The sequence below is a fragment of the Nicotiana sylvestris genome, chromosome 7 (assembly GCF_000393655.2).
Source record: "Nicotiana sylvestris chromosome 7, ASM39365v2, whole genome shotgun sequence".
NCBI lineage: Eukaryota > Viridiplantae > Streptophyta > Magnoliopsida > Solanales > Solanaceae > Nicotiana > Nicotiana sylvestris.
In genome coordinates, this window is record NC_091063.1 from 62,881,510 (window position 1) to 62,953,598 (window position 72,089).

Genomic DNA, 72,089 nt, shown 5'->3' on the forward strand with positions numbered 1-72,089 from the left:
AAGGAAACATAAAAGTCCAAGGTTCAATTTCAAGCATCCAAAATTAAAGGAGAAGAGGATTTGAATATATATATTTTGGCTTTTTTATGGTAACTACTGTGAAGCTTAAGTAGCCAACCCACCAAAGGCCCCAATTGACAAAGGTGAAAAGATGGCACGTACACTCAACTACTACAAGTAAGTAAGTAGGCGTAGCATGCAGATTGACGAGATGATTTGATATAAAGCCTGCGTGCTGATATATATATATATATATATATATATATATATATATATATATATATATATATATATATATATATATATATATATAGTATATATAAACTACTGCTTTTTGGTATATCAAAATCCGAGCATGACGCGTCATTTAGATCTTAAGAGCATCCATCTGTTTCTCTTCTTATTCGTTGATAGTGATAGATGGATGGGATTGATGATGAGATTCATGCATGTAACGAATCATTTCCTCTCTTGAATTTCTACTCTCCTCAACCTAATCCCCATTTTTTAAAGTATTTACATTTTCTCGCCTAAATTCTCATATCCCTAATCACAAAGTAAAAGGCTGTAATTAACAACAACCAATAGAATTATTTTGAAACGAAGAAACAAGAAGTATTAAACCGGAAAAAACTTGAATTATTACAAGGAACAACATCTTAAAGCGTGGGGCCTGGGTGGGTTTGGGGTAATCCTAGTTCACAGTGCAACTTGCCAGATCACTGTGAGTTTGATAATAACAGAAACTCATCGTAAAGACAAGCTGATGAAACAGTTTATATCAACTCTGTTTAGTTTCTTATTAAGTAATCTGCTATATTATACGAAGCAGGAACTAGAGTATAAAATATACAGCTTATAAACTTCAATGTGTTATAACATATAGACATGAAGTAAAGACAAGTATAGAGAAACTGATATGTTATTCGACTTCAAACTTATGTACATAATGAACTGAAATCTCCTCTATTTACAGAAGAAAGGAAGTTGTTGTGTAAGTTGTTACTGCAAGCTGCTGTGTAAGTTGTTACTGTGTCAGATATAGATAATCTTCTACCTAGGGTAATGTTTATCCATAACGGAATACCGAAAGGATAAGCTCATGGTACCAGGTATGGATAATCTTCTGCCGAGGGTAATGTTTATCTATAATGGAGTATGGAAAGGATAAGTTCATTGTACCAGGTATGGATAATCTTCTACCGAGGGTAATGTTTATCTATAACGGAATACAGAAAGGATAAGCTCATTGTACCAAGTTTGGATAATCTTCTACTGGGGATAATGGTTATCCATAACGGAGTATCCAAAGGATAAGCTTCTTCAGGATGCTTATTTTCAATAGAGTACTAAATAGATAAACATGTTCACGCCGGAGTCCCATATGAATAAACTTCTTCAGGAAGTTTATTTACAACGGAATACTAAATAAACATCCATAATAAAATATATTTATAACACTCCCCCTTGGATGTTTAAAAGATAATGTGTCTCATTAAAACCTTACTAGAAAAATCTTCATGGGAAAAAAATCCTAGTGAAGGAAAAAGAGTATACATTTTTACTAATGCGCATTGCTAGGTAGCTCATTAAAAACCTTATAAGGAAAATCATGTGGAAAAAAACCTTAGTAAGGAAAAAAGAGTGCATCAGGTATTTTACTCCCCCTGATGAAAATCTTGTTGCAAATATTTGAGTTTCCGCATTCCAATCTTGTATATCATCTTCTCAATAGTTGAAGTTGGCAAAGATTTAGTGAATAAATCTGTTGGATTATCACTTGAACGGAATTGTTGCACATCAATGTCACCATTTTTCTGAAGATCATGTGTGTAGAATAATTTTGGTGAAATGTGCTTCGTTCTATCTTCTTTTATAAATCCTCCCTTCAATTCGGCAATGCATGCAGCATTGTCTTTGTATAAACTTGTGGGTTTTTTCTCATATTTCAAACCATATTTTTCTCGAATAAAATGACTTATTGATCTTAACCATACACATTTCCTACTTGCTTCATGAATAGCTATTATCTCGGGATGATTTGAAGAAATAGAAACAATAGATTGCTTTATAGAGCGCCATGATATGACACTACCTCCATATGTAAACACGTACTCGGTTTGAGATCGAGCTTTATGGGGATCAGATAAATAACCTGCATCTGTATAAACAATAAGATCTGCACAATCTTTGTTAGTATAAAACAAACTCATATCAAGAGTTCCCTTTAAATATCGCAAGATATGCTTAATCCCGTTCCAATATTTCTTTGTAGGAGAAGAACTATATCTTTTTAGTAAATTAACAAAAAATGCTATGCCAGGCCTTGTAACATTAGATACATTAGTGCACTAATTGCACTGAGATAGGGTACTTCGGGACCAAAGAGTTCCTCATCCTCTTCTTGAGGTCGGAACAAATCCTTATTCACTTCAAGTGATCGAACAACCATTGGTGTACTCAATGGATGCGCTTTGTCCATAAAAAAGCGTTTTATGACCCTTTCTGTATAGGCAGATTGATGGATAAAGATCTCGTCTGTTAAATGTTCAATTTGCAGACCAAGATAAAGTTTTGTCTTTCCTAGATCTTTCATCTCAAATTCTTTCTTAAGATGTTCAATTGCCTTTTGGAGCTCTTCTGGAGTTCAAACAAGATTTATGTCCAGATTGCTTTAAACCGTACAAAGATCTTTGTAATCTGATTGAATACATTTCCTGTCACGACCCTAAAACCGGACTCGATTGTGATGGCACCTCTCGTGAAGATAAGGTCAGCCGACACATTTCCAATTACGCTTTAAGCGATTAAACAATAAGCGTTTAGTCTTATACATAATATAAATCCAAAAGTAAGCAGTGACAATGCAAACAATTTGTGGAATACAACCCAACATATCCCGACACCGGGGTGTCACTAGTCATGAGCATCTATCAATCCCAACACAAGTCTGAAAAGCCTACTAAACTATTACAGAATAACTGATAAAGAGATAGAAATGAAATAAAGCAGGAGAAACACGGGACTGCGAATGCCAAACAGCTACCTCCTGGACTCCGAAGTCTATCGGGAGCTCTCAACTCACACTAGCAGGATCAGCAACGCCTGAATCTGCACACGTGGTGCAGAAGTAAAGTGAGTACTCCAACTTAGTGAGTAATAATCATAAATAAATGACTGAGAGATATGAAAACACGTAAGGCACATTACAGGCTATAATGAAGCAGTAAAAGAGGTAAAAACAGTGATTCAGTAAAGATATGTAAAATCATATAAGTTCAGTTTAACTTCATGAAATGCCTATTCAACAATTAAACAGGTAAATGATAGACAAATAAGAAAGATAAACACATAAAGATTCTCCCCTCGGGCAAAATATCAACAAATCCGCCCCTCGGGCAATATCTTAGAACAATACCAGCCCCTCGGGCTATATCTCACATCACAATGGGTACCCGCGCTCACTGGGGGTGTGCAGGCTCCTGGAGGGTCCCCTTACGGCCCAAGAGCAATATCAAGCCATCTCGTGGCATCATCACTAGGCTCTCAGCCTCACATCAACAAGTCATCTCGTGGCGTATAAATCTCAGGGCCTTCGACCTCGTAATCATAATCAGTATTTCCTCACAACATAGGCCCTCGGCCTTACGCAGTCAAAATCTCACAAGCCACTCGGGCAATAGTAAAACATGATTCTTAACCCAAAATATCATTTAAAAGATCAATTAAGTGTTAAGACAGAGTAAACATGGCTGAATTATGAAAATAGTGGAACATAACATGACTGAATTGAAGTATAAAGTCAAAATAGTGAGAAAATATCAATAAAATCCCCTAAGGGTTCAAATAGTTGGCACGAAACCCAAATATGGCATTCAGCCCAAAACATGATGATAGCAAATAGTTTTCAGCCAAATACGTGGTAAAACAATCATTCGGAATGGACTAAGTCACAATCCCCAACAGGGCACGACCCCACGCTCGTCATCTAGCGTGTGTGTCACCTCAATATAGCACAACGATGCACAACCCGGGGTTTCATACCCTCAGGATATCATTTACAATCATTACTCGCCTCAATCTGGTCAAGTCTCTAGCCCGCGACACCTTCGCTCCTCGAATCGGCCTCCACTCATGTTGAATCTATCCAAAATCAGAATTACGACGTCAAAATATGCTAAGGGAACGAAGCCCAAGCGAAAATAATCAATTTACAACTTAAATCCCGAAATTACCAAAACACGACTCTCGGGTCCACGTCTCGGAATTTGATAAAATTCACATCAATAGATTCATCATCTCCCCACGAGTTCATACATATCAAATGTACCAAAATCCGACCACAAATGGTCCCTCAAATCCTCAAGTCTAGGTCTCCAATACGAAGCCCTAGTTTCCCCAATTTTAACCTTTAAATTTCATTAATTATAGCTCTAATCCTTGAAATAATACCATAGGAACGAGTTTTAGGTCCAAAATCCTTACCTCAATGAAGTTCCCTTGAAACCCTTCTTTAAAATCGTCCAAAAAGCTCCAGAGCCGACTTAGAAATGGCAGAATAGCTCAAAAATCGCGAAGGAAACAATTTATATGTTCTGGACCAGGCATTTTCGCATTTGCGGTACCACTTTTGCGGTCCAAGAGTCGCTTCTGCGGTTTTCACTTATCCTCCAGCTTTCCACATCTGCGATGCACCAGCCGTACCTACGCAATCGCAGGTGCGGTTCACCAACCGCTTCTGCGGTTTCTGCCTCCCTCACTTTCTTCCGCTTCTTGGCCTTCCCCCTCGCATTTGCGGCATCTCACCTGCGGTCCCCAATCCTCAGGTGCGGAAATACCAGAAGCAGAAAATCTACAGCTTCTACAAAAATTCCAAACTCTCTGTCAACCATCCGAAAAACCCCGAGGCCCCCCGGACCTCAACCAAAAGTACAAACATATCTCATAACCATATTCAAACTTATACCAATATTCAAAACACCTCAAACAACATCGAATTAACCAAAACACATCAGATCCAAGCCTAAGTTTCCAAATTCTTTCGAATTACGCTTTTGATCAAAAACCCAACCAAACCACGTCCGAATGACCTGAAGTTTTGCACACATCCCAAATGACATGACGGAACTACTGCAAATTCCATTCCGACCCCTATATCAAAATCTAACCTATCAATCGAAAAATGCCAAAAATTTACTTTCGCCAATTCAAGCCTAAATCTACTCCAGACCTCCAAAATACATTCCGATCATGCTCCTAAGTCCCAAATCACCTCCTGAACCTATCCGAACCATTGGAACTCACATCCGAGCCCTCTAACACATAATTCAACATCTGGTTGACTTTTCCAACTTAAGCTTCCTCAAAAGAGCTAAGTGTCTCAAAAGAGCTAAGTGTCTCAAACCTTACCAAATCCTTTCCGAACTCGAGCCAACCAAACCTATCACATATAGAACCAATAGACAAAACAATAAGAAGCATATATGGGGGAAACGGAGTGGTAACTCATGAGACAACTGGTCGGGTTGTCACATTTCCTGAGATTTAAAATTTGCTTCAGGCATTTTAAATCCTTCAGGGATTTTCATATAAATTTCATTATCAAGTGATCCATACAGATAAGTTTTAACTACATCCATTAGATGTATTTCAAGCTTTTCATGCAGTGCTAAACTGATGAGATATCGAAATGTTATGGCATCCATAACATGTGAATATCCTTCATCAAAATTGACTCCAGGTCGTTATGAGAATCCTTGTTCAACAAGGCGAGCTTTGTTTCTTTCAACTTCATTTTTATAATTTCTTTTTCGTACAAAAACCCATTTATGACCAACTGGCTTTATACCAGTAGGTGTTTGGACTACTGGTCCAAAGACCTCTCTTTTAGCAAGTGACTTTAATTCCGATTGAATTACCTCTAGCCATTTTGGCCAATCAGATCTTTGTCAACATTCTTTGACAGATCGGGGTTCAAGATCCTCACTATCTTGCATAATAATAAGTGCAATATTATATGCAAAAATATTATCCACCACTATTTCAGATCGATTTAAATTAATCCCATCACCAATAGAACTTATTAAAAGTTCCTTACTCACTTGAGTTTCAGGTTTATTGATTTCTTTAGGAATCTCAGAACTAATCAGATCTTGGGTCTTTTTAGGAGATCCCTTTATAGTATCGATTTGATCATTTGTCGATTTATTTTTTCAAGGATTTCGATCCTTAGAACCCAAAGGCCTACCACTCTTCAAGCGTGTTTTAGGTTCACTAGCTCTCATGCTAGTAGATGGTCCTACTGGAACATCAATTTGGATAGGCACATTTCTGCAGGGATATGTGACTTAGTTATCCTTTTTAAATCAGTAAATGTGTCTGGCATTTGATTTGCTATATTCTGTAAATGGATGATCTTCTGGATCTCCTCATTACATATAGGGGTACGTGGATCAAAGTGAGATAATGATAAAACTTTACACACAATTTCTCTTTTGATTTCCTTTTTCTCTCCCCCTAATTGTGGGAAAATTATTTCATCAAATCGACAATCTGCAAATCGGGCAGTAAATAAATCTCCTATCAATGGTTCAAGATAGCGAATAATAGAGGGTGATTCAAACCCAACATATATTCCTATCCTTCTCTGTGGCCCCATCTTACTGCATTATGGTGGTGTTACTGGCACATATATAGCACATCCAAAAATTTGTAGATGGGCAATATTCAGTTCATGATCAAAAACTAATTGTGACGGAGAATATTTATTATAATGTGTTGGTCTTATACGAATAAGTGATGTTGCATACAAGATAGCATGGCCCCAAACAGTAGTGGGCAATTTTATTTTCATAAGTAGTGGTCTTGCTATCAATTATAGGCGTTTAATAAATGACTCTGCAAGGCCATTTTGAGTATGAACATAAGCTACAGGATGTTTAACTTTTATCCCAACTGATAGACAATAATCATTAAAAGCTTGAGATGAGAATTCTCCAGCATTATCAAGGCGAATAGTCTTTATAAGATAATTTGGGAATTGTACCCTTAATCGAACTATTTGGGTTAATAGCTTTGCAAACGCCAGGTTGTAAGATGATAGTAGGCACACATGAGACCATCTTGAAGATACATCTTATAGGACCATAAAATATCTAAACAACACACTTGGTGGGTGAATAGTCCACATATATCCCTATGTATACACTCTAAAAAGGCAGGGGATTCAATGCCAGCCTTCATTGGCGATGGTCTACTGATCATTTTGCCTTGATAACAAGCATCACTAGAAAATTTGTCATTTGTAAGAATCTTCAGGTTCTTTAATGGATGCCCACTCGAATTTTCAGTAATTTGTCTCATCATTATTGATCCAGGATGGCCAAAACGGTCATGCCAAAGCACAAAAGTATTTGAATCCATAAATTTCTGGTTTACGATAGAGTGTGCTTCAATTGTACTAATTTTTGAATAGTATAAGCCAGAAGATAAAGTCGCTAACTTTTCTCCAATACATTTCAAGCCTGAAATATTCTTTATAATACAAAGATACTCCACGTTCATTTCATCTATTGTCTCAGCATGATACCCATTTCCGCAGATATCTATAAACCTCAACAAGTTTCTTTCAGACTTGGAAGAGAACAATGCATTGTCTATAATAAGTTTTGTTCCCTTAGACAAAAATATAATGGCTCTTCCAGAGCCTTCAATCAAACTTATATTACCATAAATTGTTGAAATATTTACTTTTTCCTTATGCAAATAAGAAAAGTATTTCTGATCCTTGAATATGGCATGAGTTGTTCCACTATCAATAACACAAATATCTTCATGATTTGTCTTTGATCCAAATATAATTTGAGAATTATCCATATTCTTCAAAATAACATAAATAAAATATATTATAGTAAACATCATTATCAAAGCATAAATTTTATTTATGTACAACAATTACATAATCATACTATCTATTACAAACAACAAAAATTTAAATATTTATATTTCTATAGATTCACCACCGATTACATGACTTGTATCTCCTTCTGGGAGTGCAAAGTAATCAGCTACATTCAAATGCATGAAGTCTAAATTATCTCAGAAATAAAATTTGTTTCATCATTTTTCTCTGTCTTCTTCAGGGAGGCTTGATAAAGCTCAACCAGGTGCTTGGGCGTACGACGGATACATGACCAGTGTCCTTTTCCTCCATATCTATAACATGCATTTTTTGCATTTGGTGCTTGCACTGCTTCATGCTTTTGTTCCTTTCTTTTCACTGCTGGTGGCGAGGAGGATTCTTTGGTACATTATTATTACCATGATTAGAGTTTCTTCCCGACCACGGCCATGACCACGACTGGGGCCACGACCTCTTCCACGTTTAGCTTGGTGGAAGTTCGTTTCATTCACTTCAGGGAATGGACAAGAACCAGTAGGTTGGCTTTCATGGTTTCTATTAATATCCCATTATGTTGCTCGGCTATAAGAAGATGTGAGATAAGTTCAGAATACTTTTTAGATCCCATCTCTCGATACTGCTGTTACAGGAGCATATTCGATGCGTGAAAAGTGGTGAAAGTTTTTTCCAACATATCATGATCAGTAATATTATCACCACATAATTTCAATTGGGAAATAATTCTGAACATAGCAGAATTATACTCACTTATAGATTTAAAATCTTGTAGCCTTAGATGAGTTCAATCATAACGTGCATGTGGAATAACGACCATCTTCAGGTGGTCATATCTATCTTTCAAATTATTCCACAGTATGACTGGATCTTTAATAGTGAGATATTCCATTTTCAGGCCCTCATCAAGGTGATAGCGTAGGAATATCATTGCTTTGGCAAGGTCTTGGTTTGATGCCTGATTTTTATCCTTGGTGGTGTCTACTAGACCCATCGCATCAAGATGAATTTCAGCATCAAGCACCCAAGACATGTAACTTTTGTCCGATATATCCAGGGCTACAAATTCAAGTTTAGAAAGATTTGACATTATATAGAAAAAAAAGTTTGTACCTCAGATACTTTCAAAGTATTTGCTCGAGATAGTAGAGTCTCGTGCTGATAACGTGTTATAAAATAAATATTGTAAAGTAAAGACAAGTATAGAGATAAACTTATATGTTATTCGACTTCAAACTTATGTACATAATGAACTGAAATCTCCTCTATTTATAGAATAAAGGAAGTTGATGTGTAAGATGCTATTGCAAGCTGTTGTGCAAGCTGCTATGTAAGCTGCTACTGCAATCTGCTGTGTAAGCTACTACTGCAAGCTGTTGTGTAAGCTATTACTGTACCAGATATAGATAATCTTCTACTAAGGGTAATATTTATTCATAACGGAGTACCGAAAGGATAAATTCATTGTACCAAGTATGGATAATCTTCTACCAAGGGTAATGTTTATCTATAACGGAGTACCGAAAGGATAAGCTCATTGTACCAGGTATGGATAATTTTCTACCGAGGGTAATGTTTATCTATAATGGAGTACCAAAAGGATAAGATCATTGTACCAAGTATGGATAATCTTCTACTGGGGGTAATGTTTATTCATAACGGAGTATCCAAAGGATAAGCTTCTTCAGGAGACTTATTTCCAATATAGTACTAAATAGATAAACATGTTTACGACAAAGTCTCATATGAATAAGCTTCTTCAGGAAGCTTATTTACAACGAAGTACTAAATAAATATCCATAATATAATATATTTATAACACGATGAGTATACCCAAAAATATTCTACTTTTACGAAAACTGTATTTGGGTTTTGGATATCATCATTAGGATCTCAATGTAGCTTTATTCTTTTGGCTTATATGCTTTTTGTTCGTTAGCTTCAATTTAAGCTCATACCACTTCCTTTGCAAATGGCGGAGCTGTGTGACTATTTCATGACTGATTAAATTTGTTGAGATGGTTAATTATGTAAGCAGTGGCTATATACTTGTAAAGTGGATAGTTAGTTAATTTGTAAAGAGGTCATTTTAGCTATTCTTTTTTAGTTAGGTAATTTTGTATATATTGTTAATACATATATCAAATAAAGTTGGTTGGCTCATTCAAGATATTTTCCTTCTCTAACTTCGTTATGCACTCTCTCTATCTCTCGACCTCCATTGTTGCTCATCTCGAGCTTGAGTAAGGTGAGGGAGTGTGTAATTAACATGGTATCAGAGCCCGGCCATTCCATCACGATCATCTATTCTAATTCGTTATCTCTCTTCTATTCATCGTCTCTTCGATTTTGCCCTAATTTGTTTGATTCCTAAGGTCAGTTTCATTTGTCTAATTCAAGTGCCTAAACAAGGGCTTCTTCTTCTAATAGCGTAATACTAGCATAACTAGTTTCAATTACTCATGGTTGTGGATGATTTGAGCAATGTAGCTAGTATATCAGTGAATGTCGGAATTCAAGGAAATTTCGTGATCGATCCAAGCGATCATTTGTATTTGCAACCATCGGATAATCCCGGTGCTATGCTTGTGTCAACTCCTTTCAATGGAGTTGATTATCAATCATGAAGGCACAGTGTATTGCGAGAACTGACGGTCAAATATAAACTAGGGTTTATAAATGGTGAGTGCAAGCGCCCAGACCACCACTCGCCCACATTCCATCAATGGGAGTGATGTGATGATATGGTGACCTCCTGGATCCTCAATTCTCTCTCGAAGGACATTGCGAACAGTGTTGAATACGCGAATGATGATGTGGAGTTATGGATTGAGTTAGAAGATCGATATGAGCAAACAAATGGAGCTAGATTATATCAAATCCAAAAGGAAATAAATGATACATCTCAGGGAACCCTTGATATCACCGGCTACTACACTAAATTGAAAAAAACTTTGGAAAGAATTGAACACTTAGAGTAAAAGGTCCCAGTGCGGCTGTAATTGTACTTGTGGTGCCAAGGAAAACTTCTACAAAGCTGAACAGGATAGGCGGCTAATACAATTCCTCATGGGTTTGAATGAGACATATATTGTAATTCGAGGAAGCATTCTCATGATGAATCCATTACCAACATTGGCTCAAGCCTTTTCCTTGCTGATACAAGACGAGAAACCGAGGAAAATCAAACCAAACACTCAATTGTTCATCGAGTCCACATTATTGAATGCCACCAGCTCTAGGTCCAATACCTACAGGACCAATTACTCACCAATAATGGCAACCCCAGTGGTTATGGAAGGGAAAGGCCTATGTGTGACTACTGCATGCAAGAAGCCAGGGCACACTAAAGACAAGTTCTATAAACTACACGGCTACCCTGATAATTCTGGATATTAGACTCAGGGGCTTCAAATCACGTGACCTTTAATATTACTTACTAATATTGTGACATTACCTTATCCACTCCTAGTTGTCCTCCAAATGGCTATAAAGTAAAAGTAAAGACAATTTGTAGTGCAACACTTGTGCCTGACATCACTTTACATAAAGTAATGTTTATTCCCTCCTTCAAATACAATCTAATTTTCATTCACTATCTAGCTAGTTCCAACCCCAAGAGCATAGTAGCTTTCACTGATCATCTTTGCATTTTGCAGGTCCCTTCAATGAAGAGGCCTCTAGAGGTTGGTATGGCCTGTGACGGTTTGTACTTTCTTTGTCCAAAGTGTCTAAGGAGCAGGTACTTGGGTTTTATAGTCATCAATTCACTTTCTTGCCTTGATAATAGGACTCATTGCACACACAATTCACCCTGTCCTGGTCATTCATCTGTACATAGCTCAATTTCCACAAATAAGTGTGTACCTTTCCCCTTTGTAAATAGTTCAAGTTCAAGTAATAAAAATCAAAGTTCTAATCTGAATTCTTGTGCATCCATTGGTTATGAGATGAATATTTTGTAGCATAATAGGCTAGGGCATGTACTCTTTGTCAAAATAAGAGGGATCTCCTCTATCCCTATCCCTTTCCCATCCAAACAACCTTTCATCTGTTCCATCTGTCCAATGGCTAGACAAGGAAGACTACCATTTTCCCAGAAAACCAATTTCACAACTGAAATTTTTCAATAACTCCACATAGACATATGGGGACCTTATCATGTGATAACACATGATAATTACAAATATTTTTTTACAATGGTAGATGACTACAGTAGGTGCACCTGGACCAATCTTCTAACTTGTAAAAGCAATACCCTACAAGTTATAAAAACCTTTGTTTCCATGGTTGAAACCCAATTAAATGCCAAAATCAAAAGTATCATATCTGATAATGGTTCAGAATTTGCCATTACAGAAGCAAGCTTATTTTTTCAATCCAAAGGCATCATCCATCAATGGAGCTGCCCCTACACACCACAACAAAAATGGCATATTAGAAAGAAAATATAAATATCTCCTAGAAACTACAAAGGCGCTCTTGTTTCAATCTAAATTGCTTGTAAAGTACTGGGTGAATGCATTCTGTGTGCAACTTATATCATAAATAGACTATGTTCTTCCCATAGTCACCCTAAATCCCTATTTGAATTACTTTACCAAAGAAAACCAACATACTTTCACATGAAGAGCTTTGGATGCCTGTGTTATCCTTCTGTGGTGCATAGGGACAAATTTGAACCTAGAACATCACCACACTTATTCATTTGTTAACACTATGAAGTTGGGGTACAAGGTCCTATGTTTTGCCACTAAAAAGATACATGTCTCCAGGGATGTTTTCTTCATTGAAAGTGTGTCTCCCTTCACTCTATCATCTGAAAACACATCTTTTCCTTGTATTTTTAATCCTACCCCTTTCATTGATCACACTCCTAAGAATGATAAACATCTCTTGTGATAGTGATGATGGCACAAGTTTTACACACAATCAACCTTTAGAGCATGATACTCCTTTAATACCTGTGAGATCCTCCAGGATAACTGAATTTTCCACCTCCTCGCCACAATCTAATACACCATAGTCTTCAAGCCCAAGAACATCACCAGTTGGGGATCAACCAGGCCCCATATCCATTACCTTAAGGAAATCACAAAGACCTCACAGAACACCATTATACTTACAAGACTATCTACACTCACTTCCAAAATTGAAATCATCATCACCTATTGCTCACAGTAGCTCAACTATACTATTCTCTCTCAATGCTTCATTTTCTAAAAGTCATTATGTCTCCCCCCGATGCTCTAAATCCCGAGAGCCAAAGTATTTTAAGAGACATTTGCAATAACAATGAGCATTCATCGTATGAGGAGGCAGCTATGAATCCTGCCTGGAAAATAGATATGAACGAAGAGTTTGTATTATTACATGTCAACCATACCTGGGACTTAGTGCCCTTACTTATTGGGAAGAAAACTATAGGGTATGAATGGGTGTATAAGATAAAACATAAAGCAGATGGGAGTGTAGAAAAACTCAAAGCTAGGCAGGTTGTGAAAGGATATACCCAACAAGAAGGCATTGATTACACAGAGACACTCTCCCCTATAGTCAAGATGACAATTGTGAGGTCTCTGATAGCTGTTGATGTGAAGAATGGGTGCATATATCCCAATTGGATGTAAATAATGCATTCCTAAATGTGGACCTAAATGAGGAAGTCTACATGGAGATTCCTTAGGGCCTGGCTGTAGATAGTTCAGAGTTGGTTTGCATGCTCAACAAATCCCTTTGTGGGCTGAAACAAGCCAGTAGGTCGCGGTATGCTAAGCTCACTGAAACCTTATGTTCAAGGGGTTATGCACACTCTATGTATGACTACTCTTTGTTTAACTAGAAAACTGAAAACTCAACTGTTTATATAGCAGTGTATGTAGATGACATTGTGGTGACAGGAACTGACATAATGGAGATTGAAGACATTAAGGTTTTTCTGAAAAACAGCTTCAAGATAAAAGATCTGGGTAGACTACACTACTTCCTAGGTTTAAAGGTTCTTTACAAAGATGATGGTGTGATAATATCTTAGAGGAAGTTCACCCTTGACTTGCTCAAAGAATATCAGTGCATGGATTACAGTAGCTTTACTTCACCACAAGATCCAACAGTCAAGCTCAAGGCAAAAGAAGGAGAGTCTCTGACTGATCCTACTTACTATTGGAAACTAGTGGGGAAGCTCAATTTCCTCACCAATACTAGATTGGACATAACTTATAGTGTATAAAATCTGAGCCAATTCATGGATGACCCCAGACAACCTCACTTGAAAGAAGCCTTTCATCTACTTAGATATTTGAAAGGAGATCCAACCCTAGAGATATTCATGCCTAGAGATACAGATTATACTATCAGGGCCTACTGTGATTCTGACTGGGCAGCATGCCCAGATTCCTAGAAATCTGTAAGTGGCTACCTTGTACAATTGGGGAGTAGTCCTGTTAGCTGGAAATCCAAGAAGCATGACACCATTTCATTGTCTTCTGCAGAAGCTAAATATAGAGCTCTAAGAAAGGTAGTGGGGGAATTGGTGTGGCTTAGTAGAATGTTTGAAGAACTTACAGTTCCTTTCCCCAAGCCCATTGCAATGCTCTATGAAAGCTAGTCTGCCATGCACATAACAAGGAACCCAGTATTCCTTGAAAGAACCAAACATATAGAGGTGGATTGTCACTTTGTGAGAAGTAAGCTACAAGAGGGGCTGATTTCACTGCATCATGTAGAAACTACATACCAGCTTGGAGATGTTCTAACCAAGGCACTAACACAAGGGAGTGTTTAATTAACAAAATTGTTAAAGTTTCTTTTTACTTAATTATATATTTAAACTCCGTGCTTTTACATGGGGATTTGATTAATATTTTTTCTTTAATGGAACAAGAACATGAACCATTTTCTTTTTTGTAATGGATGATGAAGAGATCAAAATACTACTATTAATTTTTTTGTCTTTTGATTAGTCGCGAAGGTTTACTTAGGGGTTTTAAAATATAAAAAATAAAGATATGAAACGGCTCAGAGGATTTAACATATAGTCTATATACATAAAAATATTTACTGCGTTACACAGTTTAATCTTTTAGCAAAAGGATATCAATTGACACCTCTTAAGTACATGTGGCTCCGTCCTTGAATTTGATACCTTATTAGATGTATGTTATCACTTTAAAACTTTTTAAAAAATATTTACTGTTATTTACCTAATGAGACGTTCCATAAAATTTGTAGCTGCTTGGGTATGCTAGCATTTTATTCACGGATTGTCTCGGTTCGATCAACTGTTTCAGACTTTAACTTTGTCATTATATTGTCAAGTGGTGCTTGGATCATTCAATCCACTACATGAATAGTTAAGATTATTATTTTGATGACCTGAAATATTGACAATAGATGGCCGTTTTCTTTTCATATTATAAGCACCAATGAACAGAAAAATCAGGAAGAGTAAGTGGAGAGTAGGAAAAAGAATGGATGGATTTTTAGCCTTTGTCTCTGTGAAATTCGATTACTATTTTTTAATCTTGTACTGTGCTGACAGAAAAGATATGAAACAGCTTTATCGATCCATGGTAAAATCTCCTTTTTACTCTACTCTTTCATCTTACTATTCTGTAATCTTTCTCTCGTTTTCTACCAAAAGGACCTCCCATTTTAAACTACTTTCTGTTCCTTCCCTTTCATTTTCTTCACTGACAGAGGAATACCTGCACATTTCCTCACGCACGCACGCATACTCTAAACAGAACCCCCTACCTACAGCCAGAGCCCACTCCTCACAAGAATACAAAATAACTTTACTTATATGATTAGTACTCCATATTTTAATTGATTACTATAATTTATATAAATGTGATCAGATCTAATTGTTGAGTTTTACATTACTCCAAATTCTTTGACATGGACCATTCATATATATTATATAAACTCACTAAAATTTTAATATTAATTTTGAATGTCTAATGGTTTTAGAAAAAACTTTTAAATTTTGAACCCTCTAATTTTATTTTAGAATCCGTCTCAATTTATAAAAGACATTTCATTATAAACAACTACAGTTTGACTAAATAAAAGACACTTAATAAAGATTTCATTTTTATTTGCCGGAAAGATAAATCTATAACTAAGAAACATTTGTTATGAATCAATAAGTATCACACCTATTTCATATTTATTTACTGATCTCATGGGAGGATTATACTTACAATTTCCTATAAAATTAATTTTGATAAGTAAAAGAATATTTATTAAAATATTATTCCCTCTTCCACATTTATGTATGGAAGAGCTACATTTCGAGTGTAAAACTTCTTAATTTTAACTGTAATTTTGAACATAGAATCTTTAAATTTTTGAAATAAAATTTATATATTTAAAAATCACGTAAAATATACTGTAAGTGACAATAATTAACAATTTAAAAATCATAAAAAATCGAAAAGAAATAAAAACTCTTTCCACTCTCGAACTCACTTCATAGACGGAGGGAATAAGTAAATTAATATTACTACCTGTCACATTATAATGTTATCCGATTGTGTAAGATAGCTACACATTGTGATTGTACATAAGTTAAATTAAAATCTACAAAAAGGTTACATCATCCTCTCTTTCCCCTACCCATACCCTTGGGCTAGTTATCACAACTCACAAGCCTACTTAAAATGGCCTCTTTTTCCCTCTCTCATTTCTCTGTCTAGGCTTATCGATATGATAATAAGGGCCGTAGTAGAGTAGAGTACAGAGAGATGATCAGAGAGAAACAGAAGAAGGTACAGGGCAGTTGCACAGATTTTTCCAGCGACATCATCCACCCTTATGATTTCCCCCTAATCTTTCAGCAAATCCCATGAACAACCAGCCCCTCTATATTATAACCCCACTACTCATTTTCCATTTTCACAACGTCAACTTCTTCTAACAAATCTCAAACAACATGCTCTAGCTGTGTTCGTAGTTTCTTGTTGCATTTTCTTCTGTTAGCTAGTCATTAATTCCTCTTTTTCAATGGAGAACTACCAGCATTTCGACTGCAGTGATGGGAATTTACCCCCTGGTTTTAGGTTCCATCCAACTGATGAAGAACTCATCACCTACTACCTACTGAAGAAGGTTCTTGACGGCAACTTTACTGCTCGAGCAATTGCTGAAGTTGACCTCAACAAATGCGAGCCCTGGGAGCTGCCTGGTATACTAATTTGGCCACACCAAATAGTTTATTATCTGCAAATACTAATTAAGTTTAATATTTGCAAATAATGGTTGAGCCATCAGTATTTGCATATGACTGACTATAGTTGTATGTAAAACACTTGTGAAATGTTGAATTTTTTTTTAAAAACTATTTTTTCACTCGCAAAACTTTACTTTTTTGAGTTTATAGACACAACTTCTACGTTCAAATGTTTTTCTTCTTCTCAGTTTCATACAAAAGATCACACCTTCCCTCTTGGTCATGTTGAACTTTATGTCATCTTTTTCTACTCCATTTTTTTATTGCAGGGAAAGCCAAGATGGGAGAAAAAGAGTGGTACTTTTTCAGCCTACGTGATCGGAAGTATCCAACGGGGCTGAGAACTAACAGAGCTACTGAGGCTGGTTACTGGAAAGCTACAGGGAAAGACAGGGAGATTTACAGCTCAAAGACTTGTGCACTTGTGGGCATGAAGAAAACCCTAGTTTTCTACCGAGGTAGGGCTCCTAAAGGAGAGAAGAGCAACTGGGTTATGCATGAATATCGCCTTGATGGCAAATTTGCCTATCACTACATCTCAAGAAGTTCTAAGGTACTGCTATATAATGTGTTTTTTCAGAAATATATTTTTGGTGTCTTTAATTTGTTGGTGCTAGCACAGTAAGAGTGGTTAAGAAATAGATGTTCTCTATCTACAGCTTAGTGTTCTAAGAGTATGTATACAAATACAAATATGTCACTCATCAGAAATATCAAATTTGATGCATTTTAACTCACTCCTGCACAGTATGTTTAGTATTTTTGGATGCTCATACTTTTTGCGTAGAATAAGAGAAATTTACTGGACATATATTCTGTGCAGAAATATCATTGATATCACTGGTAAAAGACAGAGATTTGAAGCAGAAAGATCTATGAAACTTCGTTTTCGATGTCTCAGTTGCTCGCGTAATTTTACTGTAACTCAATGATGATAAAGTCAGAAGTCGTAATCCGAAAAATATAATCATAATAAAGGCTAAAGAAGAATTTGGCTTTATAATAATTGTCATGTTACGCTGATCGCGATATATATCCAGCTTATTTTAGTTGCCTTGTCATGTAGTAGCATGCAATGCTTACGTCGAATCAGTCCATTCGATTTTGACTTTTAACGTTATGACATTACTTTCTGTTTTACATCTATTTTTTCAATGTAATGATGAGCTTTTTACTCAAAATTTTCGATTTTCGTCTACAGGACGAGTGGGTAATTTCAAGGGTCTTTCAGAAGAATGGTTCCTCTGTCGGTGCCAATTCAAATGGTGGCAAGAAAAGGTTAAGTTCCAGTATCAACATGTATCAAGAAGTAAGTTCACCGTCCTCTGTTTCTCAGCTTCCACCGCTCCTTGATTCCTCTCCTTACAGCACCACTGCCACTTCTGCTGTCATTAATGCTGATCGTGAGAGCTTCAGAAAGGAGCACGTGCCCTGTTTCTCCACAACTGCTACGCACAGTTTCGACCCAAGTTCTGTCTTTAGCATTTCGTCGAACAGCCTGCATGCACTGCCACCTCCTAGTTTCAGTGCCATTCTTGACTCTTCCACTAATTTTGCCCACTACACAAGGAACTCAACTTTTCCCAGCTTAAGGTCACTCCATGAGAATCTGCAGCTTCCGTTATTTTCCAGTGGAGCTCCGGCCATGCACAGCGGTTTTCCTGCTCCAATGGACAACTGGCCGGTGCCGGAGACTCAGAAAGTTGAACAGTCTGAACTTGATTGCATGTGGAGTTACTGAAAGGATGTGTATTTGGTGTTTATTTAATTAATTTTGATGTTCTAATTAGTACTTTGATTAGTAAGTTAATTAGTTTTAATGTTCTGAAATGTTTCCTTTTGGTTGGGTAAGGAATGTACTGTGTGGCAGCTTTAGTAGCTAGTGTTGTCACGTTGTTGTAAACGTTCGGCGTAATTTAATGCATGTATTATTTGCTGTCTTTTCGTACGTTCTACATTTGAGGTCCAAATTGCTCAGAACTTCAGACTATCATTGAGAAGAGATAGTGACTATATTAATTGGATTTAACTTATCTTTTTGCTCCTATTACTTTTTCATTTTGGTCCTTTATCTTTCCACATAATGTTATTCAAAAAACTGTTTTTCGATGGTTAACGATAAATAATTTAAACAAAGAGCAAAGTAGAATCTTCATAACGTTCATAACGTAACTATGAACGGGTAAACAAAACCACACTGAGCTTACCTATATGGAGTAGCTCATAAACCTTTTGGTCCATCATGCATGTAATCATCTTTACCGAGTTTTTTTATTAATAATGTTTTCTCTTAATTATTTCATAATCTTTGCTCCTTCTATTATTATGTCTTTACAGTTAGTCCTTTTTGAAAATGTAGAACTATTTTTCATCCCCCCCCCCCCCAAAACCCCCAATTTTTTTATTATATAGTATGAACAAATTATTCAGACAAAATACCTTAAAATTAGTAATAACCTTAAACTATTCGTGATCTTAATTACCCCTCAACTTGGCCTTTCGTAAGCTATATATTACACACCTGGACGCTGATGTGGCAAAGAGTGTGGGTGCACTCGCCTACCACGTAAATTTTTCCTGTATATGTGGCATTTTTTTGAAAAATAAAATATATTTTTACGCTTTTAAGTATGTTACTTTTTTTGATAATTTTTTTCGAATACAATTTATAATAAAATTTTGATAGAACTACATTATTTAGGCTAAATTTTTTTATTTGCCTAAAATAATAAAGTTTAGTTAATCGTTTTTTGAATTTGGCCTGAAAATAAAGATTTATACAATTAAAATAAATAACTCAACTATAAAGGATGCTATATATACAGAGATATATTTCAACTTTTTATTTCTTCTTTTGATGCAATGATTATTTATTTCAACTATGCATTTTTACTTTTTCAGGTAAAATCTGTAAAAAAAAATATTTTTAGAGCACAATAATTTAGAGCTTTATAAATAATTATAATTAATTTTTTAGCCTAAATAATTAATTTCAAACTATGTATTTTTATAACTTTTTAGATGCTTTGGCTATTTATTTCAATTGTATAAATCTTTATTTTCATGTCAAATTCAAAAAAAGATTAACTAAAACTTTATTATTTTTAGCCAAATAAATTTTTTTAGCCTAAATAATGTAATTTTATCCAAAGAAGTAACATACTTAAAAAGTAAAAATATATTTTATTTTTCAAAAAAATGTCACATATACAGGAAAAATCCACGTGGCAGGTGCACCCACACTCTTTGCCACATCAGCGTCTAGGGGGGTAATGGCTCTCAAAAGGCTAAGTTGAGGAAAGTAATTTAGACCACGAATAGTTTAAGGCTGTAACTAATAATCTGTGTCAAGTTTAGGGGATTTTAAGGTATTTTGCCAACTATTTATAATCTTTCCACGATAGAATATTGTAAACTTGTTCAGATTACCTAGTTAGATATAGATGTTAGCGACGGGCTTGGAAAGTAAATGGCGTCAATTCTACTTTTCTATTTTTAAGAACTCTTGTCCAAAAACACAATTGATCTAGTACGTACCTCTTTCCCCAAACGAACACACAAAGACGAATTTTTTTTCTAAAACTCTAATCTACTGTATAAAACATCAGAAAGAAGTAACTCGAACGATTAAAGTATTATATTACATTCCATAATTGTTTTTCATCTTTATGATTCAAACATCACAAATGTTACGTTACGTTGTATCATGAAATAAAAATAGTACCCAAATTCATTGCGGTAACCATGAAATTTTAAAGACGCTTTCCGTGGTCATAGTAATCAGAACTGTATGCAAAAAATTTCGGAAGCGAAGTTGACATCGAAGTAGTGAACAAAAGAATAAATCCTACAATATCGTCCTATTTAGCAAACATAATATCATATTAATAAAGCATAATTCTTATTACTACAAGCCACCTCAATAAATTTCAGTTTTTAAAGTGTGTTCATAATTGCCTCGTTAAAGTTAAGCTAAATAACAATTTGGTGATACAAGGCACCAAAGGATTTTTAGGCTGAGTGGTTCAGTTAACACCCAGTCTATAAGACGACACAAGTTAGGCTAAGATTTGTTAATTGTGAAATAGTTTCATTTATTGTTTTATTTTAATTATTACTGTATTTAACTAAATAATTCGACGTAATAGTGCCCATTAGCACTGCATGATGGTTCTCCGCAACGTGAATATCCAAATTGAGATGAATGGAATTATGAAGAAAATGAAACCAATGTTCTATACTCTGCCAGTGTACAAGTCCCGGCAGTTCGGTAAAATACTTAAAACCATAACAACCTAACCTTTTGGGGGCGAAATGAGTGTTCAGTGCATATCATTTCATAAATAATCCAAAGGAAAAAGATGAACTTTTACTTTGGCATACATTCGTTATTAGTACGTCCAATCTCCTGTTTCTTTTAGTCTGGTTAATATTTTCGGGTGGTTTGGCAAGGTGTATTAATAATGCAAAGATTAGCAATGCAAATATTAGTTATGTAGAGATTATTCTTATCAACTACATAGTGTGGTATACTAAAAGTTAAAATGCATTGCATAATTTTTAAGAAAATTAGTTGTTTACAAAAATGCTTTATATATTCTTTAGCTTTATGGATTCTAAGGATAATTTTGGCTTTAACCATGCTAATGCATGCACTAAGGGGTTGTTTGGTTGGAATACGATTTATACCGGTATAAGTTATGCCGGTATAAGTTATATTGGGATAAGTTATGTTGTGATTAGTTATGTTGTGATTTTGTTTATTCATTGTTTGGTATGTTGTATTAAGAATGACAATTGCATAATTTCTAAGAAGAAGGTATAAGTTATACCGGTGCTAATTACCCCACCTTTTATAAGGTATAAGTTATCAGAATATTAAAATTAACATCAGCATAACTTATACCTGGTTTGCTAACCAAACGAAGTATTAAGGTGGTATTAAATTTTTATACCACCCTTATACCTTCTAATACTTCATACCAAACGACCCCTAATAGTTTTGGTATTGTTAATACCGTGGTTTGCTATATACTATTAATTATACATAGGATAATAACAAATAAGTTTTATAACTAATACTTGCATTAGTTATACCCTTAGGTTGGAGTTTGTAATTTATGTTTTTTTTTTTTCTTCAAACAATAGTAGTTTCGTGATTGAAATGACATTTTTTACCCTTCACGTTGGAGTTTGTGAAAAAAGAAAGGCAAGATATGATTATACGCATGGATTGTAGCGTAGGTGAGGAAATAAGGGAAGGCGAAAGTCAATACACAAAAAGGTAAGGCTAGGATTTGCCTTAGGTAGGAAACTTATAATCATGAATGGGGATCTCCATTCAGTGCTCTGTTCGTTTGTTCTTGTCAATACGTGACCTTTCAAAGTTTCCCTCTTGTTTTAAGTGGGATATACTACATAAAATGTTACTTTCCCTATTTCATTTTATGTGTTGGTTTTTTTTAATCGATTTTAATAAGAATAAGAAGTAATATTTTTTATTTTAAAGATAATTTAATTTTAAATTTGTGGTTTTCTAATAATCATACAAATGTATGACATGCTTGAAATTACGAGTTTCAAAAAAATTTCCTTCCATCTTAAATTTCATATTTAATAAAAAAAAAACATAAAATACAATTAATAGTTATGTTGGGATAGATGTGATCCCTTCATCCTAATTATAGAGCCCGTTTGGACATAAAATTTTTTTTACTTTTTTCTAAATCATCTTTTGGTCATAAAATTTTTAATTTTCACTTGATGATGCATTTTGGAATTTTTCGAAAATTTAAAAAACTCCAAAAAGCTAGTTTTCAAAATTTTAACTCAGATCACTCACAAAACTTCAAAAATAATCCAAAATTATATTTATGTTCAAACACAACTCTAATTTTCAAATACGTTTTCACTTGAAAAGAAAGTTCACTCTTTTTTTGAATTTTATGATTCTTATGTCCAAACTAAGGGCGGCCCAAGGGTCAAGCCACTAAAGCAAAAGCTTTAGGCTCCCAAATTTTGAGGGCCCCAAATTTTTCTTTTCGTTTTCTACTCGTATTTGTATTGAGATCCCGACTAATCTAGATTCGTACCGCGTAAGGCCTAGTAAAAGAAAGAACACATTTTAACAGAATTTATTATAACCACAGGACTTGAACCCAATATATCTAATTAAGGTAAGTTGGATCATATCTATCTCACAATAATCTTTAGAGGTAGGGTCTAAATATATTGGGTATGTTAAAATAAAAATAAAAAGTATTTTATAAAAAGTAAAGATAACTTTTAATTTAGTATTGATGTAACCGTTTAAGCAAAAATTAGAGAAAGAGAATCACTCCCCCTAAACCCTTATCGTGAATATAAAACTTTTTACTATTTAAATTTTACGATTCACATCATTAGTGAGGTACCTATATTATTATTCTCCTTTTATATTTCTCACTAAAAACGTGTAATAAACTTTTAGAATCCATTTTTTGGTATCTTCAATAGTCCAAGTCTTATTTTTTATCTTTCTCATCAGAAAACGGGTACTACATTCTTATATTTTTTTCTTAGTTTCTATAAAAAAACTTAAGTTCTCAATAAGTTATATTGTTCTATGTAGAAAAGAGTTTTATTTTTTCTATAAAAACAAGAGTTGAAGACTACCGTTGAATAAAATTATATTGCGCATTCTTTTTTTCCTTTTTTCCTCCTTCAGGTTTCAAGCGTTTCAACAAGTATATTAGAACATCAAAAATTATTTCGATATCAAATTATAAATTATACACTGGATATACATTTTGTATATACTGGATATACATTCTGTATACACTGCGTATACACTGGAAAAACGAATTGCAATCTGATATTCTCTTCAGTAAGAATTCAACATTGGCTATACTTTGCATTCCTTCCTCTCAGAATTTCCATTCGACTTCTGAGTTGTCCTCCTTATTCTGCATTGTTTTTAACTACAAACAAAGCATCCATAAGTGTGATTTGCTGCCGAACTTTGTGTTCGCTGAAACACTGGGGTTTGAAGTACCGCTACACCAGTGTGTAATTCGTTCTATCCTTGGAGGAAATAATCTATAACCTTGGGTACTAGGAGGGGATTAAATTCCTTAAGGAAACACTGTGAATTCAGTGGGCTCGAATTAATTTCTGTATCATTTAAATTTACGTTTATAAGATAACGTTTTATTTTTTCCAGAATTATTATTTACAAATACAGGATAACCACGGATCCAACAGATATCAAATTATAAACTTCTTGAATTTAGTTCTATTATCTAAGATCAACAATTCTTAGGAGAGATTAAATTATTTATAAAAGAAACAATTAACAACTTTACATCTTAAAAAGCTAGAAAAATAAATTTCAATTAAAAATATAGATAAAACAAAATTTCCTTCTAAAAGGCCCGAGATTAAAAATTGGCTTTAGACACCAATCTTCTTGAGTCGTCCATGGTCCAAACGTCCACTAAATGTTTTGAGTTAAACATTAATAACAAAAATAAAGAGTGTTCGCTCTTTAATTTATTATACGTCATTCCGATCAATCAATCATGTTCGTGAGTACTGAATATCATTTTATTAATTATAAAAGGTTCACGTAAAATAAAAAGTAAAATGGAAGGGGGGAAATCGGGAATGGAATCTCCATTCAGGTTGCGCTGTTCATTTGCTCTTGTCAATTAGCGACCTCTCAATTTTCCTTGCCTTTTTTTATGTGGGGAGCTAGAGTAGTAGTATAAGATATACTCCACTGATAAACTATTCAGTTGTCCATTGAGTTGTGAACTCAGAACTGGGAAACCAGACAGGACGTGGCGTTTAACGTGTCACCATTGACACTGTTGCAAAGTGAGAAGGCTGCAGCGTAGCCAGCTATCAAATGCACAAAAAGTAAAGAAGAAAAAGTTAGAAAAAACATATACTCCATATCATAAGATCGAGTTTATCCTGTATACGCCACTATGTAACAATATCTAAAATCTAAATGCACAGAATGGAAAGCGGAGTGGATGAAGTTAATAAACTTTTATATTCTATGCAGGAGTAAAAATATATCAAGTACAAATAAACTTTTGATAAATATTAATATCTAATAATTCCCCCGGTAATACCTAATAATTAATCTATCTATATTACTATAAAAGTACGAATAATTTATGTTAAATGTTGAACGACTAAAATATTCCAAAAACATTGTTCGACTTTTATGCCCTTAAATATTTATATAATTTAAGGATCTAATTGTAAATTAACTAATGATAGAATTCTTTTCTGATTTAAACTGCACATATGCGGACCCTATAAAATTGATCCTAATTGGATTAGAAAGGTATAAAAAGACTTTAACTCAAAGTTTAAGATAAAAGTTAAAAGGAGACTTATCACATTTATAAGTCCCGCTGCCTAAAGAACCCAATTGTTTTTCCATTCTAAACACGAGGATAAATAAAAACGAGAATGCAAAAATCAGACAATTTTTTTAGCTTTCAAAATCAGTTATTTAATCAAAAGTATTAAACCTTAATGGATAAAATTGAACATTTAGGATTTCAGCTATTAGATATGAATTTGAAGTCAACCAGGATTTTTCCACCAAAATTATTTCTCCGCCACTATGTCAAATTTGTAATGGATTCTAACTCTTTAAACGGTGCAGATTTTGGAGAAGGTACTTATTCATCACGTAAGAAAAAGCGATAAGAAATCAAATTGGCAATGTTTGTCTGGTTACGTTTACTACAACCAAAATATGTCTAAGAAAGTCCAGGAGTCTCCATCTTAATACAAGACCTATATCATCTATCTTTTTCTGGAAAATCGGTGGCTTCCCAAACTCTATCCAAATTCAACAAAAACAAACACCGTGTATCAACTACCATACTTGCAAGCGTATATTCGAATGGTCACATAGAGGACCTTGAATATAGATTCTGCATGAAAGATGACTTAGCTTACTCTAACCTTGTTCGAGATCAAGCGTTTATGTTGAAATTCCTGAGAAGTAAGCACAATTTCGACTTAGTTCATAAATACGCAAGACATCAACAAGCCAAGTGATGGAATAAATTATAGTAAGTTGCATCAAGAACTTGAATTATGATGGCATTCCAAACGAAAGACGAGAAGAGCAAGATCCTTCAGTTTGGACTCATTGTCTGCAACATTGTGGCTTTTGAAATATTCATAAGGTTAGCTTATGTTGTAGTTCACTTTTAATGAATGAATAATGAATAGACAAAGGAAACCTTTTGCTGAATGATTCTCAGTTTGATAGGAGTCGATTGCATCGTCTTTGATACACATGAACTACAACCAAAAAATTAAATAATGAATTCACTCAAGTATGTGCCATACAATATCATTTTTCTATTAGTATTATCAGAGATGTATTAAAGTTCTTCTATTAGACTTTAATATCATAATTTGACGAATGTATTAAATTATACTTGTGTGTTTCCAATCTCATCTATTTATGTATAGACTGTTGCATTAGGTTTGATAATAGCTTTTTGTTGTATAAATTTTCAGGATATTTTTTTTTTTTGCAAGAATGAAATTGAAGATTTTTATTAACGATAACATGTGTTTTTTTTTTAATATTTAAGTGGTTGAGATTTTTATTTTTAGCTACAAAGTTTTGTAAGTAATGCCATGGAAGGCAGAAATAACTAATTGACTTTTTATTCTCTATTTTCTCTATTATTAATATATCTTAAAGAAATATGATTTCCATATACTCAAATCATTAAATATTAGGTAATTACATAGAGTGACCATAAGTATTGAATATACCTAAACTGGATCTTGCATATTGTTTGACTCAAAAGATATTGGAACATTTTTGAACAAATCAATTAAAGAAAATGAAGGAGTAAATCTTAGTTAAACATAATAAATTCCAGATCAATGAGCTAATCGAAAGAATAATATATGAGATGAAACATAGGCCATCGATCTTATTGAAACCCTTCATTGGGGCTCCCACTAATCAAAGGAGGAGGTAGTTTTACATGTTTTTCTGGAAATTACTTCGTTCTTCCTTTTCATTATGAAGATTACAAAGGAGTGAACTCCCGAGAGAGGATGAAGAGAAGAGCCCCCCTTTAATCGAAGGTTTACCCTTCCTATATATAGTCAAGGGACCTTTGCTATTTACTTGGTTCGACGCTTTATCATACCGAGTCTGCCTTGGTCGTCCTCTAGACGTTGTTCCTTCTAACTCGACGGGTATCGAGAATGCCAGATGTGGAGTAGGTCATGTCGTCTTTTGCTGCTTTGCCGCCTGGACGGGATGTTGACCAACTCGACCGTAGCGGTCAGATTTTGATCAATACAGTTAGTCCCTCCGTTTGTCGGGGTCGTCCCCTGTCGGGCCAGATAGACGGATCATGAGTGTTGCGCATTCAAGAGAAATCTGACTTCTCATTCCTGTAGGTATGCTGTTTAGGTTTCAAGTGAGATGACGGCGTTCTTTCGATATCCTTGGACCGTTGCGGCCGTTTCGAAACCGAAAAGTCGTTTGGTATTAAAACGTTATTTCGTGGTGTCGCGCCCCCTTTTTCCCTCTTCGCATCGAAAAATTGGGTTTATGATATTTTGAGTATGGGACAACTCATTCCTATTGGGAACTGGGGTTGTGTTTGAAGAGTCGCCACCTAATGATTTTAGGTGCATTAGGACACCTATAAGGATTTATTTCTAAGTTTGTTGATAACCAGAGATAGGGTAAGAGCTTGAAATTATCATAAGGGGAAGGTGTTAGGCACCCCTCAGGATCCACTAGTGTGGTTCCCGGCTAGACAGTTTTTGTGAATTTTATACAATTGGCAAATAGACAAATATAGGCTCAAATAGCAAGGGATTTAATTTTGAACACATAAGAGTTTAAAAAAATAATATTAAAAGGCGAATTTTTAAAAGGAGATATAGTTCTACAAATACTTGAGAATATAAAAGGAGGGGGTCCTAGGTTTATTTATAATATGGATCACATCAATGCGATACCCGGTATTACACTCCTTAGAAGAGGGGATACACGTGGTATTAGAGCACCGGTCATCATATCCATATCTACCCTTCCCACCCCGTTAAGGTATTAAAGCGCGGATTTGTCTCAACCTCTATTGCATGCTATTACTCGTTCCATTACTATTAGTCCCGAAGGGATTTAGGACTACTATTCCTATAAGAGGGAGGATTTTAGGCTGACTCTTGGTTTTTAAAGGTAAAAAGACTAAGGCAACATACAAAACACGTAGGATCGCATATTAGGAGAAACATATAAACAACTAAGAGGCTCATATATACCTCTTCAAATAAAGCACATAAATAGCATGACTTAAACACATTTAGGGTCAGAATTTAAAGGTACTAAGGCAGGATGCTTTAATTGTTGAAGCAGACCATATTTATTACATAACTCAGATAAGAAGTCCGAATCAGGCCTGCCTGCTAGTTGTAGCAATGCTAATTAAACAAAGGCGAGTTCAGTTTTATCAAGAAATTACCTAAGGCTTGCCTAAGTGTATTGGTGATGTCCTATAAGCATGATATCTATCACTGATTAAGGAGGTAGCAGAACAATGGTTAATTTTAAAACAGGCGATTTGGACCCTATAGGCATGCTTTCTAAACTGTATTAATAAAAGGAGTAGGTTGCTTAAACTGATTCATGATAGGCATGAGTCAAACTGATTTTAACTAGACTGATTTCGATCCTATAGGCATGATCTCTATTATAGCTCGTTTCAATTCCTATAAGCATGGTATCTAAGGGTTAACGAGTGATTTTGATCCTATAAGCATGATATCTAATTGAACATGCAGTGAAGTAGGCAGGATTTATTCAATTAAAGAGAAATTCCTATGGGCATGATCTCTATTTGTGTGAAATTAAAGCATGCGGAACTTGAATAGATCAGATCCTATAGGCATGTTCTCTACCCTTCTAATAGCTAAAACATGCATAATTACCCTATCCCTTTTACTAGCCAACCCCAATATTTGTTAAATTATTACAGACCAAATACTGAATTACATCAGAAAAGTGCAAAATAAGAAGTTACAACCATAGGAAGCCTGATTCTGACTTCCTCTCTGAGTTATGGAATAAACCACCTCAAATGCCACTTGTTTCAAAGCCTTTCTCCGACCTGGGTGTATCAAAGTTCCCTAAGGGTCTCAAGGGGCCCCAGACAGTACTTACACCCAGGTTTGCATAATCAAATAGAGATGAGTGTAGTGTGGAAGGGACAACCCTTATATGTCCAAGTTCAGAGGGAGCTCAAGGGTGCCAAGGCAAGGCTCACACAAAAGAGGCAGAACCTAGGTTCTAAGAATATAGTAGAAGTGCAGAACACAGAGATTTATTTAAAACTGAGTTGGAAATAGTAAGTAGTAAGGGTGTTTTGAAAACAGTAGTAGTAAAACTCAAACTACATAGAATAAGCAGTTACACAAGGGGTTCAAGGGTTTGGGATTACATTGCATGAAGCATATGACCCCAGGAAGGGTCAGGTACAGCAATTAATGATGCTGGCATGCCCACAAACCAGCCAGAGAACACAAACACATAGAGGGATATGGGGGTTTGGGATTCACAAGTCAGCAAATCACATAACAAGTGACTGACAGAGTACATACATAAGGGAAAACATTAATTTAGAAGGGGGAGGGGGAGCAGATTACAACATGCTTACTAATGTAACTTGATTGCATAAACATAAGCAGAAGCAGACAACGGTGAAGGAGACTGAAACAACTAAAAAAACATGTTATTGTTGATGCTTGAAGATTAACTAGGACATACCAGCGGAGAAACAAAGTGCAGAAAGGAAAAGTAGGCAAAATTCCACAGTCTAGCTTTGGCTTTCAGCCGGCTAGACAAAGCAGTAGCACAAGTTGTAGTAGAAAAAAGAGAAAACGTTTCGAGTGCAATTGTGTGTTCTTGAACTCAATTGTTCCTCTCTTTGAAAGAAAAGATGGTGGGTATTTATAGTTTTGAAAACAGGTAAAGAATAAGGTAGTAAGTAAATTCCTAACACAAACATGGAAACAATCACAAGTCAGAATCAATTACCACAAGTGATTCCCTTTAATTAAGGAATCACTATTTAACGGGTAGCAGTAGGTCTAATTAAGGAAAGAAAATCAATTTGGGGATAGATTGATTATTGCCATAAAAAGGGCAGTAAAAGCATGAAGCAAACAATCAAGTCTAAGTACAAAATATGCTTATTTTGGGAAAGGATTCAGTAAGGTAAAACATCATAGTAAAGGGAAAGGAATCAATTAATTTTAAACAGGCGAGTAAAAATTAGGGCTCGTAAGAAAACCTTTTTCAATTAGTCGGAAGATTGAGGAAATCAAGATCAATCAAGAAAGGAACATGATTCTGCACTTCACCATATAAATAGCAAAGGATGAACAAGCATGTAGAGTTAAACATGTTGACAAAAGAAGCAACACAAACATACAGTAGCAGTAGGGGTAAGCTAGGGTTCAGTAGCAAGAAAATATTCGAAGCACAGTAGTCAAGTAGGTCAAGTAGTCACATAGAATCAACAGTGAAGAAGAACATAGTAACAGGTAAAGAGAAATCAGAAACAAGTAAAGGTCTCACAGTAATAAGTGAGGAAAACCTTTTTTAAGAAATTAGGGTTCTACAACAGCCGAGTTAAAAGAATGGTAAGAACTCAGAATCAGATAAGTCAAACAAGGAAAAGGATTCGAACACACAGAACTTAATCGAAACAAGTATGCGTATAAAATAAACAAAGAAAGTTTCAGAACCCCAGATAGAACCAAAACACTTAGGGTTTTCAACATGCTGATTCAAGTAGAAGAAAAGGCGTAAATAAATCGTTTGAACATAGTAAAAATCATGAAACAACACCAAAAATCAGAGAAGAGATCTTTTAAAAGAGGTTAAGAGAAACCCTAATCATTGAAGACGAAGAGTTGTTTTGAAAATCGGAAAATTTTAAAGGAAAACACTTGAGGGGTTCATAACATTCACAGATCTAAGATAGATCTGAAGAAAATTGAAAGATCTTGAAGGTTAGGGTTTTAGAGAACCCAGAAAAAGGTGAGAAAGGCCTTGAAAAGTTACCGATCTAGCCGGAAAAGCCATGGATCTGACTTGAACGGCCATGGATGGCCGGAGAAAAGCCATGAATAGAAGTTGAGCAAGGACTAGACCAGATCTCTTCGAGATCTGTCCATGAAATCACACAAACGGGCCACCAAAGTGTACATCTTAAACAGTCATGGGAAGCCATGGATTAAGTGGGGATTGAGGTGGGTTAAGGTGGGATGGGGTGGCAGCGGCTAGGGTTTAGGTGAGGCTGCAGAGAGAATTGGAGAGGAAAGTAATTCAAGGGCGGCGGGTGGTGAGAAATGATTTAGGGTAAGGGGTGTTTTGGGGTTAAAAATGGTAAGGGGGAACGTTAGCCGTTGATCTAAATGATCAACAACCAGGATTAAAATGGTTAGGCGGGGAATCCGGGTTGGGTTGTTTAGATTGGGTTACGGGTCGAGTTTGAATGGGAATTGGGCCGGGAAATTGGGTTTAATTTAGGCTAAAATTGAAATGTAATTGGGCTATTATTTAAATAGCCAATTTCCCCTTTTAAAATTATAAAAATAGTAAATTAATTTCTTAAAATAAATTGAAAGCACTAAAATGATTTATAACATATAATTAATAGTTTAAAAATATAGTGCTTAATTTTATGAATATAAAAACATAATTAAACCTTAAAATGGATAACATTGCAATTAGATGCAATTAGCTTTGAAAATACTAAATAAAATTGTAAAAATATGTAAAAATTATATTAGCCATATTTTGTCATAAATATGAAAATTCAATAGATGAATTATCAAAATAATAATTTTGAAAATAATTATTGGGGATTTTATGGATGAAAAAGGGAAATAAATCAATTTAAAACCCTTAAAAATTATGAAAAAATAATAAAACACTTGGACATGCTTATATATGCATATGTATGCTATTTTGAAAGTATTTTGCATATTGAAAATATATAGAGAAAAATTGGGTATCAACAACTACCCCTCTTTACTCGGGAAGGATGAAAGAGTTGTCGGGTAAAGATATGATGACCAATTTTGATCGAGTGAAATGGTTTGAAGAGGTTTAGGCTGCACCCTGGCTTCTGAGTTACCTACATGTCCCTGGTTTTACAGGAATCAGGCCGTATGTAGTTCAGGATTCACCTGCGGATTGTGCTGATGAAGATATTTCAAAAACGGACGCAATATCTAGGGTGGGGTGAGTGGACGACTTGCGGGAATGGTTAGGTTTGATAAGGCTGTGGGAACTGGAGTGGGACCACTCCTGCCGGGATGGTCATTGCTCGCCGGTTTACCTGCAGTTAGAAATAATACAAGCATATATTGTGTATAAATTTAAACATGATGCAAATTCCCGTTGGACCATGAATGTCGTTTTCGGACGATTAGGATGACGTCCTTAGACCATGACGTACTCGGCCATGAAGCGTATGATAAAGGATTTGTAGGCCATTAAATGATGTTCTCGGGCTATGAGGATGGTGCCTCTGAACCATGGTGCCTTTGAATAATGATATGCCAAAGATTAAAAGGGATCCTCAGGCCATGACATGGTGTTCTCGGGCTATGAAGATGATGCATCCGAATGATGACGCCTTTGGATAATTTGGCAATATTTTAGCCCATGAGATTCAGTATGAGGCGATCTTTCAGCCCATGAGATGCAGTATGAGGCGATCTTTCAGCCCATGAGATGCAGTATGAGGCGATCTTTCAGCCCATAAGATGCAGTATGAGGCGATCTTTCAGCCCATGAGATGCAGTAGCATGATGCGGACAAGATAGATCTTAGTCTTGCGAATTGAGGGGCAGAGCTTATCCCGTAAGAGAAATGAAATAAACGATGCTTGAGATGGTGCTTAGTTTCGAAGAAAATTGGAGGCAGATCTTAGCCTCGGAAGGCAGAATGGTAGCCTTATGCAAGTTGGAAGGCAGAATAGTAGCCTTATGCAATGCAAATGCAGATGGAGGTAGAGCTTAACCTCGGAAGGCAGAATGGTAGCCTTATGCAAGAATGCAGATGGAGACAACGTTTAGTCTCGGAAGGCAAAATGGTAGCCTTATGCAAGTTGGAAGGCAGAATAGTAGCCTTATGCAATGCAAATGCAAATGGAGGTAGAGCTTAACCTCGGAAGGCAGAATGGTAGCCTTATGTAAGAATGCAGATAGAGACATCGTTTAGTCTCGGAAGGCAAAATGGTAGCCTTATGCAAGTTGGAAGGCAGAATAGTAACCTTATGCAATGTAAATGTAGATGGAGGTAGAGCTTAACCTCGGAAGGTAGAATGGTAGCCTTATGCAAGAATGCAGATGGAGACAGCATTTAGTCTCGGAAGGCAGAATGGTAGCCTTTTGGAAGTTAAAAGGCAGAATAGTAGCCTTATGCAAGAAATAAAATGACAAATGGTAGTAGAGCTTTCTTAGCTGATAGCAAATTGCGGTGTTGCGATTACTGGGATCATTGTGACATACGGGACATCAATAGTGGACAGCAAATGCTGGCGAGTGCAACGGTTTGGAGAGTCGTGTTCCTGAATAATGTTTGTCCATGAGTGTATAGTACGTTTAATGATTTTGCAATCCTGGTGCCTACATCCAAAGAAAAATAGTAAGTTTTGTAGAGGGGGAGGTTAGTTCGTATCCCCGCTGTCTTTGCTTGACCTGCTTAGCTTTGATCTGGTGATACTGTATGTATCATTGGGGTAGCGTTGCTAAATAAAGCAATTTTAGTAATAAACATGCATGATTTCATAAAGATATGACATAAAGGTATAGTAAAAAAATATCTTTTAGATGAACCGACGATTGTGACGCGGTTCGGGACATTGCAACCTCTCTTGCTACGAAATTTTGAGGGTCTACCTCAAAATTCTTCCCCAGTTTAATGGGTTGATGCTTCTGACTGTTGCTTGTGCAACGATACGCTGACGTTTCTTTGGAATTTTGAGAGTCCTCCTCAAAATTCTGCCCCAGTTTCCAATTGCGGGAGGGGGGGAGGGGGGAATGAAAATTTTATTGCATTGTGAGCGAACCCACAGGGCTGCCTACGTATCCCCTCTTAAATGGGAATCAGGTCAGGCGTAGTTCAAATTGCATCATATAAAGAAAGCATAAAGATTACACATAGTAATGCTTGACTGCATCTGAATTGATCGGCTTCGGCCAGATTTCTCCGTCCATTTTTGCAAGTATGAGGGCTCCTCCTGTCAAAACCCGATGAACCATGTATGGACCCTTCCAGTTGGGAGAGAACTTCCCTTTGGCTTCATCTTGATGTAGAAAAATTTTCTTTAACACCAGCTGCCCCGGTATGAATTGTCTTGGCTTGACTCTTTTGTTGAAGGCTCTGGACATTCTGTTCTGGTAGAGTTGACCATGGCAAGCTGCATTCATTCTCTTTCCATCTATAAGGGCTAGTTGCTCATAACGACTTTTCACCCATTTTGCATCGTCGAGCTCAGCTTCTTGTATGATCCTTAGGGAAGGAAATTCTACCTCAGTGGGAATAACAACCTCTGTACCGTAAACCAGCATATAGGGGGTTGCTCCGGTTGATGTGCGGACTGTGGTGCGATACCCCAATAGAGCAAATGATATCTTTTTGTGCCACTGTTTATGCTTTTCTATTATTTTCCTCAATATCTTCTTGATATTTGGTTGGTGGCTTCTATAACTCCATTCATTTAAGGTTTGTAGGTTGTGGAATTCTTGTGTTTGATCTTGAAGGTTTCACACATAGCTTTCATCAAGTCAGTGTTGAGGTTGGAGCCATTATCAGTAACGATTGACTCTAGAATCCCGAATCGACAAACAATGCGGTCACGAACAAAGTCTGCCACGACTTTCTTAGTCACTGTTGTGTAAGATGCTGCTTCGACCCATTTGATGAAATAGTCGATGGCTACCAGGATAAACCGGTGTCCATTGGAAGCGGCAGGCTCAATTGGTCCAATAACATCCATTCCCTAGGCGGCGAACGACCACAGTGAGCTTGTTGCATTAAGCTCATTTGGTGGTACCTTTATCATGTATGCATGTATCTGACAGCGGTGGCATTTCCGGACATACTGGATGCAGTCCGTTTCCATGGTCATCTAAAAGTAACCTGCTCAGAGTATCTTCTTTGCTAAGACAAAACCATTCATATAGGGACTGCAGGTCCCGACATGAATTTCCTCTAGTAGCCTGGATGCTTCTTTTGCGTCGACACACCTTAGTAATCCAAAATTCCGTTGTGAAAGAAGTTGTTGGACAATCTCCGAAGTATGCGTTTCTGAGTAGGATTTGAAAGCTCTGGGTACTCTCCTTTTGCCAAATATTTCTTGATGTCATGAAACCAGGGCTTTCCCTCTGCTTCTTCTTCAACATGGGCACAGTAAGCTGGCTGATCATAGATCTTTACTGGAATGGGGTCAATGAAATTTTTGTCTGGATGTTGTATCATAGATGACAGGGTATCCAATGCATCGACGAACTCATTCTGGACTCTGGGAACATGTTGGAACTCCGCCTTCGTGAACTTCTTTCTCAATTCATGTACATGATGCAGATACGGGAGTATCTTGGAGTTCTTGGTTTCCCATTCTTCTCGTACCTGATGTATAAGCAGGTTTGAATCTCCAATTACTAGTAGCTATTAAACATTCATGTCAATGGCCATTTTGAGCCCTAGGGTGCAAGCTTCATATTCGGCCATGTTGTTGGTGCACGAGAACCTGAGTTTGGCAGACACCGGATAATGCTGACCGGTTTTTGATACTAGGACTACTCCTATGCCAACTCCTTTGAAATTTGTTGCTCCATCGAAAAACATTCTCCAATCGTCATAGGGTTCTGTAATGTCTTCTCCTATGAATTATACCTTTTCATCAGGAAAGTACGTATTTAGGGGTTCGTATTCTCCATCCACGGGATTCTCAGCAAGGTGGTCTGCCAGTGCTTGTCCCTTGACCGCTTTCTGAGTTACGTAAACAATGTCGAACTCACTCAACAGGATTTACCACTTGGCTAGCTTGCCAATGTGCATAGGCTTATGAAAGATGTACTTCAAAGGATCCATCCTTGATATGAGATATGTAGTATAGGCGCAGAAGTAGTGCCTCAGCTTCTGAGCTACCCAAGTCAGAGCACAACAGGTGCGTTCCAACAGAGAATACCGGGCCTCGTGTGGGGTGAACTTCTTACTGAGATAATAGATGGCCTGCTCCTTCCTCCATGTTTCATCATGCTGCCCCAGAACGCAACCGAAAGCTCCATCCAATACTGCAAGGTAGAGTAATAAGGGTCTACCTGGCTCAGGCGGGACCAAGACTGGTGGTGTTGACAAGTACTCCTTGATTCTATCAAAGGCCTTTTGGCAGTCATCAGTCCATTTGGTAGCGGCATCCTTCTTCAACATTTTAAAGATTGGTTCACAAATAACTGTAGATTGTGCTATGAATCGGCTGATGTAGTTGAGCATTCCCAAGAAACTCATCATATCCTTTTTGTTCTTTGGCGGTTGCAGTTCTTGAATAGCTTTGACTTTTGATGGATACAGTTTTATTCCTCGGCGACTCACAATAAACCCAAGCAATTTTCTAGCGGGAACCCCAAATGTGCACTTTTGGGATTCAGTTTCAGGTTGTATCTCCGCAATCTATTGAAGAACTTCCTCAAATCTTCCATGTGGTTAGTGGCCTTCTTGGACTTGATAATAACATCATCTACATATACCTCTATCTCCTTGTGTATCATATCATGAAAAATGATAGTCATGGCCTCATGTCGGTGGCCCCTGCGTTCTTTAGGCCGAACGACATCATCTTGTAACAGTGCATCCCCCACGGTGTAATGAAAGCCATTTTCTCATCATCTTCTTCATCTATCTAGATCTGATGATAGGTCGCGAAACAATCTACAAATGACTGCAACTCATGCTTGGCACAATTGTCAATCAGGATGTGTATATTCGGCAAAGGGAAGTCGTCTTTTGGACTGGCCCGGTTGAGATTCCGGTAGTCGACACAGACTCTGACCTTCCCATCCTTCTTTAGTACTGGCACGGTGTTGGCTAACCATGTCGGATATTCTACTACCCTGAGAACCTTAGCTTTGACTTGCTTAGAGACTTCTTCTTTGATTTTCAAACTAATATCAGGTTTGAATTTTCAGAGCTTTTACTTTATCGGCGGACATGTCGGATCGGTTGGAAGTTTATGAGCCACAATAGACGTACTCAGACCAGTCATGTCATCATACGACCAGGCGAATATGTCCTCATATTCCTTTTGAAATTCTGTGTATTCCTTCTTTTTTGATGGTGATAAGTGAACGCTGATTTGTGTTTCCTTGACGTGTTCTGCGTATCCCAAGTCAACAATTTCTGTCTCATCCAGGTTGGACTTAGGTCTATTCTCAAAGTTCTCAACTTCTTTGACAATCTCATCTGGTATGACATCTTCCTCTGAATCAATGTCCGTTTGTTGCGTTGTCTCAATGCATGTCACAGTCATTGGTTCATCAAGATAAGTAATAGTAATGTTGTATATGTAAAGTAATGAGAGAAGAATAATAATGAGTGTTGATTCATAAGAAAAGTCAAAATGCTTTGATAAATTACATAACTGTTTTGAACATTGGAGACCTTATTGCGGGAATTGAAAGAATGCGAAAACAAAATCATTTAGCAAATAAAACAGTGCATAATGCTTGTTTTAGCCTTGCTACCCCGAGGCTCGCCAGGATCTGGTTGTCCTGATGTTCCAGTTATTGAGGCGTGCCCCTCTGCTTACAGCCTGTATGGAAGGGCCATCCTCCCCCTCCTCCTCAAGAACAACACAACAGTCCATGTCATTGTCTTCTAGGAACAAATTCTTCACTGCTGCAATTGCTTCTTCTTCATCTGTCCCATAAATAATGTTAGCTTGTTGGAAAGACTGCTCCAGACGCGGTATAGGCTGCTCTAGGGGATAGTAAGGACTGCGCCATGGTGGCGACCAGTTGTTAAATTCTTCCCAGGTGTAGTCATATCCCAAACCGAAGGTAGTGCCATGCTTTTTGAGTTTTATAGGCTTAGCGATTCCTTGGTGGTTCTTGCCGAGCACCTTGCCAGGTTCGTACCCACTGCAATTCAGTATACTCTCAATTTTGTTATCCCACCATTTGTTTTTGTCAACAACATTTACCCGTTCAATGTGGTGGTAAGTCTCTCCACCTTGCTTCTTTCTTCCTTTGATTGCCAGAATGGTCTGGCGACTGTATATAGGGTTGCTACCGTCGCCGTGAATAATCACTTCCTGGTGATTCCATTCGAATTTTACTGTCTGATGCAGTGTTGATGCTACGACCCCAGTACCATGAATCCATGACTGTCCCAACAGCAAGTTGTAAGATGCTGGCACGTCTATTACCTGGAAATTGATGTCGAACCATGTTGGTCCCATTTGTAAGCATAGAATAATCTCATCAATAGTGGACCTCTGGGAACCGTCGAAGGCTTTCACATTGATAGCTCCATCTTTTATCTCATGTAGTCCTTTACCCAACTTCTTGAGTGTTACCAGCGAACAAATATTGAGACTGGAACCTCCATCGATCAGGATTCTGGTGATGAAATAATCTTCGCATTACACGGTGATGTGTAGTGCCTTGTTGTGCCTCAGCCCTTCAGGTGGCAGCTCGTCTTCATGAAGTTGATCTTATGGCTTTCCAAAACTTGTCCTACCATGTTAGCCATTTCCCTGCCAGTGATGTTACTTGGCACGTATGCTTCACTTAGTACCTTTAATAGAGCATTCTTGTGTGCCTCAGAATTTTGTAGCAAAGTAAGAATGGATATTTGCGCTGGTGTTTTGTTCAACTGGTCGATGACCGAATATTCATTGGCCTGTATCTTTCCCCAAAGATCGTCTGGACCTATCTCGATGAGGGGCGGCCGATTGGAGGCCTGCTTGCTTAACTCAGCTAGATGTTTAGGGGTATAGAATCTACCAGTTCTTGTCATACCCTGTGTTGCAACAGTCTTTTCAAACCTGACCTTGCTCTTCCTCCTTGCCTCGGTTGTATAGTCCTAGGGTACAACCTTTGTATGGAATGGTGTCATGGTCGTCATTGCCACTGGGATTGGCATGGCTAACCTCACTCTGAATGGAGCATGTTCCTTGGGTGGCCAAACTGCAACCTCGAATGGTGCGGGTGCATTTTCCGGAGATATGAATTCGACCTCAATTGGTGTTGGTGTCTTTGCAGATGACATTGCTTTAAACTCAAATGGCACAGACATATTTACCTCAGTGTCCTCAGATTGTTGAATTTGGACTATGATTGGATTGAGAGTAACTATTGGCTTCTTTGGGTCATCGCCTTCTGTGATCAACCTGATTGATCTCTTCGGATCCCAGTCATCCTCTATTTCAATCATGTGGATACCTCTACCCTTATGGTCTGGCAGAGGGTTGTTGCAGACATTTGGTGCGGGTTCCTTTACCACAATGATCTTGTTATCAATCAAGGACTGGATTTTTTCTTTCAATGAACGACATTCATCGATGGTGTGTCCTTTCATGCCGGAGTGGTATACACAGGATTTGTTTGGGTTAACCCACTGAGAAGGGTTCTTAGGGGTCACGGCAGGGATGGGGGTGACATAACCAGCAGCTTTGAGTCTCTCGTACAACTGGTCAATGGGTTCGGCGATGGCTTTATATTGTTTTGGAGGTTAGCGATCAAAATTAGGTCGAGGTCTAGGGAAGTTTTGGCGCGTAGGAGGTGATTGATAGTGGGATGGTTGAGCATTATAGGTTTGGTAGACATGAGCGAGTTGGGAGTATCTGGGTGAAGTAGGTTGATATGTGGGAGGTGGAGGTGATTGGTAAGTTGGTGGTGAGGGTGCTTGGCAGTTCGGAGTTGGCTGATATGTGAGTGGAGGTGTTGGGTAAGTTTGGTATTTGATGGGAGATTTGGTCCTTTGTGCAACCATCACGGCCCCTACGTCCCTTTTCTTGGACAAATCACCAGACTACAAGGCCTTATTTGTAGCTTGCAAGGCCTCGAAGTTCGTAACCATTCCGCTTTTGATACCCTCTTCAATTCTTTCACCCAGTTTGATAATGTCGGAGAACTTGTGGCTCTCGATCATCATAAGTCGTTCATAATACTGCGAGTCCTGAGCCCGGACAAAAAAATTGTTCATCTGTTCCTCTTCTACGGCAGGTCTGACCTTAGCGGCTTCGAACCTCCAGCGAGTAGCATACTCGTGAAACATTTCCGTAGGCTTCTTCTTTAGATTCTGAATATAGAACACATCCGACGCATTCTCTATGTTAAATCTGAACATGTCCATAAAGTCGGACGACATGCTTACCCAGCTTGACCACTTCTTTGGATCTTGGCTGATGTACCAGGACAACACATCTCCTTTCAAACTCCTTATGAACAGCTTCATGTGGATTCTCTCATCTTTCCCTACTCCAACCAGCTTGTCACAGTACGTCCTCAAATGGACCCTTGGATCCCCTATACCATCAAACATTTCGAACTTCAGAGGTTTGTACCCCTCTAGCAGTTCGACATCGAGTTGTATGAAAAGATCTTCATAGTTCAGCCCCTCGATTCCTTTACTTCCTTCAACGCCCTAAATCCGGCTAGTCAATTTCTTAAGTTCCTCAGCCAGGTTTCTGATGAGCAGGTCTTTTTCATCAGACTCGGGTGTGCCTGAGATAGGTTGGGTAAAGTGTGGCATGGTCTCCACGTAGATAGGGGTGTTATGGTGGCCTGGTGTGTGGGTGCAGAAATGGTCATTTGTGGGGTTTTAAGGTTCTGGGTGAGTAGCGGAGTGTTGTTTGGGATATGGAAGGTGTTTCATTGATTTTTTGATGGAACAGTGTAATGGTAAGGAGCGGGATGATTCTGTTGTTGTGGGATATTTTGAGGAGGTGTGGGGTTTTTGAGTATTGGAAAACTTGATATCTGGGGTGCTGAGGGAAAATGACAGGCTTGCCAGATTTCGAACCTGATCGAGCTCTTCTTGGAATTTCAACAGCTTTTGTTCAAGTTGGGATACATTCTCCTTAGTAACCTGAGTACCTTGGCCATCAATGGCCTCTACCCATTCAACTGTGTTCTCCTTCCTGATGTTGTTCAAATCTTCCATTTTGCCTTTGTTCTTGCTTTTAAGAGGACTAAGAGGAGGAGTGAGTGGAGGGCCTGGATCTTGTGAAATAAGATGACGATGCCATAATGCACAAACTAACCTTTGGGGAGGGGAATAATAAAAACAAAATAAAAATAAAAGATGATCAAGTTAGTGGAGAATATAAAAAGTGTTGTAGTATTCAAACACACATAATGCGGAATATAAAACGTGTCCTAATTTGGGAACCTCCTTGTGCCCGAGGTAGGCCTAGCGACAAATTAATTTGGAGAACTTAGGATGCTAAATGCCTCATTTTATTGATAAAAAGTAGACGAATCCCAAATTGATATTAAATAAACAGGAAATAAAAGTCACCAATGGCCATGGGCCTTATTACAATTTATAAAGCGAAAAGATATACTCCTATCTATTTGGTCCTAGAAGGACCTTCCCCAGATTCCGCATCCTTGGCTCCATCGAACAGCTTTCCCAACTCGCGAAGTCCCAACAAGAGGTATGCTCTGGCTAGGTGTCTACCATCGGTCCCTTCAGCATTTTGACAATCTTAGACCCTTTTGAGAAACTTTCTCTCCAATTCCACTATGCCTCGCTCCAAGTATCCTAGTCGTTTGTTGGCACTGACAACCATGTTCTTCCATTCCTCAATCAGCTTCTGGTTGGACTCTTGTATCTCGCGTTGTTCGCTTTCGTACTCCCGGATCCTTTTGCGCAGTTGGTTGTATTTGACCTATGCCTCGGCCCATTCATCTATGATCTTGTGACCTCGAGCAAACCCTGGCTGGCCCAGACCATCATGATTGTCTTCCAATTAACCAGAGTAGAAAGGAGCGCAACCAGCATGATACTTGTCTGGATCGATGGTTTCTCTCCCCATTATGATCTTGCAGTGCCACATATGTTGAGCTTGACACTTGTAAGGACTATCATCATTCTGGAAGTCAGCCCGGAAATGACTCATCTTGTTGACCCTGGGTATAACCTACTTCCTACCAGCTTGCCTCATAACTCGGAGAGGGACGTAAGGGTATGTTCCTCTCAGACCGATCAGTATCAGGAAAGGTGCATCTCTGGATCGGGCGATGAACTCCTCAGTCAGAAACCACTCGAACATCCATTGGACCCGTTCCTCAGTCAGATTATCAAATAGCTCGACCCATCCTTTGGCATCCTCTGGCTAAGCAAACGTATTGGGGATGTAATTCATTCGCTTTGGATGATGGAAAGTGATGTGATCATCCCAGTCCCTTCGCTAAATCTCTTGTCGGTATTCGCCCCTTTGGAGATGTTCCATGAGCCAGAGTAGAAGTAATAAATTGCAGCTTTCAAAGTGTTTGCTCATCGTTGACACTTCTCCAAGGCACAATATATGTCTGCAATGATCATGGGCACGATGTTGAATGGTTGCCCACCATTTCCTTCCATTAGGGTCTTAGTTACCATAGCCAGCCTGGTATGGAGTCTTGCCTTCTTCATCGGAAACACGATCAGACCCAGGAAACAAAACATGAAGACGAAAATCCTTCGATGGATGTGCCTCAAGGATGTGATGGCAACCTCGTCAGGGTAGGTATGATAAGATTTGCTGTGACCGTACCTTTCATACAAATAGTCAAAAGGGATGTAGAATTCCTTCAGACATGTCAATTCTGAATGTTTCTTCAAACCCATCATTTTGAGGAAACCCCTGCCTTTGCGATTCTCAAGCATCAGCAGACCCGGAGTTTCCCATACTAGACCGGCCAATCCTCCTATCTCCTCTAGAAAGGGTGTTATTTCAATGTCCCCAAAGCGGAATACAACCCTTTCACAATCCCAAAACGGTGTGGCAGCTTCTATGATCTTGTTGTTAGGTTGGATCTCCAGAAGGGATGGTAGATTTCCTAGATATTTTTTGGACGAGAGTTTGATCACTAGAGTGAAGATCTTTCCACCAGCTTAGCAGTCTTGGGTGGATGTTGGTGACCATGCTGAATCTAGGAACTTCGTGTCTCATATTTCTGCAAAAAAAACAAGGTTAGGCCCTTACGCCCACCAGAATCGACTATTTAATACCAACAATTAGCATGAAGCATTTAGTTCTCCAAATAAATGCACAGAACGTGGTGGTATCCATTTGGGTTCAGGGAAACTCGATGGACTTTAGACAAGGCTATCTTAAATGATCATTATGTGGACAACATAACTGACCCGGCTAGGTTTGACCATGATGCATACATAATTTGAACAGAGTAAGATTTCTATGGGGTTTTAGACTGGTACCCTTGAGCGGACAACTCAAGGAGGAAGGCACGGAACCATCGACTGCACCGATGATCGACTGGTTTTACCGCAAATATGTCTTTCCGAATTTAGGGGGTAAATGATATAGGAAGAGCGCAACCACTCATTATAAGCGTTGCTATAGTATTTGTTTGGCACGAGTGGAGTATGATGTTGAGCATGATTATGCAATAATTAAAACATGTTGGCACGTATTTGCATGTTAAGAAAGCGATAAATACAATAGTTTCATAATTTAAAGTAGCAATAAAGGAAGGAAACACAGAAGATAGGTCAGTTTTGCTCTTGAAAAGAAATTAAATGCTTAAAGGAATAAAACAAGTAATTGCACATAAAGGAGGCACAAAATTCAAAGAACAATCTAAAGTGGTAAGAGCCTAAGATCCCCGACAGAGTCGACATGCTATCACGCCCCTTTTTCCCTCTTCGTATCGGAAAATCGGGTTTATGACATTTTAGGTATGGGATAACTCATTCCTTTTAGGAACTGGGTTTGCGTTTGAAGAGTCGCCACCTAATGATTTAAGGTACATTAGGACACCTATAAGGATTCATTTCTAAGTTTGTTGATAACCAGAGAAAGGGTAAGGGCTTGAAATTATCATAAGGGGAAGGTGTTAGGCATCCCTCAGGATCCACTAGTGTGGTTCCCGGCCAGACAGTTTTTGTAAATTTTGTACAATCGGCAGATAGACAAATATTGGCTCAAATAGCAGGGGATTTAAGTTTGAACACATAAGAGTTTAAAAAAAATATTAAAAGGCGAATTTTGAAAATGAGTTATAATTACACAAATACTTGAGAATATAAAAGGAGGGGGGTCCTAGTTTTATTTATAATATGGATCACATCAATGCGATACCCGGTATGACACTCCTAAGAAGAGGGGATACACGTGGTATTACCGCATCGATCATCATATCCATATCTACCCTTCTTACCCCGTTAAGGTATTAAAGCGCGGATTGGTCTCGACCTTTATTGCATGCTATTACTCGTCCTATTCCTATCAGTCTCAGAGGGATTTAGGACTACTATTCCTATAAGAGGGAAGATTTTAGGCTGATTCTTGGTTTTTAAAGGTAAAAGGATTAAGGCGACATACAAAACACGTAAGACTGCTTATTAGGAAGAAACATATAAACAACTAAGAGGCTCATATAAACCTCCTCAAATAAAGCACATAAATAGCATGATTTAAACTCATTTAGGGTCAGAATTTAAAGGTACTAAGGCAGGGTGCTTTAATTGTTGAAGCAGACCATATTTATTACATAACTCAGATAAGAAGTCTGAATCAGGCCTGCCTGCTGGTTGTAGCAATGCTAATTAAACAAAGGCGAGTTCAGTTTTATCAAGCAATTACCTTAGGCTTGCCTAAGTGTATTGGTGATGTCCTATAAGCATGATATCTATCACTAATTAAGGAGGTGGCAGAACAGTGGTTAATTTTAAAACAGGCAATTTGGACCCTATAGGCATGCTTTCTAAACCGTATTAATAAAAGGAGTAGGTTGCTTAAACTGATTCATGATAGGCATGAGTCAAACTGATTTTAAATAGACTGATTTAGATCCTATAGGCATGATCTCTATTATAGCTGATTTTAATTCCTATAGGCATGGTATCTAAGGGTTAACGATTGATTTTGATCCTATAAGCATGGTATTTAATTGAACATGCAGTAAAGTAGGCAGGATTTATTCAATTAAAGTCAAATTCCTATGGGCATGATCTCTATTTGTGTGAAAGTAAAACATGCACAACTTGAATAGAGTAGATCTTATAGGCATGTTCTCTACCCTTCTAATAGCTAAAACATGCATAATTACCCCATCCCTTTCACTAGCCAACCCCAATATTTGTCAAATTATTACAGATCAAATACTGAATTACATCAGAAAAGTGCAAAATAAGAAGTTACAACCATAGGAAGCCTCATTCTGACTTCCTCTCTGAGTTATGGAATAAACCACCTCAAATGCCACTTGTTTCAAAGCCTTTCTCCGACCTGGGTGTGTTAAAGTTCCTTAAGAGTTTCAAGGGATCCGGGGCAATGCTTACACCTAGGTTTGCATAACCAAATAGAGATGAGTATAGTGTGGAAGGGCCAGCCCTTATGTGTCCAAGTTCAGAGGGAGCTCAAGGGTGCCAAGGCAAGGCTCACACAAAAGGGGCAGAACCTAGGTTCTAAGAATATAGTAGAAGTGCAGAACACAGAGATTAATTTAAAACTGGGTTGGAAATAGTAAGTAGTAAGGGTGTTTTGAAAACAGTAGTAGTAAAACTCAAACTACACAGAATCAGCAGTTACACAATGGGGTCAGGGGTTTTGGGATTACATTGCATGAAGCATATGACCCCATGAATGGTCAGGTTTGGTCATGTACAACAATAGATGATGCTGCCATGCCCACAAACCAGCCAGAGAACACAAACACATAGGGGGATATGGGGGTTTGGGATTCACTAGTCAGCAAATCACATAACAAGTGACTGACAGAGTACATACATAAGGGAAAACATTAATTTAGAAGGGGGGGAGCAGATTACATCATGCTTAGTAATGTAACTTGATTGCATAAACATAAGCAGAAGCAGGCAAGGGTGAAGGAAACTGAAACAACTAAAGAAACGTGTTGTTGTTGATGCTTGAAGATTAATTAGGACATACCAGTGGAGAAACAAAGTGCAGAAAGAAAAAAGTAGGCATAATTCCACAGTCTAGCTTTGGCTTTCAGCCGGCTAGACAAAGCAGTTGCACAAGTAGTAGTGGAGAAAAGAGAGAAAGTTTTGAGTATAAGTGTGTGTTCTTGAACTCAATTGTTCCTCTCTTTGAAAGAAAAGAGGGTGGGTATTTATAGTTTTGAAAACAGGTGAAGAATAAGGTAATAAGTAGAGTCCTAACACAAACATGGAAACAATCACAAGTTAGAATCTATTACCACAAGTGATTCCCTTTAATTAAGGAATCACTGTTTAACGGGTAGCAGTAGGTCTAATTAAGGAAAGAAAATCAGTTTGGGGACAGATTGATTATTGCCATAAAAGGGGCAGTAAAAGCATGAAGCAAACAACAAAGTCTAACTACAAAATATGCTTATTTTGGGAAAGGATTCAGCAAGGTAAAACATCACAGTAAAGGGAAAGGAATCAATTAATTTTAAATAGGCGAGTAAAATTAGGGCTCGTAAGAAAACCTTTTTCAATTAGTCGGAATATTGAGGAAATCAAGATCAATCAAGAAAGGAACATGATTCTACACTTCACCATATAAATAGCAAAGGATGAACAAGCATGTAGAGTTAAACATGTTGACAAAAGAAACAACACAAACATACAGTAGCAGTAGGTGTAAGCTAGGATTTAGTAGCAAGAATATATTCGAAGCACAATAGTCAAGTAGGTCAAGTAGTCACATAGAATCAACAGTAAAGAAGAACATAGTAATAGGTAAAGAGAAATCATAAACAAGTAAAGGTCTCACAGTAACAAGTGAGGAAAACATTTTTTAAGAAATTAGGGTTCTAACAACAGCCGAGTTAAAAGAATAGTAAGAACTCAGAATCAAATAAATCAAACAAGGAAAAGGATTCGAACACACAGAACTTAATCGAAACAAGTATGCGTATAAAATAAATAAAGAAAGTTTCAGAATCCCGGATAGAACCAAAACACTTAGGGTTTTCAATATGCTGATTCAAATTAAAGAAAAAGCATAAATAAATCGTTTGAACATAGTAAAAATCATGAAACAACACAAAAAATCAGAGAAGAGATCTTTTAAAAGAGGTTAAGAGAAACCCTAATCATTGAAGACGAAGAGTTGTTTTGAAAATCGGAAAATTTTAAAGGAAAACACTTGAGGGGTTCATAACATTCACAGATCTAAGATAGATCTGAAGAAAATTGAAAGATCTTAAAGGTTAGGGTTTCAGAGAACCCAAAAAAAGGTGAGAAAGACCTTGAAAAGTTACTGATCTAGCCGGAAAAGTCATGGATCTGACTTGAACTGCCATGTATGGCCGGAGAAAAGCCATGAATAGAAGTTGAGCAAGGACTGGACCAGATCTCTTCAAGATCTGGACATGAAATCACACAAACGGGCTACCAGAAGAGGTAGGTGACCGGTGTACATCTTAAACAGCCATGGGAAGCCATGAATTAAGTGGGGATTGAGGTGGGTTAGGATGGGATGGGGTGGCGGCGGCTAAGGTTTAGGTGAGGCTGCATAAAGAATTGGAGAGAAAAGGGATTCAAGGGTGGCGGGTGGTGAGAAATAATTTAGGGTAAGGGTTCGTTTGGGGTTAAAAATGGTATGGGGGAACGTTGGCCGTTGATCTAAATGATCAATGGCCAGGATTAAAATGGCTAGGTGGGGAATCCGGGTTGGGTCGTTTAGATTGGTTTAGGGGTCAGGTTTGAATGGGAATTGGGCCGGGAAATTGGGTTTAATTTAGGCAAAAATTGAAATGTAATTGGGCTATTATTTAAATAGCCAATTTTCCCCTTTTAAAATTATAAAAATAGTAAATTAATTTCTGGAAATAAATTGAAAGCACTAAAATAATTTATAACATATAATTAATAGTTTAAAAATATAGGGCTTAATTTTATGAATATAAAAACATAATTAAACCTTAAAATGGCTAACATTGCAATTAGATGCAATTTGCTTTGAAAATACTAAATAAATAAAAATATGTAAAAACTACCTTAGCGATATTTTTGCATATATATGAAAATTCAATAAATGAATTATCAAAATAATAATTTTGGAAATAATTATTGGGGATTTTATGGATGAAAAGGGAAATAAATAAATTTAAAACCCTTAAAAATTATGGAAAAATAATAAAATACTTGGTCATGCTTATATATGCATATGTATGCTATTTTGAAAGTATTTTGCATATTGAAAATATATAGGGAAAACTGGGTATCAACACGTGGTTGCCGCCATTATGACACACGTTCTTGGGCAACCGAAACGTTTCGTGCCCTATCAGATTCAATTGGTAACTCTTGGATTTCGTGCTTTGGGGGAATTTATGTCTCTAATAAATATAGGGAACACATCACTCGATTGACACACTTCTCTACTTTGTTCTTGAAAGAATTTTGTGGATATACTTTCTTCTTAATACTCTGAATTTTCGTTCGCTACCATTTGACTGAAAAACTTTCATCCTTCCTTTTCCTTGTCTTTTTGCCGCACCATCTGGACGAAATGGCTGGAGATTCTTCTAGCACTGATCTCCCTATCACAATTTCGGCGCCGGAAAATATTGCTCTGGCTACCGGGGGAGTAAAAGTGGTGGAAGATGAAGAGGTCCCATCAGTAGTTGAGATCTTGCCTCATCCTGGGAGAGAATGGAACGATTTTTGCGGTCGCGCCGGGGTGGAGCCGGAACATGTCCCTTCTATTATGAAAGAATAAGACATTGCATAGTTGAAAGCTAGGTGGGGAATCCCCAGTTACGTTGACATGCGACCGGCGGTGAGGAATGACATAGTTCATTTTGACCGTCCCGGGTACTGCGTGTTTAATGCCTACCCCTTTCTTATCGGATATACACTTCCTCTCCCTCCTTTGGTGGTAGATTTATGCTGGTTTTACGAGGTATGCCCTGCCCAACTTTCACTGTACCTGTACAAGTTGTTCGTCATGTTGCTCAAGTTTGCGGAACTTGCAGGTTGTGAGATCACTTTGGACCACATGCTCAATATCTTCGCCCCTCAACTCATTCGCGGCACGATGCTCCACATGCGTCCTCAGGGGTCGAAGAGTCTGGTGGTAAAAATGGACGACAGGGCTAACCATCGTTTCTATGAGAATTATTTCTATGTACGGACCGAGCACATTGTAGTGGATCCAACGGGGTTCCCTGAGAGGTGGAACTTTGTACGTAAGTTTCTTACGTTTTTAGTCGGCGGGATATCCAACCACTTTTTGCTATACTAATAAACCCTGTTATGTTTCTACAGCCGAGAAATTGCCCCCTCTATCTATTGAAGGTATCCGCGAATGGGTGAGCGCCATCCTTCCTTATACGGCGGGGGTTCGTACATGGTCGACCTTTTATGAAAAATTTGGATGCAAGCCCCTTACAGGTGAGATGCCGTTTCTGTTTGTTATTCCTCCTCTCTTTTCACTTAGTTTCTTATGTGCTATTTGCTAATGGCAGGGAGAGTGCGGAGAGCGAGGGCTCCTCCATTGGCTTTTCGCCAACTAGCATTATCTGCTCGCCCGGCGGCAGCATCTACCGCTCGGTTTTCGTCGAGGGCTGCTTCAGTGGAGTCTGCGGCCATGGTTATTCTTGCGGGGTCCACTTCTCAAACTGAAGTTCTGACTCGTGTCGCTTGTCTGGCGGGTAGATCTCCTCGCGTTGAGGAAGAAGAAGGGTCGTCTAAGAGGTGGCGAGTGGAATTCGAGACAACCCCTCCAATTGTAATACACCATGCGACTCTTTATCGACAGGATCTGGGGCGAAGATTGATACCACTCCACCCGTAGAGATGGAGACAGCCGTCATTTCTACCCCGTCGACGAATATTTCTTCCACTGTCGTGGATCAGTAACCCGCCGTGGCAAGGGACTAGATTTCTGAGGCGGCCGTTATGGTTTCGAACGTACCCTCATCCTCCGTACCTGGTCATGCTTCCTCCTCACCTACTGAAAGGGGAAACAACATTGTGGTCGACAATTATGAATCCGAGTCGGACCTCGATCCTGATGATGTCAGGATGTTTGAGGAGGGTATTACCCACTTAGTGGTTCGTGCTAGAGGCCCGACCCATATTCTTGAGTTCTCTTCGGATGTTAATCTCCTAGGGGGACACAGAGGATCTGGTGCCACAGTTCGACATTTTGTGCTACGCTGTTGAGAACGAGTCTCTCCGGAACGTTCCTGATATCGATTTGATGAATGAGGTGGCGCTATGGGCTTGAGGGTATGTTGCACTTTTCTCATTTTTCTTGTTGGTATGGCTTTAACCCATCTTCTTGTTTTTCAAACGTACATGGTGAAAGTGGAGAGTATGCGCAGGGCCGACATTCGGGCCAAGATTTTCTTGAAGATGTTAGAGAAGTATCGATGCTGCCGCAATAAGTGCCGTGAGATATACGAGCGGCTGAGGGAGAATCCCGGTGCTCGATCCCTCGACGAGGAATTAGAGAAGAGACACCAGCAGTTGATGGACCTTATTCGCAGAAATAGTGTGCTTGAAGAGCAACTTCGCGCGAAGGACGAAGAGCTCGAGTTGGGCAAGGGGGTGGCCACAAAATGTGACTATCTGTAGGGGAGACTGAGGTCAATGCAGGCCGAGATGGATCAGAACCTTGTCAAGGTCGAGGCGATGAGTGCGTAGTGGATGGGAAAGTTGGTCGAGCTGGAGAGAAAGGTTGCCAGGTTGGAGAGTATCGAGAGTGCCTGGTATGCGGCTTTAGCGAGGGCAGCGGCCCTGGAGAACACTACTCGCGTCCTTCAGTCCGAGTAGGAGTCGAAGAGAGCGACGACCATACTAATGGAGGCGAGGTTTGAGGAACGCATTAATGGGATCGACCAAGAAGCTTCGACCTTAGGAGATCAGGTCACCGCTCTGAAGGCTGAAAATGAGCGATTATTGGCTCAAATTGAGTCTTCCTCCGCCACTCACACGAGCTTTGGGTTCATACTGAAGCTCAATGGGATATATACAAGGGTTTGTGGGAGGTGGGCAATGTTACAGAGGCCACATATGATGAAGCACGGGCAAAGGCGCGAGAGGCTCACATTAATTGTGGTTATGACTTGTCGTGCCACCTTTTTCCTCGCGGAATCGGGTTCATGACATTTGGAGGGACAACTCGTTCCTTTTGGGAACTGGGTTTGCATTTGAAGAGTCGTCACCTAATGATTTAAGGTGCATTAGGACACCAAAAAGGTTTGATTTGAATAACTAGAGATAGGGTAAGGGCTTGAAATTATTCTAAGGGAAGGTGTTAGGAACCCCTCAGAATCTACTAGTGTGGTTCCCGACCAGACTATTATTATGAATTGAGGTGCAATTAACATATAGACAAAATAAGGCTCAAATAGGAGGGGGTTTCACAGAAGGGTTTGAAAATGAACAAAAAAGAACGGTTAGAAAAGCTGATTTTTAAAAGAAGGAGTTGAAATTCTAAAAGAAAGAAATAAAGAATAAATGGAGGGGAGTCCTAGGTTTATTAAAAATATGGATCACCCCACACAATGTCCGGTAATCACTCCTCAGTGAAGGGCTACACGTGACATTATTTTGTGGTCATCATATCCATATCTACCCTTCCCACCCCGTTAAGGTATTAAAGCGCGGAATGGTCTCGATTACTTATTGCATGCTATTACCCGTCCCAATTTTATCGGTTCCGAAGGCACTTAGGACTACTAATCCTAAAAGGGGAGGGATATTAGGCTTATTTGTAGTTTCAAAGCTAAAAACTCTAAGGCGGCATACAAAACACATATTGCACATTTTGGGGAAAGCATGTACACAAACAGGGGCTCAGATATACCTCCCTAAACAAAGAAAGCATATAATTAGCATGACTTACACGTACTGCTTAGGTCTGATTTAAAAGCATTAATGACGAGGGAGATGAGATTGTTGAGGCAGTTTTAGTTTATTACATAACTTAGATAAGAAGTCCGAGTCAGGCCTGCCTACTGATTGTAATAATTAACGGAAGCAGATTCAGTTTACAGATATTACCCTAAGGTTTGCCTAAGTGTTTAGACGGGGTCCTATAGGCATGATATCTACTGAATTCAGAAGGTGGTAAGACAGTGAGACTCAAAATGAACTGTTTGCAATCCTATATGCATACTTGTTAAACTAGTTAAGGACTCAGATTATTAAAAGAGAGGCAGAATTTAAACAAATTGATTACAAGTTCTGCAACTGATGATTACTGATTTTTAGATCTAACATTGAGTGAAGCGGATCAGATTCAATTAGAAACTCATATAGGCATGCTTTCTATACATTGCTGATTTAAAACCTCATAGACGTGGTGTCGAAATGCAGAAGCCTTATAGACATGGTATCTATATGTAGTTTGAATATGCAGAAGTTGAAGGTACCTTATAGGCATGATTTCTATATGAAGTTTGAATATGCAAAATTAGACTAGACCTATAGGCATGATTTCTATATGTATTTGAATATGCAGAATTTAGAACATCCTATAGGCATGATTTCTATATGTATTTGAATATGCAGAAATATAGCAGTCCTATAGGCATAATTTCTACATGTATTTGAATATGCAAAAATATAGCAGTCCTATAGGCATAATTTCTACCCCTTTTGCATAGATAGTTACCCACCCTTTTCACTAACCAACCCCAAGTATTTATTACAAGCCAGAATAAACAAAATTACATCAGAAAAAGTTAAAAAAAATACAACCAGAGGAGGCCTGATTCTTGACTTCCTCTCTGAATTATGAGTTAGACCAACTCAAAAAATCAGTAATCCAAAGCCTTTCTCAATTTGAGTGTGTCAGAGTTCCCTAAGAGCCTCAATGGAACTCCGGGCAGTGCTCACACCCAAATTGTATCATCAGAATGGGACAAGTGCAGTATGGAAGGGCCAACCCTCAAGTGTCCAAGTTCAGAGGGAGCTCAATGGGTCTCAAAGCAAGGCTCACAAGAGGGGGCAGAACTTAAAGTCTAAGAGAGAGTGCAAGTGCAGAAACAGAGTTCTAAGGGGATAAAGGAGAGGGAAACAGCCACAAGCAAGTTGATAAATTTACACAAAAGGGTTCAGGGGGGTAGGGAAGTTGCAAAGGGGGGGTCAGCTTTGGGCATGCACAGCAATGGAGATGTTGGCATACCTACAAGCCTACTAGAACATACATCAGCAGAGAATCATAGAGGTTAGGATCCCAGGGATCAAGCTTGAGTCATGGACTATAATATTCAGTATTGTCATGCCTTATGCAAACCATGGCATCAAACACATTGGTGTAGGGGGTGTGGGATTCATAATAAATTCAGAACATGCAGAAAGGAAATTTTAGCAAGCTAAAACAAGTACTGAACTGAACACCAGCAATAGACAGACAAGAGGGTAAAAGTATTAAGTAAACACATTGTTGTGAGGCTGAAAATTTAACCAGAACATACTAGTTCAAAGAAGCAAAATACAATAAAAGCAGGTAGCAGAACTTGAAAACGGGCCACAGTACTAGTAACAAGAGAATGCTTTTTGAGTGTGAGTGTGAGTTCAGAAAACTTAGTATGTTTTGTGTGTATATGGGTTAATGAAAAGCCAGGTATTTATAGTGTGAAAACAGGCAGAAAAATAAGGCAAGAAAATAATTATGGAACTGTGTACCAATTAAAATCAATCGGTATAAGAACCTCCTTTAATTAAGGAGTTAAAATCAAACGGTAACATGCAATTGCTAAATAAGGAAAGAAATCACATAGGGCTGAATATGACCAATAAGGAAGTATCTCGAGTACATAGTAGGTTATACAGGCTAGGTTCATTAGACTCTAATCAAGGAAAGGTCTGTAAGAATCCAATACAAATGTAATCAAGGTAAGGGAATTAATCAAATTGAGTAGAAAAGGTCGGGGTCGAAAGTTCAAAGGAAAATATTCAAATAGGTCCAAGAGATAGGGAAATCAATACAACAAGAAAAGAATCAACTATAAGAGTGCAATCAGAATTACACAAAGAGGTTTGAAATCAGTCCACAATTAAGGGTTATTTTGAGAAGGAAATTTAGCATATAAAATAGTGCATAGACATTAGGCATGCGAGGCTGAACTCATGACAAAGAGAATAATCACATGACAGTCATATAGGTTAGTTTCACCAACATTGGTAATAGAGAAAGGGGAGAGTATCAGAAGCATGCAAAAGGTCAAGTAGAAAGCCTTCCTGAAAACTGTACTCCAGTTCCAATAATCACATAAAGCAACAGAAGTTGAAACAAAGGTTTCGAAACTTAGTCAAGCAATAGATGAAACAACTTCAGAAACTCGAATAGGTCCAAAGAAAATAGGGTTTTGAAACCAAACAAGTTCAGAGATGAGGGACCAGCAAATCACATAGCAAATAGTTTCCGGACTCGAATAAACCCAAAGTTTTAGGGTTTTTACCGTCAATCAAGTCATAGAGATGAAAAACAAGCAATCGAACAAATACTAACACGGAAATATATTTAGAAACCTCAAAAGGAACAAAGACTTTTAACATGCACACTCCAGTAGAAGAACAACATAAAGAACACAGTAGAACATGTTAAAAATCAGAAAAGCTTCGAAATAATTTAACAAAAACCCTAAATCGGAAAAGGTAAAGAGGTTTCGAAAGCAGAGTTTTGAAAGAAACTTTGAGAAAACGTTTAAAAGCTTAGAGAAAACACAGATCTACAACGGATCTAAAAGAATTGGGAGAAACCTCGAAGGTTAGGGTTCCAGAAGAACCCAGAAGGTAAGAAAGGCTTGGAAAGTCATTGATCTAAGCAGGAGAAGTCAAGATCAGGTTTGAATAGCCATGGCTGGCTGGAGCAAAGTCGAAGATTACCGGAGACAACATGGCACTGAAATAAACCAAGGTCTGGACCAAACTTCTTCAAGGTCTGGTCCTGAGACCATAATAGTCGAGCATGTAGGAGTCGTAGGAGGCAGGTACAGGCCTTTAATGGCTTTAGAAGCCATTGATTCCGGCGATTTTAGGGTGTAAGCGGAGGGAGGCGTCTAGGGTTTGAGAGGAGCTTGAGAGAGAATTGGGAGAAGGGGGAATTCAAGGGCGGCCACAGATGAGAAATGATTAGGTTTGGGGTTAGTTCAGGTTAAAAAAGGAAGGGGCAAATGTGAGTTGTTGATCTAAGTGATCAACGGCTGGGATTAAAAGGGGATCCAAGTGGGTTATTTAAGAGGGTCGTGGGTCGGGTAGATTAGGACTTGGGTCAGGGTAATTGGGCCTCAGGTTGGGTCTAATTAGAATTTTTCAGATCTGGCTAAAATTGAAATGCAAATGGGCTAACATTTAAATAGCCATTTTCCCTTATTTATTTTATAAACAATAGTAAAATAATTTCTGGAAATAAATTAAAAGTACTAAAATGATTAAAAATACATAATTATCACATAAAAAAAATACTAGAATCAATTTTATATTATAATTACAATTAAATCTTAAAAAGGCTAATATTGCAATTATATGCAATTTAGTTTAAAAATACTAAATAAATTTGTAAAAATATGCAAAAATTATGTTAGCTATATTTTTTAGTATAAATATGAGAACCCAATAAATGAATCACCAAAAATGATAATTTCGGGGATAATTATTGGGGTTTTCTTGATAAAATAGGGCAATAAATTGATTTAAAAATCTTTAACAATTAAGGAAAAATAATAAAAATATTTGGACATACTTATATATGCATAAATATGCTATTTTGAAAGTATTTTACATATTAAAATATACAGAAAAAATTGGGTATCAACAACTGCCCCTCTTTACCCGAGAAGGATGAAAAAGTTGTTGGGTAAAGATATGATGGCCAATTTTGACCGAACAAAATATTTCGAGAAGGATTAGGCCGTGCTCTGGCTTATGAGCTGCCTACATATCCCTGGTCTTACAGAAATCAGGCCATATGTAGTTCAGGATTCGTCGGCGGAGTATGCCGATGGAGACTTTCAAGCACGGATGCAGTATTTAGGACGGAGTGAATGGTTGAAATCTGATGGGTCTGTGGGAACTGAAGTGGGATTGCTCCTGCCGAGATAGCCGTTGCTCGCCGGTTCGCCTGCAAATAAGTAACACAAGTGTATATTGTGCGTAAATTTAAACATGATGCAAATTCCCGTCAGACCATGAATGTTTGTCTTCGGATGGTTAGGATGACGTCCTTAGACCATGATGTACTGGGCCATGAAGCGTATAATAAAGGATTCGCAGGCCATGAAATGATGCTCTCAGGCTATGCGAATGATGCCTCCGAACCATGATGACTTTGAATAATGATATGCAAAAGATTAAAAGGGGTCCTCAGGCCATGACATGGTGTTCTCGGGCTATGAAAATGGTGCCTCCGAACAATGACGCCTTTGGACAATTTGGCGTTCTTTCAGCCATGCAAGTGTAAATAAGGCGGCGATCTTTCAGCCATGCAAATGTAGAGGTGGCGATCTTTCAGCCATGCAAATGTAAATAGTCGGCGATCTTTCAGCCATACAAATGTAAGTAAGGCGGCAATCTTTCATCCATGCAAATGTAAATAAGGCGATGATCTTTCAGCCATGCAAATGTAGATAAGGCGGCGATCTTTTAGCCATGAAAATGTAGAGGTGGCGATCTTTCAGCCATGCAAATGTAAATAAGGTGGCGATCTTTCAACCATGCAAATGTAGAGGTGGCGATCTTTCAGTCATGCGAATGTAAAGGTGGCGATCTTTCAGCCATGCAGATGTAGAGGTGGCGATCTTTCAGCCATGCAAATGCAAATGGAGGTAGAGCTTAACCACGGAAGGCAGAATGGTAGCCTTATGCAATGCAGAAATGCAGATGGAGACAGAGCCTAGTCTCGGAAGGCAGAAGGGTAGCCTTATGGAAGAAATAAAAGGGCAAATGGTAATAGCGTTTTCTTAGCTAATCGCGGATTGCGATATTGTGACTGTTGGGGACACTGTTGTGTGCAGATAGCAACTGTGAGTAAGTGCAACAATTCTGAGAGTTGTATTCCTGAACAATGTTTGTCTCATGAGTGTATAGTATATTTGATGATTTTGCAACTCAAGTGCCTGTATCCAAAGAAAAATCGTGAGTTTTGTAAAGGGGAGGTTAGTTCGTGTCCCCGCCTGCTTGGATTTGATCTGGTGACACTATATGTATCATTGGGGTAGCGATGCAAAACAAACAGTTTTCGTCAATAAACATGCATGGCTTAGTAAAAACATGACACAAGTACATAATTAAAATGGTTTTTAGATGAACCGACGACTGCGACGTGGTTCAAGACATTGCAACCTCTCTTGCTACGGAATTTTGAGGGTCCTCCTCAAAATTCTTCCCTAGTTTAATGGGTTGATGTTTCTATTGCTTGCAGTGATTGGCTGAAATCAATTTCAGAATTTTGAGGGTCCTCCTCAAAATTCTGCCCAAGTTTCCAATTGCGGGGGAATTGAAAATTTTACTAAATTGTGACCGAACCCATAGGGCTGCCTACGTATCCCCTCTTAAACAGGAATCAGGTCAGGCGTAGTTCAAATACATCATACAGGAGAGCATAAAGACTACACATAGTAATGCTTGACCGCATCTGAATTGATTGGCTTTGGCTAGACTTCTCCGTCCATTTCTGCTAGTATGAGGGCTCCTCCTATTAGAACTCGGTGAACCATGTACAAACCTTGCCAGTTGGAAGAGAACTTCCCTTTAGCTTCGTCTTGATTCGGGAAAATTTTCTTTAACACTAGCTGCCCCGGTGCGAACTGTCTCAGCTTGACTCTTTTGTTGAAGGCTATGGACATCCTATTCTGATAAAACTGACCGTGGCAAACTGCATTCATTCTCTTTCCATCTATAAGAGCTAGCTGCTCGTAACGATTCTTTGCCCATTCTGTATCGTCTAGCTCTACTTCTTGTATGATTCTTAATGAAGGAATTTCCACCTCGGTAGGAATGACAGCTTCTGTACCATAAACAAGCATATAGGGGTTGCCCCGGTTGATGTGCGGACTATGGTGCGATACCCCAATAGAGAAAATGATAGCTTTTCGTGCCACTGCTTATACTTCTCTATCATTTTCCTTAGTACTTCTTGATATTCTTGTTGGCAGCCTCTACAACTCCATTCATCTGTGGCCTATAAGCTGTGGAATTCTTGTGTCTGATTTTGAAGGTTTCACACATAACTTTCATCAAGTCATTATTGAGGTTGGAGCCATTATCAATGATGATTGACTCTGGAATTCCGAATCGACAAACAATGCGGTCGCGGACAAAGTCTGTCACGACTTTCTTAGTTACTGCTCTGTAAGATGTCGCTTCGACCCATTTGGTGAAATAGTCAATTGCTACCAGGATGAACCTGTGCCCATTTGAAGCGGCAGGCTCGATTGGTCCAATAACATCCATTCCCAAGGTGGCGAATGTCCATGGCGAGCTTGTTGCATTAAGCTCATTCGGAGGTACCTTTATCATGTCTGCATGTATCTGGAAGCGGTGGCATTTCCAGACATATTGGATGCAGTCCGTCTCCATAGTCATCCAAAAGTAACCAGCTCGGAGTATCTTCTTTGCTTAGACAAAGCCATTCATATGTGGACCGCAGGTCCCAGCGTGAAATTCCTCTAGTAGCTTGGATGTTTCCTTTGCGTCGACACACCTTAGTAATCCCAAATCAGGAGTCCTCCTATATAGGATTCCTCCGCTATGAAAGAAATTATTGGACAACTTCTGAAGTGTGCGTTTTTTAGTAGGATTTGCAAGTTCTGGGTATTCGCCTTTTGCCAAATATTCCTTGATATCATGAAATCAAGGCTTCCCGTCTGCTTCTTCTTCAACATGGGCACAATAAGCTGGTTGATCATGGATCTTTACTGGAATAGGATCAATGAAGTTCTTGTCTGGATGTTGTATCATGGATGATAGGGTAGCCAATGCATCGGCAAACTCATTCTAGACTCTGGGAACATGTTGGAATTCTGTCTTTGTGAACCTCTTTCTCAATTCCTATACATGATGCAAATACGGGAGTATCTTGGTGTTCTTGGTTGCCCATTCTTCTCGGACTTGATGTATAAGCAAGTCTGAATCGCCAATCACTAGCAATTCTTGAATATTCATGGCGATGGCCATCTTGAGCCCTAAGATGCAAGCTTCGTATTCGACCATATTGTTGGTGCACGAGAATCTGAGTTTGGAAGACACCGAGTAATGCTAACCATCATAGGATTCTGCAATGTCTTCTCCTATGAACGATACCTCTTCGTCAGGAAAGTACATTTCTAGAGGTTTGTACTCTCCGTCCACGGGATTTTCAGCAAGGTGATCTACTAGTGCCTGTCCCTTGATTGCCTTCCGAGTCACGTAGACAACGTCAAATTCACTCAATAGGATTTGCCACTTGGCTAGCTTGCCAGTGGGCATGGGCTTCCGAAAGATGTACTTCAAAAGATCCATCCTTGATATAAGATATGTAGTGTAAGCACAGAAGTAGTGCCTCAGCTTCTGAGCTACCCAAGTTAAAGCACAACAGGTGTGCTCTAATAGAGAATATCAGGCCTCGTACGGGGTGAACTTCTTACTGAGGTAATAAATGGCCTGCTCTTTCCTCCGCGTTTCATCATGCTGTCCCAAAACACAACCGAACGCTCCATCCAATACTGCAAGGTAGAGTAATAGAGGTCTACCTGGCTCGGGCGGGACCAAAACCAGTGGTGTTGACAGGTACTCCTTGATTCTGTCGAAAGCTTTTTGGCAGTCATTAGTCAATTTGGTAGCGGCGTCCTTCTTCAACATCTTAATGATTGGCTCACAGATAACTGTAGATCACGCTATGAACCGACTGATGTAATTGAGTCTCCCCAAGAAACTCATCATGTTCTTGTTCTTTGGCGGTGGCAATTCTTGAATAGCTTTGACCTTTGATGGATCTAGTTCTATTCCTTGGCGACTCACAATAAACCCAAGTAGTTTTCCGGCAGGAACCCCAATTGCACATTTTGCGGGATTCAATTTCAGGTTTTACCTTCGCAATCTGTTGAAAAACATCCTCAAATCTTCCATGTGATCAGTGGCTTTCTTGGACTTGACAATAACATCATCTACGTACACCTCTATCTCCTTTGTATCATATCATGGAAAATGGTAGTCATGGCCCTCATGTAGGTGACCCCCGCATTCTTTAACCCAAACGGCATCATCTTGTAACAGTATATTCCCCATAGCATAAAGAAAGTCGTTTTCTTAGCATCTTATTCATCCATCCAGATCTGATGATACCCAGCGAAACAATCTACAAATGATTGCAACTCATGCTTGGCGCAATTGTCAATCAGGATGTGTATGTTTGGCAAGGGGAAGTCGTCTACTAGCACAATGTTGGCTAACCTTGGATATTTTACTACCCTGAGAACCTTAGCTTTGACCTGCTTGGTGATTTCTTCCTTGATTTTCAGACTCATATCAGGCTTGAATTTCCTGAGCTTTTGCTTTACCGGCGGGCATGTTGGATCAGGTGGCAGCTTATGATCCACAATAGACGTACTCAGGCCAGTCATGTCATCATACAACCAGGCGAATATGTCCTCATATTCCCTTAGAAATTCTGTGTATTCCTTCTTTTCTAACGGTAATAAGTGGACGTTGATTCGTGTTTCTTTGATGTTTTCTGCATCTCCCAGGTTAACAACTTCTGTTTCGTCCAGGTTGGACTTAGGCCTGTTCTCAAAATTCTCAACTTCCTTAACAATCTCTTCTAGTATGTCATCTTCCTCTGAATCTATGTCCATTTGTTGCGTTGTCTTGTTGCATGTCACAGTCATGGGTTTATCAAGATAAGTAATAGTAATAGTGTACAAGTAAAGTAATGAGAGAAAACAATAGTAATAAGTGTCGATTTATAAGAAAAGTCAAAATGCTTTGATAAATTGCATAATAATTGTTTTGAACATTGGAGATCTTATTGCAGGAATTGAAAATATGCGAAAAATAAAAAAAACTTTTAGTAAATCAAAACAGTGCTTGTTTTAGCCTTGATACCCGGAGACTCGTCGGGCCTTGGTTGTCCTGATGGTCCAGTTATTGAGGCGTGCTCCTCTGCTTACAGCCTGTATGGAAGGGCCTTGTTGTGAGCACATGATTTTTGTTTCGCGCGACAATCGCTCCAAAAGAAATAAAAATTAATAACAATTGGTCCTGCTGTACAATTTTTGAATTTTTACATGGCACTCTGTTAATTATTTACGATTTTTGCCCATTTTATTTTATTAAAACAAAATACAAAAAATGTATGTGTCATGCGTAATTTGAACCGTAATCCGGTTGTTAAAATAGAAAATCATAAATAGGCATCTTTGTTCGTGATTTTTGTTTTGTTTGATTTTACCTGTTTTAAATATTTTGATATATGTGTGCAAATAATTGTATTAAGTGTTTATTTAATTTTAATTTGATTTACTTAGGTTTTGTTATAAAATAAAAAATAATAATAAAAGAGAGAGTGCAAAATTGGGTTTGAAAATTAGTTTGGGCTGATTTTCATTTTAATTTCAAAGCCCAAACAAATTCAGCCCAAACCCCATGTAAACCCGGTCCAGATCAGCTGACCTCAGGAGGCGTTCCAAACGACGTCGTTTTGATCCAGTCTGATCTGGGCCGTTGATCTCAGATTGATCAACGACCAAGATCTCTCACCCCAAACCCACTAACAGACCCGACCCGTCTCACCCGGACCGACCCCAACCCTTTACCCTTGAAACGACGTTGTTCCCTGTTAGTCGAAGGATCCTGGCCCTTCATCACATCTCATCCAACGGCCAGGATCCACTTACCCACCAACTATATAAATTCATAACCTTACCCTGCCCCCCTTATCCGAACCCCGGCTTTAGGTCACCTTCGTCCTCATCCCATTCCCCCTCCAAAAACCCTAGCCGCCCCTGTATCCTTCACCATGAAAACCGGCGGCACGGACGCCGGTGACCCCACCCTTAACACCATAGAACCCCCTTGCCATCCGGAATACGGATATGTTAACCACGTAACTCGAATCCCTTCCCACCTTCTCGAATCTTCGTTTGAAGATTCGAGTCGGAACTTGACTTACACCGTGTAACCCCAGTTTCACACCAGACACTCCCCAGACCCCCTCGTGACCAAACCATGCTTGGTTTGGTCCGAATCTGATCAGGGAAGCATGAATCCCAGATCTGATTTTTGGAACCTTGTGGTTCCTCGTCACTGGTCCATATCCGTTCAAGCCGAAGAGATTAAGGTCTAATGGACCTTAATCGAAGTGTTTCTCATCTGAGAAACACTTCGATTAAAGTCCGTTCAGCCTTAAGAAAGGTCTGTTCGAATCCAAGTAAGATTTTGATTTTTCGAGGTTTAAGGTGAGTTCTTTCTTTTCTTTATTTGTTTTGGTTCATCTGATTTTTGTAAAGGTCTGTTCATGTTTTGTTTGTGTCCCTGAGTTTTATTAACTGTGTCCTGTCCACCTTGCCCGAGCCTTTGTGTTTGATTGTTTCTTCCTTCTATTTGTTCTGATAATGTGTATGTAAGTGTTGTGCAATTAGCTGATTTTCAAATTTGAACTGACTAATTGATTCCTCGAATACTGCTTTGTTTAGTCAGTATAATTCAAATCATGTGTCGATACTGTTAAATGTCTGATTTTTGGCTACGATTGTACATGTTATGATTAATATAGTCGAGTCGACATATGTCGTCAATTAGTTTCAGTTGTCCGAACAATAACAAATCGACTTACTTCTGCTAAGCATTTGTTTGAATCAATTAGGAACTGAGTTTGTTTACTTATAGTTGTTAATTTGAATCAGAAATGTAAAAGGAATGTTTTGTTTAAGTTCTGAATTGGAGGGCATGTGCACTTGTGCACAGCATGTGCATTTGTGCACCACAGGTGCATTTGTGCACAGCCTGGTTCCTGCATAAAGGGCTTTTGATTTAAAAATGGTTTGACAGCATATGCTATCAGATATATTCTGCTGCCCATACTTTGCTTTAGTTTCAGAAATAATAAACCTTACTAAAAGTGAAGCCTGCCAAGGAAATGTGATGGGGGTTAATACTTAATTAGCTAAGTGGAAACTGAAAAGGGGCAGCACATGGGAAGGTGTTTCTTTTGGTCTAACAGGCTGTTAAAGGGCTGAGGTTTAGGCTTATAAAAGGGAGGCACATTGAGGGATAAGGACATACATAGAGACAGAGGGAATTGTTAAGAAAAAAGATAGAGGAGATCAGACATAAGAGGGAGAGGAGAGAGCTGAAATACATACATATAGAACATATAGGAGATAGAGAGAGGAGGGAGGACATCTGATTAGAGAGACAAACATAGGGGATTCAGACTGAATCATTGAGGGCTGAAGTTCTGAGAAATAGAGACACACACAGAGACAGACATTGATAAGAACAGAGTGAATTGAGAGGGAACACTTTTAGAAGAGTGAAGTTCTGAAAACAGAAAACTGGAAAAGAACTTTGTCTGATTAACTCAAGACAGACAAAACTAGAAATTGCATTCTTCTCTGCTGTCTTGATTTCACTAGCCTTGATCTGTTTGTTCAACACTGATTTCTTCTAAATCCAATTGAGTCTGCTGGTTGTCTGTTGGTTTACTCTGGAACTTGGTCTAGTTGTTTTCTTAATTCTACTTGCCTCGTTTGTTGCTGCTGCTGCTGTTCTGCTTTCTGCTGCTGCTGACCCCTTTGCTTCCACTTCTTCTTTGCATTTCAGTATTCAGTATTCAGGTACACATTTCAAGTCCCATGTTGGTGTAAACTGTAACAGTTCGAAAGCATGAAATGAAAGGAGTTCGAAGAAGTTTAAATGTCTGTTTGTAATGCTCATGGTCTATTGATTTCTTTGTATAAATTGATTAGTGTGTAATTCAATAGCAAAAAAATCTAGTTAGTTAATACTTAACTGAGTTTTAGCCTCTTGTATCTTAGTTTATAGTTGTTTGTTGATATGAGTTAAGTAATGGTACAGTACGTAGAATGTACAAATATTTGACATAGTGACTGACCGGATTCCTGTTTAGCTATAATGATATGCATAGGATAGAATACTTCCACCTTACACAATGATGTTCTGTTTTATTTTAGTTTCTTTCATCAGGACCCGCTAGGCAGTATATAGGAGCACGTTCGAACCCCCAGTGGTAATAATGCCTAGTGGGTTAATTCCCTTAATCTAGCCTAAATGAGTCTAGTTTGAATTCAATTCAAGAGATGTTTTGGATATAAGCATAGCATTTTGTCATGTAATTTCTTTGTCAAATTAGAACATTTCTCATAAAGTATGACGTTTTTTTACTTTATAAATAATTAATCAGAAATTGATAAGAATTAGGCCCAAAGCATATACTTGAATTGACATGTATCTTCCTTCTTCTATTTTAGACTGAACATAGTAAAGATGTAGTCACTGCAGGTTTATCCTTTTAAATAAAATGAGACGAGCCTCGACAAACAAAATGCACAAGCTGCGGGGCCCTCTAAATGTATATATTAAAATACTTAGAATTCGGGACAGGCCGTTTAGCGAATTTTACGGCCTTCCCAAAATAACAATACGCTAGTTGCTTTAGGCGCGCCTTTAATGATTTAACCTTCTTAAACACGGGTGCACATTGATGTGACCCAAATTCAAATCTCAACGGAGTCGAAATGTGTTAACAACTACGGGTGCATTGATTGTGACGTGGTTCGAGATGCATTTTCATGACGTTGCAATTCTATAAAAATAAATGATAATAATAAAAGCGGTTTAAACTTAATAAAAGCACATAAGTCACAACATGTATTTAAATCAGATATTTAGCCATTATAACAATTTAAGCGACCATGCTAGAACCACGGGATTCGAGGGTGCCTAACACCTTCCCTCGGGTCAACAGAATTCCTTACTTAGAATTTCTGGTTCGCAGACTTCATTTGGAAAAGTCGAAAATTTCCTCGATTTGGGATTCAAGATAAACCGGTGACTTGGGACACCAAAAGCCAAACCTTTCCCAAGTGGCGACTCTGAATTAAATAAATAATCCCATTTCGAATATTGTCACTTAAATTGGAAAAACTCCCTCGCGCATTTAACCCTTCGGGGCGGGCGCGCAAAAAGGAGGTGTTACAGCTCTGGCGACTCTGCTGGGGATGAAACCCAGAACCACTGGTTCAGGGTTCAAGAATTCGAGCTTAGAATAATTGTTATATTTGGCTTTATTATCTGATCTTTATTACATGTTTTTGCATAACGTGCTAAATGTTGTCTTTTACCGCTTTGATATTATCTGAACTGTATATAAACTGTGCCGAAACCCTTCTTTTCTTACCTCCGGGGAGAAGCTCGCTGGTCGAGACTCCCTATTCTGTTAGTGTCAATACTTGAAATAAGAAAGAGGTCGGACAAGTTACAAAGCCGGACGATCTCGCGGGTCCCCGGTACGTAGCCCCCTCCTCGACTCGAGTTGTCCGCTCGGGTACACAGTCTAGAACAAATACCCAGGTTACGAACCTAGAATAACTTGACTTCATGCCGGATCCCTAGTAGGAACGCTTATTTGCATCATGTTGCATTTGACTTAGGGGACTCAACACAGGGGTTGGGTCCGTCTAGGACTAGCAACCTGAAATGAAAAGACCATCTTGCTACATCCTATTTGTTTTGCGCATTTATTTGCCTCGGTTCCGCATGCTGACCGGTTTTTTAAAAAAAAAAAAAGAAGAAGAAAATAGCGGCATAGGGAGATAATTACTTATTTTGGAAAATTAGAACCAATGTCCGAGTAGTGTCGAAACCTCGCCGGAATTTCTTCTAAAATATATAGAGATTGTCTTCTAGTTTGATTTTAAAAAAAAATATATATAAAAAATTTTCTTTTTATCATTTTCAAAATCAAAAAAAGGTATTTATTTAAAAAGTAAAAAAAACGGAAAATTCATAATTCAAATAAAAAATGTTGTTTTCTTTCGTAGTACCCCTTTTATAAAATCAGACTAATAGTCCAAATATTTCCTTAAAAAAAAAATTTAGTCTTTATCTCTTTTCAAAAGAAAAAATAAAATAAAAAATATATTCTTGTTTTCTAGGTCTATTTGATTTTCTCTATTCACGATATTCCCGAACTACGCCGGTTTGATTCTCACCGGATGTGAGATACGTAGGCAACCCTCGTCGGGTTCAACCCCATTTTGCTAAAATAGCCAAAATCAATAAATAAATAAATAAATAAAAAAAAGAGATGTGTCGAATTTTTAAAGAGTCATAAATAAGTCAGGTGACGTTGTTTTGTCGTAAATAGCCGAATGATTCCGAAAAGGGACGCCGGAAGGCTGACTTTGCATAAATAGCCACCTTTGGGTCTTGTTTAGCATTTTTGTCCGGTTGACCCACACAGCCTTAAAATCTTCGTCCCCGAAGTGTTTAAAGGCCGTGTTCAAAACTTGATCCCCTCTGTAAAATATTTTGAGTCAAGTCATTTTTTGTTAAAATCACCTTAATAAATGTGCAGGATGAGCACGATGCAAAATGAACATTTTTCAATAATGACCAAAATCCCTGTCAAGTTACGACTATGGTGGAATGATCTAGGTGTTGAAGGACAAAATGAGGTTAAGAAATATCTGAAAGGTCTTGTGGGTTTGTTGGAAATCCAGCCTCGGGGAGATATCATAAGAGCTTTGGTTACCTATTGGGACCCGGCGCACAATGTTTTCCATTTCTCTGATTTTGAACTCACCCCGACTTTGGAAGAAATGGCCGGATACATCGGGAATACTGAACTTCCCTTGAGGGAAAAATACTTGGTCGCCCCAAGAGTCGTCACGGTACATCGGTTCCTAGATTCATTGAAGATACCTAGAACAGTCCACAACCCGGATCTGGCAGCCGGATTTTGTACTCCATGCTTCATATATGATAGGTACGGTCATGAGGGGGGATTCAATAATCCAATCAACAAACTGTGCAGCAAAGGAGTTCGTCAGAAGTGGGACAAGCACAGACGGGTAGCGTTCATGATGATGTTCCTGGGCCTTCTGGTATTTCCAAGGAAAGACGGAAACATTGATTTGAAGATATCCGGGGTCGTCAGCACTTTACTCACGCAAAGTGACAGTACTCTCGCGCCTATGGTGGTATCTGACATCTTTCGAGCTCTTACAGCTTGTAAAGCTGGGGGAAATTTCTTCGAAGGTTGTAACTTGCTCCTACAGATATGGATGACCGAGCACCTCTGCCATCATTCCGAGATTTTGAGCCATGGTTCCCCGGAAAAGACCCGCATAGAAGAATCTTACACGAGAACCAAAGAGATCAGTTTGCCCAAAGGAGTCCTGGCATGGACCTCGTTCTTTCAAGCTCTTACTGCCAGCCAAGTACAATGGACGTTGGGATGGTTGCCTGTTGATGAGATCCTATATACGTCGGCAGCTAAAACTCATTTCTTACTGATGGGGCTTAAGAGCATTCAACCTTACGCACCCTGCCGAGTTTTGAGACAGTTCGGAAGATGCCAGACAGTACCTCATGAGGAAGATCTTAGCACTCAAGCAGTTGAGATAAGTCCTAACGGACAATTCCCAGAAGCAAAGATTCGCCAAATCTGGAGTGAGTGTCAATATTTGAAATCAGATACTTGCGTGCGGGATCGAGCCAAAGGAGAGACGGCGCCAGGTTACCTTGCATGGTATAGAAGGGAACTTGAGCATGAAAGGCCAGCTAAGAGACCCCACATCCGGAATTTCACCGAATCATCGCAAAGGCAGTGGGATTGGTTAGCAAAGGAAAGAGGCTATTGCGCCGAAATCAGCAGGTTAAAGCAACAAGTGGAAAGTTTGAAATATGAGCACAACGTGCAAGATGCTACCAATCTGGGAGAGAGGAACAGGTTAATTCAGGACAACGAAAGACTCAGAGCCCAGATCAAACAGATAAGGGTGGATGCGGATAAACAGCCAAGGCATCGATCAGACGAGCAGCTGATAAAAAGGCTAAAAGGTGAAATCAGGGAATGGCAAGATGGTTTGGAGAAATCTGAAAACGTCATAGCAGAGCTCAGGGCACAGTGGGATACAAGAGCAGATAAGCATCGCCGATACCTGAATCAATTGGAAGGCGACCACGAGAAAACTGTTGCTAAAATAAAGAGAGAGATGGCTACACTTGAGATCAAAGCAGCTAATCAGGCCAAGGGTTTCCAAATTGAGAGCAGATACTGGTACGACTCAATAGCCCAGATGAAGTTGGAAGTACGGCGACTGAAGCACCAGCATATACAGGATGCTCAAGTATTCAAGATATGTAGCGATCAGATAAAACGCCTACTCATAGAGAAGAAGCAAACCAGAGATAGGATCAAGGCCATTGCCCATGCCATCACCAGACGATGTCTACGATGTGAGAACATGTCCAGCGTTACCGTCCTCTCGGCAGTGATGGGTTATGTCAAGCAGACTATGCATGAGCTGGAGCAACTTGAGAGGGATCTCACGCCTAGGACCGTGGCGAGGCCGAACGATGCCCCGCGGACACCAATTTTCAAAACCATAATGCACTCATAAGTCAAGCCTGTATCTTAGCATCTTCTGCCTGTTTTTCCCATCAGGGTGATTTTTAGTCTATTTTGAGTCTAGGTTTATTTTCAAAGTTTGCTCTTTCTTTTGCAAAATGTAGTTTGTAATAGACCATTTCGACAATAAAGAGGTTGTTTCTTTTACGCTCATTTGTGTTTTTCGAACTACGTAATGATCTGATTCACGTAGGCATCGTGATACGTAGGCAATCCTCATCGGATCCGGTCGCATTTCTTTTACTGCAAAATAAAAAAAAAACAAAACAAAAAAAAGGGGAAAACTAATAAGAGGAAAAATGCCGGAATGACGCATGCTCTCGTAGCAAACATATAGTAATCCACTTAACTGTATAGGTGCATCATGCCCAACGTGAGATTAACTATCTGTTATTTGCTGCAAATTAACCGTGCGTTTGTCGATGAGTATTCCAGGGTTTTTGGAAAGACGGTTGGTTTGGTGAAAGTCTGGCCTCGCACTCATACTTCACGAGGTTAAGGAGAAGTGTTCAACTACCTGTTGTTAGGACCATAAGCAGTACTCACACTTACTTCACCAGGTCAAAAGGAAGTGTGGAAATGTCTTCAGAAATTCCATTGCAAACAATCCCTGTTTCCGAGGAAAGCTCGATCTCGGCCGTCCTCACACCTGAATCCGCAACTGCGGAGGAAAATAGAATCCTACGGCTCCGCATGCTGGAAATGCTGGACGACTGGAATAATGGGAAAGAGCCGCCAAGTGTCGTCCCCGGATTCCCTGAATTATTCTCCAGGTCAAGTGGGACTTCTAATGTTCCCATAAATTATCCTGCTACCCCATTCGGGTACCCAGCCACCTCAGCCTTCTCTGCTGGATCGCCTTCTGAGCCTCATCCCCGAATGTCGGCCACTGATGCAAGCATGAACATCTTTACTGCATCGCCTTGCCCGATCACGGCACAGCCAGCCACGTACAAGCCAAGCTTTGACTCATCCTCTTTTACATTCCAAGCACCATCGTTCTCAATGGAACCAACTAGGTTCGCTACCAGTACTAATCCTCTACCGCCTCAGTGCGAGCTTGCACCTGGGCAGGATCAGAACCCCAGAATTGCAGAACAAAATGAGATTGCCAAGAGAATGAGAAGCCTTGAACAAAGTTTGAAGAATATGCAAGGATTGAGCGGACAAAAGAGCGTCTCTTACGCCGACCTGTGCATGTTCCCTCACGTGCACCTGCCAACGGGTTTCAAGACCCCAAAGTTCGAGAAATACGATGGGCACGGTGACCCCATTGCACATCTTAAGAAATACTGCAACCAATTACGGGGAGCCGGCGGAAAAGAAGAACTGCTGATGGCGTATTTTGGGGAAAGTCTAGTAGGGATAGCTTCGGAATGGTATATGGATCAGGAAATGTCCCGATGGCATATATGGGATGATCTCACCAGAGATTTTGTAAAACAATTCCAGTATAACATCGACATTGCGCCAGACCGAAACTCTCTGTCGAATTTGAAGAAGAAACCTTCGGAAAGCTTCAGAGAATATGCTATTAAGTGGCGTGAACAGGCGTCGAGAGTGAAGCCTCCCATGGATGAAGTGGAAATGGTCACTACTTTTCTCCAGGCTCAAGAATCTGACTATTTCCAAAACATGATGTCAGCCATGGGTAAGCCATTCGCGGAAGCGATCAAGATTGGAGAGATGGTAGAAAATGGTCTGAAAACAGGTAGGATTCTGAGTCAAGCAGCCATAAGGGCAACCTCCCAGGCCGTCCAAAGCGGGTCCGGAGGAATGACCAGAGGGAAGAAGAAAGAAGAAACAACTATGGCAGCCTCGGAAGCAAGGGAGTATCGTCATCCCAGGCCCCGTTTCCCGGAAAGAACCCCACAACACTATTTCCCCCACTCCAATTTGGCATATGCTCATCAACCTTATATGGTCATGAATGCCCAACCTTATGCCCATCCACCACAACAAGCCAACCGAGGCCCAGCTCCACCTCCCAGAAATCAGCCTCCTTACCGCAACCACTATAACCCACAACCCCCGCAGAATAACTTTCGCCCTCAGGAGCCACCTCGACGGCGGACTTTCACGCCCATCGGTGAACAATACTCTACTTTGTTCCCTAAGCTAGTCCAATTGGGTTTCTTGCAACCAATCCCTCAAACAAGGCAAAACCCGACATCACCTTCTTACAAAGCCGGAGTCAGATGCGCCTATCATTCAGGGGCCGAGGGACATGATACAAATGACTGCTGGTCGTTGAAAAGAGTGGTCGAAAATTTGATAGAGCAAGGGAAAATAGTGCTAAGGGACGAGGAGATCCCGAATGTAACTAACAATCCATTACCTGCTCACAATAATGGGCCGCTGATCGGAATGATTTGCGAAGACAAAGAATTCGACCCTGCTCTGAAAGTCATAATTGCCATTGTCGACACGGGGAAGAGGCCTGAGACAGACCAGAAACCAGAAAAGGGGGAGGAGGCCAAAGCTATAAAGAAAGAGCCTGAAAAGAAGGTGGAGAAGAAAGTGGTATCGGTAAAGGATGAAGTTCTTTACATACCACGAGGTCGAGCTGAGAAGACGCAGAACTTCGGAATCAAAAAGACAAAACCTATGTACGTGCCGAAAGGGGCCTATGTGGTCCGGGGGACGATTCAACCACCTCGGCTGAATGAGCCAGTGGTTATCGGACGCGTGCCACAAAAGCCAATGACCAACCCGTCCACAGTGCCGTGGAATTATCAAAAGACTTTGGTAATGTACAAAGGTAAAGAGGTCATGGGAGAACTTCCAGAAAATACTTTCATTGGAAGGTATTCAAATACCCAAGAACTGAACAACGCCACACAAAGGCGCTTCCCGCCAAAGAAGCCCGTAAGTGTTGAAGAAGCGGAAGTGTTCTTCCAACAAATGAAAATGCCAGATTACGAAGTGATAGATCAACTGCGCAAGTACCCAGAGCAAGTGTCCATGCTGTCATTGTTAATGAGGTCGACCGAGCATCAAAAGATCTTACTAAAGACCCTGAATGAAGCATATGTGCCAATTGAAACCTCGGTAGAGCAATTAGAGCGGATGACAGAAAGATTCTTCGCCGTCAACCAAATCTCTTTCAGCA

General features: G+C 38.8%; 1 protein-coding gene across 1 annotated transcript; it reads left to right on the top strand.

The window, feature by feature from the left end:
• Nucleotides 1–16,559: 16,559 nt before the first annotated feature.
• On the top strand, nt 16,560–19,176 carry LOC104246080 (protein CUP-SHAPED COTYLEDON 2). Its single transcript, XM_009801820.2, has 3 exons — nt 16,560–17,102; nt 17,417–17,700; nt 18,349–19,176. Exons 1-3 carry the CDS (start codon nt 16,922–16,924, stop codon nt 18,886–18,888), a joined length of 1,005 nt encoding a protein of 334 aa, XP_009800122.1. The 5' UTR covers nt 16,560–16,921; the 3' UTR covers nt 18,889–19,176.
• The last annotated feature ends 52,913 nt before the right edge of the window (nt 19,177–72,089 follow it).

What these genes read in the sequence shown, in the direction of transcription:
- LOC104246080 (XM_009801820.2), top strand. Translation starts at nt 16,922, where the DNA reads ATGGAGAACTACCAGCATTTCGACTGCAGTGATGGGAATTTACCCCCT. An exon ending in CGAGCCCTGGGAGCTGCCTG is followed by an intron (nt 17,103 to 17,416) that starts GTATACTAATTT and finishes TTTTTATTGCAG; the next exon opens with GGAAAGCCAAGATGGGAGAA. An exon ending in ACATCTCAAGAAGTTCTAAG is followed by an intron (nt 17,701 to 18,348) that starts GTACTGCTATAT and finishes TTTCGTCTACAG; the next exon opens with GACGAGTGGGTAATTTCAAG.